This window comes from Lepidochelys kempii, chromosome 1 (assembly GCF_965140285.1).
Source record: "Lepidochelys kempii isolate rLepKem1 chromosome 1, rLepKem1.hap1, whole genome shotgun sequence".
NCBI classification, from domain to species: Eukaryota; Metazoa; Chordata; order Testudines; family Cheloniidae; genus Lepidochelys; species Lepidochelys kempii.
In genome coordinates this window covers 80,509,513-80,566,076 of record NC_136380.1, presented here as the reverse complement: position 1 = coordinate 80,566,076, position 56,564 = coordinate 80,509,513, and the positions used below count along the sequence as shown (strand labels likewise).

General features: G+C 40.4%; 1 protein-coding gene across 1 annotated transcript; it reads right to left on the bottom strand.

The window, feature by feature from the left end:
* Window positions 1-925: 925 nt before the first annotated feature.
* On the bottom strand, window positions 926-55,250 carry UCHL3 (ubiquitin C-terminal hydrolase L3). Its single transcript, XM_073346958.2, has 7 exons — window positions 55,122-55,250; window positions 47,398-47,554; window positions 46,730-46,815; window positions 46,105-46,152; window positions 19,037-19,112; window positions 10,924-10,982; window positions 926-7,969 (listed from the first exon to the last, which is right to left on the bottom strand). The coding sequence occupies exons 1-7, from the start codon at window positions 55,194-55,196 to the stop codon at window positions 7,886-7,888; spliced, it is 585 nt and encodes a 194-aa protein (XP_073203059.1). The 5' UTR covers window positions 55,197-55,250; the 3' UTR covers window positions 926-7,885.
* Window positions 55,251-56,564: the final 1,314 nt, after the last annotated feature.

Genomic DNA, 56,564 nt, shown 5'->3' with positions numbered 1-56,564 from the left:
CTGTTGAATCTGAGAGAGTAAAGACTTTTGTGGCAGTCCAAAGGGATGGGGACCGCCTTCTGTATTGTCTCTATGTCAGTCACTCCTTGTGTTGTCTCCAAAGGCACAAGTAAAAATGCCAGAGGCAAGATTCCAGTATCCTGTGACCACCACCCCCTACGTTTCAAATGGAGGGGTTTTTCCCTTTTAGCTCTAGCGACTCTTTGAACTCCTCTAGTTAGGGTGGACACAAGGTCAGCCTTAGGGAAAATGGTGCCCTGGGCGAACTTGTATTTTGGCACTGCTGGACTCCGTGAGCACCCTCCTCCCCCATTGCCCCTGGTCCCCAAGGCTCCCCACGGCCCCATCACCTCTGGGCCCTGCTGCCTTCCCCACCCAATGTTTAATTTGAATTGAAAAAGGTGCCAGAGCTCAGCCCCAGTATAGATTAAGCACTGGCTGGGCAGCCAGAGAACAATAGCTGCTGAGCGGGCACCTGGTCTGAAGGCAACACCACCGCCAGCAGCAGCGCAGAAGTAAGGTGGCATGGTATCTAGTGTATTGCCACCTTTACTTCTGCACTGTTGCTGTGGCTTGAGGTGCCTGGTGCTTGGTCTGTGGCTCAAGGCAGGCTGCACGCTGTCACACAAGGGCTGCATCTTGCCAGAGCCCATGGCCCTCCTGCAGCCCTCGGGCCCTGAGGCACCACCTCCTCCTCCAAGGGGTGCCATTTCAAATTGAGGGGGCAACTTTGTGATTCCAGGAGCTACTTAAGCACCTGAAAACTAGTTTGTTTGTTTGTTTGTTTTTGCAAATAACAACTTAGAAATTAGCTGACTGAAGCACTGTATCTAATTCCTATAGAAAGAAAGGGAAATATACATATATACAAACACCAATTAAACCATATTTTAAATTTATATGTAAATTTAGAACAATCAGGAGATAATAAAGGATGATAGCCCAATCCCAAGCCTTGAAATATCAGTTCTGGAGCTTTAACACAGATATCAGAAACACAAATTTGATACTTTGTACATGATCTTTACTAGAGATAAATAAAATTGTCTTACTTTCTCTTCCCCACTCTCTGTTACTGCCATTATCTACTCTATTTTAATCAATTGCTTTTCACTCCACTAAAAACACTAATTTTAACATACTCAGTTAAGGATTTTTTCCCCCTTTTATTAAGAAGGGGGAATTATTTTTCTAGTTATTTTGGCATTTATGTTTACTGACCACAATCGTGTACATGACTCACTAACATTTGACTCCATCATTACTATTAGTATCAGACTTGAAACCACATTTATTTTTGTACAAATTTTAAGTTATTTTACAAATTAACTAAAAATACAATTTGAAAGTAAGCAACCCTCATCTTCTGAATGTCTAAAGTTAAGTGTTTCAAAAACTAAAATAAAATAATGAACTTTGAAAGAATAAAATTACAGAGAATATATGTGCATTGCACATTTTGAAAGGAAGTACCAAGAAGTAACAACAACAACAATACAAGAGTGCATCTGAAAGAGCTTGTGTGTTGGGGAGACTGTGTGGGGGAGACTGTGAGAGAGTGTGTGTGTGTTTTGGGGGAGTGTGTGAGTGTTGAGGAAGTGTGTGAGAGCATGCATGTGCATGAGAGAGCACGCATGTGTGAGACAGAAAGAGCATGTTTGTGAGAGTGTGTGTTGGGGAGTGTGCAAGAGAGCATATAAGTGTGTCTGTTGAGGGGAATGTGTGCATGTGAGTGTGTTGGGGGAGTGTGGGAGAGCATGCATGTGTGAGAGTGTGTGCATGTGAGAGACAGAGTGTGTGTGCCTGTTCACTATGTTTTTAAGAAAGCACTCAGAGTCAGGAGCCTGAAGGCTTGTTCAGACACCAGCAGCCACTGGCAGCTCCCACTCCAGACCCAGAGAGGCAGCAGTACAGACAGGTTCTCCCCGTCCTGCCATCCAGCTCAGTGGAGACCAGGTACATGGGCAGGGGGAGGGGCACACCCCGACATCAGCCCACCCCTCAAGCCCTGCTGCTCTGCACAGCACACAGGATGCTCCCAGTGATCAGCTTGGCTGGGGGGGGAGGGGGGGAGAACAGGAGCAACAGCTACATGGCAATGGAATGGGGGAGGAGCGGCATCCCTGTTCCAAAGGAGTCACCTGGCTGTTTGCTAGGGTGACCAGACAACAAGTGTGAAAAATCGGGACAGGGGGTGGAGGGTTTAGGAGCCTATATAAGAAAAAGACCCCCAAATCAGGACTGTCCCTATAAAATTGGGACATCTGGTCACCCTACTGTTTGTCCAACTGCCCCCCTATAGCTTGGGTTCCTTTGCCCTCTTCAGATGCTTCTGCTCGCTTGGCTGCCTCTGTAAGCCCAGCTGGCTCTTGGTGGTCAGGGGGGACTCAGGTACCAAACTCTGCACACGGCGTCCTCTGGGACACCACCCAGCTCGTCCACCCCTAAAGCCGGTCCTGAGTGGACATTTTCCATTTCTTTAATCTGTTATATTTCATACACTTAATCATTAGTGTAATGTTGTGGAGGTGAGGGTTTTAACTGTTCCTTAAAGATGCCAGTCAATTTGATATCTGGGGGCGGGAGGGGGGCTTTTTACCACTTATATTAGATAAAAGAAAAGGAGTACATCCGATGAAGTGAGCTGTAGCTCACGAAAGCTTATGCTCAAATAAATGGGTTAGTCTCTAAGGTGCCACAAGTACTCCTTTTCTTTTTGCGAATACAGACTAACACGGCTCCTACTCTGAAACCTTATATTAGATAGGATTTGAATTCTGTACTGGAGTCTGAACTGCTCATTTTATACTCACAATGATTGTGGTGCAAGTTCCAGTAGCAAGCTTCCCTACAGTCTTACTACTATGCTTCAAGCCTGACCTATAGGAATCCCTTTAAGTTATCGAAGGGAGTTAATTTGCTCAGTGTGTCTACTAAGGATATGTGTACCCTGCAATGCAAGTCAGGGGTTAGTAGGACTTGAGTCCACGGACCCTGGGCTTGAAAGCTCAGGGCTTGAGTGTCCACACTCATTGGTGAGCCTAAGGTTTAGACTTTCTGGACCGAGGCCCCACACCCATGCTCCAGTCTACATGGTAGTAAGCAGACCTGAATCAGGCCACCATATCACAGGCTTCTTAGCTCCCTCCCCAGTTGTGGCCGCTTGCTGGCCCGAGTCAGACAGAATTGTATGTAGACAGAAGGTGAGTTTGGGCTTGAGCCTGAGAAGGAGCCCAATCTTTCATTGCAGTGTAAACATATCCTCAGTGATTGGAGTCTGCTGAGACTGCCAACAGTGATACGCATCATAACGTCCATTGATCTATTTTGCCCCTGTATCTTCCTCTCTCCTGCCCATGTATTCTCCTTGCTGTTTCCTGTCCCAGTTACTCTATAATCTTTCCTCTCTTCTACCAAAATCTTCTATGTTCTGACTTTCCAGTTGTTCTTGAGTTTGGCTCTCTCTAGGGTATTGTGCTCTGGTCTCTGTGGTAACTACATACAACTGTTCTGGATAGAACTATGCCCAGAGATGTCCCTAGGCAGTTTCTCTCCTGCTCTTCTGTAGAGAGCAGGCACATTCATTTGCCACTCCAACTAGATACAGGTGTGATGACTAGATCAAACCAAACTGCTCATATCCAGTTCAGTAATTTGCAAATCTACCATCATATCAGAAACCATGTTCATCTGGGTAAAGGGGAGGTCTGTATGTAGAATGGTGGTATAATTTGAAACCCTGTATCCATTAGGAAATGTGCAATCTTTTAAGAAATCATTGTTTAAAATTTCCTGACATTTAAAATTACCTTAAAATTACATATATGCTAATTTTCGCACTAAATTTTCCGTTACACTTTTTAAACAGTTTTTCTATAAGCAAAAAAGTTTAATGGGTGTTATCATTTATTCATATTTTGCCAGTGGCTGACAGAATGCTGCACATCCATCAAGGTTTTAGATTTAAAAACATCAAGAACTTAGTTGTAAACCAAGCATAAGTAGTAATCATTTAAAAGCTAGATCTTAAAGTACTGTGAATCCTCAGCTCCTATTAATCATTAACAAATAGACTAACTCATGATAGTATTGCTAGGCTGAAAGCACTAAAACTTCCTTGGATAAAAGTTTTTGCAGTATACATAAATGAAAGCCATACCAGATGTACAATATTATTGGTAAGTGTGAAAGCAATTCCAACAATTTTTACTAAAATGTGTTTGCTTGTAAAAAGCATACTTGGATTTCAATCAGTTGCATATTGAAAAAACCAAATTGCCTGCCTCAAGCTATTATGAACTTCATTCTAATATATGTTATGAAATCTGATTCCTTACATTCAAATCTATGATACACAAATTGGATTTTTAGCATATCTACTCATGCTTCTGTTTGACCTGCATTGGTGCAACTTCACTAAGGATAGCAAATTGTCCTAATCCACAGATCACAATTATAAATGTAATTTTGGCTGCTCCACAAAATGTATTTGATCTCTGGCTGTAAACTAGATCAGGGTTTTAGATGCACAGGGAACATTTCTCACAGAGGCTTTTTTATGATGGTAACGGGAGCTGGTAGAAAATGAGGCATTGACAAATCAGGTACTTGTTTATTAATTTCCCTCATTTCAAGCTGGGTGAATAGCAAGAGGTCTGTAGTAGGAAGACAGATAATTTGCACCATGTAAACCAAGTACAAGTACCTGCATCTGTTCATTTTTTAAAAGGTTTCTTTTCTTTATCGAAATTCTCACTCAATGAAAGACCAGTTTGACAGTCTTTTGCATCAAGCTGCTTTTTATACTGCATGTTGGACACTTTCTCTTTGCTGGCAAACCAGACATGTTACCTTTGCCCATATCTTCCCAATCAACCTTTTTGGGAGAGTGCCATAGTACACTCTCCCAAGAACACTCACCACAGAACAACTGGGTTGCCATTTTAAGAGGTAAAGGCAGTTCCATCCCAGTCATCACACATTAGGAACACAGTGCAATGGCAGTTTATATATGCTGAGATTTTGAATAGTGAAAGAAGCTGGCGTTGACGCCACACTAATAGGACAAACAAAGGATCTTGAGGCAAAGGTGACTTAAAACATAGGGTAAGATTATGGTTTCAGCAACTAACAGAGAGGATACAAGGAACTTCAGGAATGAGTGGAATCAACTAGGTAATGCCATCTAGAGGTAAATCTTCTTTACCAAAAGGACTAGAATACTACCTAGCCAGAAACTTAGCTGTTTCAAGCACTAGGAACATCTTTAACCTTTGTTGCAGCAAGCAGTAAAAGGAGAACAAATGGCTCCTACACTTCACCTGTGCCACACTGAACTGAGTAGAAACAGCTTCACTCAGGCATCAGGTCAGAAACAAGATTTAGGGTCATAGCAGCAGTGGCCCCAAAATCTTAAGGGTGAAGTTGCTACAAGCAATGTGGCAGAATTTAGGGACATTCATTCATGGAACAAATTTCAACACAGAGTATTCTCTAGGTTTGCTGAAGCATCGCCAAATATTCTACACTCAGAATTTGGGCTTTCTAAAGGGAAGTTCACATGGTTGTGGTGTTTTGGTTACTGTAATATTTACAATTGTTACTGATATGTCTCTTCCAGTTACATTACATGCAACATAGTGCAAAAATTATGGTACAGGAGAAAAAAGGTACAAATATTACAGAGCTGTTGCAGGAATGGAGCTGAAAGTCCAAACTGTTTAACTTTAAACTTACCATTGGCTCTGGACAATGAAATGAGAGGTAGTAATCTATGTATCAATTCAGGTAATGTATTATCACCCACCGGAAATACGTCACACATGGTGGTTACAGAGTTGATACACCTGATAGTTCTCGGATGTGAAGCAATTTCATGGAGTAGAGGCTTTGTACAATTACAGCTAGAATCATTATGTACTTGTGCTGCGTGATGCATCCAATTGGCTGAAAGTTGAAGCTAGACAAATAAGGCACAGGTTTTTTTTTTTTAATGAGAGTGATTAACCATTGGAACAATTACCAAGGTTGTGGTAGATTCTGTCACTGGACATTTTTAAATCAAGATTGGATTTTTTCCTAAAAAATATGTTCTATTTCAAACATGAATTAATTCAGGGAAGTTCTATGACCTGTGTTTTGCAGGAGGTTAAACTAGTTGATCATGGTGATCCCTTCTGGCTATATAATCTAGGAATCTATAAATTGGTGCTAACAGCAAGTGAACATGGAGAAGACAATATTTTACTAAGACTGATCCTTTTAGTGTGTGTACCCCCAACTGATAATTAAAGCAAAAGCTTGTGTCATGTTTTTCCACAGACAGCTGTACTAAATATTTAGTACAATACTATGTGCAATCAAGACAGGTTTCAAGACATTTTTAAAAGGGTACTTTTGATTTACAGCCACTACACACATTTTCTAAACACAAAAACACATTGAAATCTACAAACCCTCTAGCAATCTGCTTTTCAACTGAGTCAAATATATGTAGGAAGCTTTAAGGATGGCTGTTAAAGGATACAATATTGTATGACGCACACATAGCAACATCAAGTAGCAAACATCTACAGTTAAGGTTACCTGACACTTTACATTACAGACCCATTTTCATGGCTGAGAAACTTCAGCATTTGGACTGAAATGTTTCCACATCATGTGTCTGCTGCCTAAGACTGCCTTTTTATTTATTTATTTAGAAAGTTTCAGCTTAAAAGATTCAGACATTTTCAAGAGTGAGGTTAGGGAAAATACATCTTGACAATGTTAAAAATTGTTTTGTTGAGAAGCTCTAACAACAATTTCATGTTTTGGAACAGGGAGATGAAAGCTGGTGAGAGACAGTCACCCTATTGTCAGATGTGCCTTTTGCCATCCCTGTGAAAATTTACCAAAATCTGGACATGCTGCAAGCCTTTGAAAAAACCAAAACCTCCTCAGTTTGCATATTCTTAATAGATTTGTAAGAATTTAGCAGCTAAATTCTCCTAAATTCACACCCACACTGATCATGCTCCATCCCCGTGTGCTGACCACACTGCTCCTACACCACTCCCATAGAGCAAATGAACATGCGCCAATCTGAAGTGAGAGGTGATGAGCAGGACATTCCCTGCCATTGCTTCTCCTGACTGCTAGGGGCCACTGTGGCACCAAGCACAGGAACTGAGTGCAGGGAAACTCTCTCCCCTACGCTCTCAATGCTACCCCTGGCTGGTGCCCAGGCAGATGTGCCCAAAATTAAAAATATTAAGTTTAATTATATAATGTTAGTACTTAAACTGCCTGGATCAGAGAAAAACAGCTACGGCTACTTACTGATGGTAACTTTTTGGGAATAAGCCTCTTCAAAATCTCTTTGCATTTATAAATATTTTAATGAAAACTACTTTTTGGTTTTCTGACTGACCTGAATAAGTGCTTTAAGTGTATTAATGTTAATTTATTTTTATATTAATTTATCATTACAAAACAGTTTGAAAAACAAGGAGCCCTACATTTTACATCTCTGTTGTTGTTCATCAATGTACAGTGTAGTCCCTGAAGTGTGTCTGAATGCATACGTTCAATTCTGGTCATCTACTCTTTACTTAGTTGATGAACTGGGATAAAATATCATAGGGGAATAATTCAGAATAACTAAAAGGAAAGATGAAAGTCAACTGCATGGAAGATCTTTGGTGTGTATATGTAAGATTTTGTTTCAAAACAATTGCCTTAGGAACAAGCAACAAGATGCAGTAAAGACTAATTGAAGATTTAATCCATATATACTCACATCATCAACATGTTAGTGAAAGTATCAAAAGTCGTACATTAATATATGGCAATATTTTTGTTTTGTTTCAGTAGATTAGTGGTGCAGCTTTTCCAAATGGGATAGTTAAGCTGCAGACAGAGCAATTGCATTAAATCTTAATTCTTCTGGGTCACGTTCCATGAACTTCTTGCAAACTTCTACTGCATCCTATTTAAAAAATAAGATATGAAAACACACAATCACTACTTATTATATAAAAACACACTATTACTAAAAACAATTAAGCAATTGGCACATGAATTAAATACAGTATTGTAACTATGATTTACAGCAGTTATGTCCCTCATGATTCTTTCACTTTCTACACAAACTTTACCAGGGTGTCAAACTGAACTGGAATTAATTTCTAATCTGAGTTGACACTGTTAAATATTACTTGCTGTGCCCAACGTAAGCAAGTGTTTTGAACCTCAGGAACAAGGATGATTTATTTAGTTGTTGCATCTAACAGTATGGAACATTATGGGTTACATTTCAAAAGATGAGGCAGCTACATAATTCTTTCTGCACGTTTGCCTTTAGTAGTACTGCTGCATTCAGAAACTTTTCTCCTTCACCTGCAGATGTAACTGAACTCCTAAGCAACATCACCAGCTTTGTATGTTGGGAAACTGGAAGACTGTATATAACTCCTGTATCTAATCTAGACTGAGGGTGCACCACACAGTGCTTGTTATTTGTGTTAGAAAATATGAGGCATGTGAAGGAATAAAAAAGGAAAATATGCATTCATTTCACACACACAGTGTGTGTAATTTAAGAAAAAGTGACTTTGGCAACTTAAAGAAAGCAGCCTGTGTGTCTCCAGCCTCTTGCTTCCCCAAAGATTATGTAAAGTGACCATAAATGTTAGCTCTCTATGCGTGGTGTACTCCCGGGAGAATTCTGCACCACTGCGCAATGCAGAACTTTTCAGAAATTAACGTTGGGTGTGTGGAATTTCCTCCCCCGACAGAAATGGGCTGCAGAGATATTGGCCGCCACTAGGGGCCACTGCACCCAGCAGAGCCCAGCTCACAAATAGAAGACAAGGATGGCGAGGAGCGGGGGGGTGTGCTGGAGGATTTCCAGCAGCTGCAGTTCTCAGTACCCCCTGAAGGAAGGAGGCAGTAGTGCGCAGGAAACTGTGGGACCCAGCATCATCAGGCTGTTTCTCCATCTGGATCCCTGGGGGTCTAGGAGGGTAGGCTCTGTGAATGTCTGAAGGCTGGCCTCTAGAGGGTAGGGGATGTGAATGGGCCAGGGAGGGCCACATGGCTGGGCTCTGGGCAGAAGGGGGTGTGTCTGGCCCCTCATCTGGGCTCTGGGGGAGAGGAGGCAGAAAAGCAGGAACTGGGTTGTTGTAGAGGTTTCTTTAACTCTCTACTCCTGGGGGAATTTGTGTGTGTGTCTGTATTGTTACAGACATACTTGCTGACAGGTATTTTGAAATAAATTACCAAAATAATTGAAACTGGCATGATTATATTATGTTATTTTGACAAATAGAATATGCAGAATTGCTCAGAATTTTAATATATGTGCATAGAATTTTTAATTTTTTGAACCAGAATTCCCCCAGGAGTAATGGTGCTATCTGTTCCCCGACTGGCATTACTTGTGTGTGAGAAAAGTTTATTCTCAAACCAAATGTATTCCCTTTGGATCCATTTTGCAGTCTAACAGCTCCGGGCACATTACTCCTGGGGGAATTCTGTGCCAATGCGCATAATTCATGTTGGTGCAGAATTTTTTTCCCCCCCTGGTAGAAAATGCATTCTGCCCAAGAAGTGCTACAGTACTACCTTTTACCCACCGGAGCCTGCTGTTGCGCCAGAACAGCCAGCGACTGGCAGTAACAGCTAGCTGCATTTGTCACAGCAACCTGTCCATGGAGCCAGGTTAGGAGGCCGAGAGGGGCACATGGGCTGCTGAGGGGGTGGGGGTCAGACTGGGATTCAAAAGTGCTAGTGGGGGGACAGACTGGGGCGTGGACTCAGGAGCTAGTGGGGTGACAGCATTGAGGCAGGTGTAGAATGGGCAGGGGCATAGGGGAGTGCAGGGCTACATGGGGACAGGAGAAGATGTGCCTGACTGACTGGGAGAGGCTTGGGGTCAGAGTCTGCATGGGGGGGAACTCCCCAGCTCCCTAACAATCCGTACCCCACCCAAAGAAAACTGTTCTATATTTCTCCTACCCATGCCCAACAATCCTTCAGGTTCACTCCCAGGCTTCTTCCTTCTCCCTCAGCTCCTCTATTACCACTGACTATCTGAACCCTTTACGCTGCTTCTGATAGGTGTGGGAAATACATTTCTGTACTGTATTTTAAATGAATTACTCAAAGTTCTATATTAATATGGATAGTAGGAAATCTGTTTTTCAAAAAACATTTCCTGAATCTTTCTTGTCATCTGTATTGTTTCAGACATACTTGCTGACGGGTATTTTGAAATAAATGACCAAAATAATTGAAACTGGCATGATTACATTGTTTTATTTTCACAAAATATGCAGAATTGCTCAGAATTTTAAAATACTGTGTGCAAAATTATTAATTTTGTGGTGCAGAATTCCCCCAAGGAATAGCACATTAAAGCAGCAATGAGCAAGTACGTTTAAGATAAAAGAGGTTAGAAGGGAATAGGTAGAACACAAATTGTGGGGGTTGAGAACTAGGGCAAAGACTATAAATGCTGGAAGAGAGAGAGAGTGCACCCTTTGTTAGCATGGCATCTCTCAAATTATAAAGGAAATAAAGGGAAGGAAAATAAAATACCTTCGCTCAAAAGTCCTCAGACACTGGTCATTTCAGGGCTCCCCCATCATGTATGCATGGTTTGAGAGCAACAGAAGCATAGGAACACCTCAACATGGGAGAAAAGGTAACCTGATCTATGGGTATGGTACCCTTACAAGATTTCTGCTCAAGCAGCTCTTGTCCACCATATTAAAATGTTCTGTTATACACAGAAGTAACGGCATGGGTATTCTGAAATACTACTGGCTGAGAACTAATTAGAGGCCTTTTCCTCTTATCCCTTCCCTTACCCAACTACATATCTAGGAAGTGCATAAAGTTCAAGTTGCACAAAAACTTAAAGGATTTTTCTATTCTTACCTCTAAAAAAGTGTCATCACTAGTTTGTCCATGGTTTATTGGAAAAGGTTTGCGCCCATCTGTTGGAATACAAGCAATTATACAAAATATAGTTGTAAAACGAAAACTGGAAAACTTGTAATTTTCTCAGACAAGAACATAAACCCAAAGCATTAAATAATTCCCTCCTCGTATGAGGACATGCCACAAAGATCAGCTCAGTTTTTCATAAACTTAGCATACTAATCGTAATGCCCAACTGTTCAGCACTTTCCCCTCTAAACAGAGTATTTCAATAGGAATACAGTATTATAAACAATGACAAATAATAACACTTTTTTAGTTGAACATAGATTTTTAATACACGAAAACTTTCAAATCAAGGGGTAACCTTGAGTTCTAATTATTTTGTTTCTGGTAATGTTTAAGTTCTTTGGGTTTTCCAAATAGGTCATTGGAAAAAAAAAAAGTAGTTATTTAGTGCCCCCCCCTCCAAAAAAAAATTACTTGCCTGTACAGAAACTGTTCTTCAAGATGGGCACATATACATTCCACTTCAGGTGTATATGCACACAATGCACCCCTGCTCTCTTCATGTGCTGAGTCAAGGACATAGAAGGGGCATATTTACTGCCTCCCTCTCCATTCCTTCACACTTCTGTATATATAATGTCTGAAGTAGCAGGGAAGTGGAAGGATCATGGAATGTATATGTTACTATACAACTCGAAGAACAACAGTTACTATCCAGGTAAGTAACAGTTTATTCTGTTTGGGGATTGGCCCTGCTTTGAGCAGGGGATTGGACTAGATGACCTCCTGAGGTCCCTTCCAACCCTGATATTCTAGGATTCTCCTTCACCTGATTGTGCACATACACATTCCACTTTGGATGACACATCAGCAGTTCCCTTACAGGTGACGGGACATTGGATCACCTGAAACAGAGACTGTAGCACCAACTTGCCGAAGGCTTGAGTGATGGGAATGTCTGGAAAAAGGTAGGAACAGACGGAGGGACGTTGCTCAGAAAAGCTGATGAAGTAGACTGACCTTTAGTAGAGCGAGCTATTGTCCTGAGAAGAGGAGGAGGAGGAGGAGATCTTAGGAAAGCTGCAGCACAGCTTAATGCATCAGAAACCTAATGAGAAATTTGTTTGACCCCTAACTCTCTCATTGTAGGCTACAATAAGCCTGGGAGAGAAGGTCTGAAGGACTTAGTGCAATCCAGATACAATGCTGGAGCTCTGTGAACATTTAAGGTGTGGAGCTTCTCTTCAACTTCGGAAGAGCAAGATTTTGGAAATAACACTGCAAGACGAATGGTTTGATTTCAGGTTGAAAGCTCAAACTGCTTTTGACAAACTTAGAGTATGGCTTAAGAGAAACTTTGTCTTTATGAAAAAATGTGAAAGGAAGATCAGCTAAGAGAGCATAACGTTCAAAACTCGCCTTTGCAGAAGTGACTGCTATTAGGAATGCCGTCTTCATAGACACCAGGGATAGTGAGGCTGTCATCCTGGGTTCAAAGGAAGAACCCACTAGTCTAGAGAAGACTGGGTTAAGATTCCATAATGGTACTGGATCAGACACGTGTAGATGTTGGACAAAACTTTTTAAAAAAATCTGGAAACCAGAGAGAGTGAGAAGATGGAAAACCCATCCACTGGTGGATGCAGAGCAGATACTGCTGCCAAGTGGACTCTCTCAGAACTAACTAACTGACGGGCCATAGGCCAGAGGATTTCAAGTGTAACGAACAGTCCAATACATGTGAAATCTCTCTGTAGCGGGTCAGTAAACGTTGAAATTGTGCCCAAATAGAGCACCTTCTCCACTTGCATACGTATGTCGCTCTAGTAGATTCTTTCCTGCTGCTCATTTAGACGATCTGAAGATCTCGGGAGCACAATCCCTTGTGAGCATTCAACCAAAGTTCATCCATGACATGAGGTGAAAAGATTGGAGGTGGGGATGCAGAGACTTGCCCTAGTTCTGAGACTAGGGGAAAAGTTATCAGTGATCTGACTGAAAATTGATGTAGATCCGTGAACCAATACGGGCTCGATGAGACTGTTTCCAGTCAGATTAATGCTGCTTTGTCTCTTTTCAGTTTCCTCAGGACCTTGGGAATGAGAGGAATTGGAGGAAATGCATATAGGAGATGACTTGACTGGGGAGAAGGACAGCATCTGTGATGGAATATGGGCTGCAGCCTGTCCTGGAAAAAATATCTTGCACTTGTGGTCCAGGTTGGTTGCGAACAAGTCTATTATTGGGAACTCCTGCTGGTAGAAGATCTGGAGGAGAATGTCCTTTCTGATCGACTACTTGTGTTGGTCTATGAAAACCCTGCTGAAGGAATCTGCAATTGTGTTTCTCATTCCTGGAAAGTGGAATGACTTCAGGAAGACATTTCTGATGCATAAATTCCACAGGTGGATGGCTTTCTGGCATAGCCGAGACGATCTTGCACCTCCCTGCCTGTTCAGACAAAACATGGCAGCTGTGTTGTCTGTAAAACTTGTATCGTCTGGTTGTTGATGGTGGACATAAACATCTTGCAGGCCTGATAAATAGCTCCGAGGTCCACATATTTATGTGGAGTGAGACCTCCTGGGGTGAACAGAGAGCTTGAGCTCAAAGCTGACTAAGATGGGATCCCCAGCTCTGGTAGACACATCTGTAGCCAGAGTCAGTCAGTTATGACTACAGAAAGGGAACCCCTCTGCACACTGAACTGGTGGATGGACCTGCAGACCTTGACTGACCTCATGCAGGTATGCAAGTCTGCATGTTCAGGAAATGTTGCTCAGCCAATAAACTGCTTGGTTGTAGGTGGTACAGGGACTGGGGTTTGCCAGAGGGTCTTCATCAGCTCTAGCTGGGCTTCATTAATGAGAAGGGCAACTTTTCCCTGAAAGACTTTAAAGCCCTCTGGAGAAGGGGATATCGACTCCAGGGTGATGGCTTTGTTCAAGGAAGGGGATGAAATATAGGGACAGGAAGGCACATCTAGGGGTTCCTGCACTAATTCCCCTTCCTCAATAGGATCCAGTACAGCTGACAGAGGGATGGCGGAAGGAGCCTCTCTAGAGGTTTCCTGCATGGAGACTGAGATCTCCCCTTGCTCTGTAACTCCAATGGAGGTCTAGACTCCCTTGCAGCAGGCAAAGATCTGTAGAGTCACGGAGGATACAGTACAGGAGCCTCTTTATGGGAATACCAGTCCTGTACCTTCTGCCTCATGCCCCTAGGGCAAGGTCTATGAAGTGACTATAAAGACTCTGATGGGAATACAGGCCCCTCATGCTCAGAGTCTAATGAGAAGATGTAGGACTCATCTGGAAAGGGAGGAGCATTCACCTTTGAGGTCTGACGGGGGGGGGATTGATATCAGGGAAACCATCTGGTCAGAAAAAGCCCAACGAGGTGATTGGAATGCCAAAGTCATAACTGGTGCCAGTGGTTGGCATAAGGTACTGTAGAGAGTACGTTGGCTGAACACCACACATCAACAGTGCTGACAATGACCAAATCCAGGTGCAGCAACAGGGAGTCAGGTAATGGGACACAAAGGAGACTCTTATGGAAAGGTAGGCTTATGGAGTTGAAATCACCAAGACAGCCAGGTGCTCTTCCAGTGGAGCCAAAGGAGGACACAGCAAAGATGAAGGCACTAGTCTCAACAACTCCAGAGGAGCCAGAGTTGACAGTGACCCCTCAGATGGAGCTGTGAGCATCTGTGCTTATTCAAAGGCCCCAACTCAGCACTGGAGGACTTACTGGAAGCCTTCTTGTGCAGAGAAGATCATAACATTGACTGTTTGTCCAGGTCAGAATGTTTGGATTTCTTTAAAGAGGCCATCGGGAAGAGGAAAAGTGATGCTTCTCTCCAGATTTATGCTTCAAAGTTGAAGCTGCTGGACGAGCATTTCTCATAGTTTCAGAGTCCATCATCTTGTGATGGGGGCCTGGTTCTGAGGAGGGACACAGTCTCCTTCATGAGGTGAAATTTGAGGCAGAAATTCCTGTTCTTTAGTCCTAACAAAGGACTAAAAAAGGGAAGGTGGTACAAATAGGGCATCTATCCCTCACATGCTTCTTTCCAAGACGAATTAAGCAGCTTCTGTGCCTATCCATGACAGGGATAATGGCTCTGCACATGGCACACTGCTTAAAGCTTAATTATTTTTCATAACAAAGCCCCAGACTACCTAAAATTATTACTAATTAAGTATTCTAAGGCTAACTATAAGAACTATATGCACTAAAGATTTAAAGCTGGAGAACCAAAGCAAAAACTATGAGGTGCTCCAGTTCTCACCATGGGCAGTGGGAAGGAGTTGAGAGGGTGTGGCGGACACATTCCATTTATGTTCTTGGCTCGTGCAAGAGGAGAGCAGGGGCACATGCTAGTGGTACTGCTGGTAAAAGTCTCCACATACACTTGAAGTGGAATGAATATGTGCACAGTCATTCAAAGGAGAATGCAAATTTATACTCAGACAAGTGAAACTAGGGTTTCTGGGGTGAGCACTAAAAAGGGAACTCCAAACCCACCAATTCTGAAGGGGTTAAAGGTCAAGTAATATGTAACTGAAGTATTACACTCAATTAAGAGCAGGATATATAAGTCACAGAAATACAGTAAAGTTAATACTGATAATTTAATATAGGTATGATTCACAATACTAGTTTAGCACCCTACCAGAAGAAGTGGTCTACAAAAGTTTTCAATTTTTTCTTTAACTGTATTGTGCAGAACTGGGAAACTTCTGGTTTATTGTTTATGAAAGAATGTGTGGCTCAGTTTGTATTGATACCTAGCAGGGGTGAAAGGAATTTTCTCTCTCTTCCAGTGGGGAAGATGCGACATGAGACCTTCAAAGTGGGGCAGTTTCAAAGAGTTTTATATCTATAAAATGGTATATGTATCTTTGTGAGCTAGGGATTGTATTCTGGCTCCATAGGGGTGGGCTACAGAACTTCCTGCAGAAACTAAAATCCCTGGGCGAGAATTACCACAAATCCTGAGACAGATAAGACAACTGCGTACATTGTACCATTGTACACACTGGTTTTGAGTGGGTCTAAGAGAACAAGAAAGCCAAGAAGGAAAAATGATATAGAGTCATCCTGAACTCACTCAGAATAACCCTCACTTGGATTCATGAACTGACAGACTTTAACCAAGAGGGCAAAACCCTGCTGGAAGGGTTTGAAGGACTTTGAAACGTCCTAAGGGCTCCACGTGGAGAATGGGTGATAGCTGGTAAGCTTAGCATGCCTACAGACCATTTCTTGTTTTATGACAGCAGGTCTCAAACAGGGGGTCAGGACCCCACAGGGGGTTGTGAAGTTATTACCTGGGTGGTCATGAGCTGTCAGCCTCCACCCCAAACCCCGCTTTGCCAACACCATTTATAATGGTGTTAAATATATAAAAAAGTGTTTTTAATTTATTTGGGGGGGGGGGTGTCGCACTTAGAGGCTTGCAATGTGAAAGGGGTCACCAGTAACAAAGTTTGAAAACCACTGTTTTATGATATGTTTTCTTTGTAATGCGGTGGTCTTAAGTAAATGTACTGTGCTTTGCGAAACCACTGGTAAATGTTATCATGCCCCATGGAAGAGATGAGAACTACAGGCGCTGGATTACAGTCATGCCTGCTGGGATAAGCACAGTGAATTGCTGGGGACTGTAACCTAAAACTCTGATCCTGAGGCAGAGGAACACGGGTCCCCACCCAGAGTGAGAAGTGACAGCTAAAGACCTGAGAACTAAAAGGGTGCCCTTGGGGAGACCCTGGAGGAGACACGGGTACAGTTAACCCTGCAATTGTGATGTGTAACAGTGCCCATTAAGTGTGGTATTTCTCAACATATTTACATTTGTTGCTTACTATGCAAATATTTCAAGCTATTTATGAAAAACTATGAATGTCAAAACGTGTTAAGGCATGACATTTTTCTCCACCCGCAGCATTGGCCTACTGAGCTTGCCAGGCCAAATTCTTTTTAGTTCTCAAATCATTTTTTAAAAATCTGCCATAATTTCCTTGAACTTGGCAGTACTTCTAACCTATAATTAGCCTAAAAAAAACCAAAGTAGGCTCTTATGAAATATAATATATTAAAGCATTTTTGATATTTACTTTAATGACTAACCTCTTGTACATGGCAGAAATGACTGAAGCTGCAACTTTAAGATAAAATCCTCAGCACATTCCAGAAAACAGAATTGAATGTCATTGTATTTCGCAAGCTGTGTTTTTGACTGAATTCTTAAATGCAGTTTGGCACAAAAACATTTGAATGTACCTATGAATAGCATGTTTTTGATGGAAGTGTGGGCATTTATGTTCATGTGCCACTCCATAGCTTTCTGCCTGCCAGGGTCCAAATATTCACCACAGTGGCTAAAGCTGATGACTCAGCCAGAATTATCTGAACAGATTTATAGGAATCACAATGATTACAGGTTTTAGCAACTTCTGTAAATTATTTAAACAAGAGAAGAGAGTTACAGATTATTGTATTTTCCCTTTTTCTTATTTCTCTACATTATGTCTTTAATCTCTTATACTGGTACAGGAAAGGGTTATTGTAAGGATGTTATTTATGTATTTGTAAAGGAAGTGGTGTTAGCATTCTATTGTGTAACTACCATCAACATCTTACACATATTTTTAATTCAAGCATACCTTAAAGTTCATCTCCTCCTACTTAGTTATTCTCAGGGAGTGTACAATATGCAAAGCTGATAATCATATGCTCTGCACTGTTTTTAAACTCATGTAAATGACAGAATAAAATATAAAAGCAACATGGACACAGTGACACAAAACTTCAGCGAGGAGAGCTTAAAACAATGGGTGGTTCATTATTTTAAAAATCATATTTTGAAATTTAAAGCCAAAAGTTATCTGTGCTGCATCGTACAGCTTTTACCCTGCTATTTAGTGTGAGTCACTGGCATCTAAAATATAAGCTCATAAAACACACTTTATGGAGAAAGTACAACATTCATGAGGTACAGCTGACAGTGATGATTCTTAGGTTCAGATTGATTCAGAACATGTCCTTTATACTACATTGGCCTCCAAACTATTAAAGATGTGTGAGAGCATTGCTTCACTAGGAATATGTTTTGAAAAGGTTAAGTAGTCAGATGAAATACAGCAAGCATACTCTCATTATACTATATTGGAGAATTATGCTGGAAAGATGTCTGTGTGACTTGAGATTTTATCCAAACCTATTTAAAACTGCTTCAACTAGGATTCAGAAGTGTCTACAGCAAAATCTTGTTGCCCAGCAACAATTCTATAGGAGACTAGGAGCATTATAGAATATCGGAGCAGAACTTAGTGCTGCTCAACCTGCAGCGAAACAAATAGTCAAAAATAATTCAGATGCAGAAGCTAATGCTCAGATGCAAATGAAGTATTAGCTATTAAATGTGAAGCAAACTTTTTAAAACCAGCCTGCGATGAATGAATTGCAGATCTTCAATATCTGTTGGTATGCTATTCTTCACGCAGCACGTTTTGATTCCGACTATTCTGGTATTCAGTAACATGCCTCTAGCTAGAATTTATAATTTGCACTGTTCAGCATTAAAGAAAAAAAATCACAAAGAAAATAATAATTAAATGACATTCATCAAAGAAGCCATCCTCCCCCTCCAAAAAACCAACCCCCGCCCCCAAAACTGAAGTACAAGTGTTTTCCTGATTAGGACCATAATTTTGTTGAGTCAGACTAGTTTCTAGCAATGGTAGTTTGTATCTTGCCCTTTATATTACATTCTCCCCCTCCCACCCCCAAAAATAAGGTTAATCATCACAGAATATCAGGTTGGAAGGGACCTCAGGAGGTCATCTAGTCCAACCCCCTACTCAAAGCAGGACCAGTCCCCAATTTTTGCCCCAGATCCTTAAACGGCCACCTCAAGGACTGAACTCACAACCCAGGGTTGAGCAGGCCAATGCTCAAACCACTGAGCTAGCCCTCCCGTGTGTGTGTGTGTGGGGGGGGAATCAACAGGAAGAATGCTTAATTACTGACTACAACTGACAAGATCATCACACTGACCTGTTTCAAGAGCAATGAAATAAAGTGTTCTTACCTAATTCATAGAGATGACTGCCTACATTAACCAACGCAATAAAGTGAAGATCTACTTTTTCATCTATGCTTGGTGCCTGTAAGAAAACAAAAACAGTATAATATTATGTACACCCAAATCTCTTATGATACTAAAAATACAATCCCCCAATATAGAAAGCATGTGACCTATAAAAGGAGGGGACTGTAGCCGAGAAGCCCTAAAAACCAGCTTGGATTGATTTAAAGTGAAATTATTTAAATCACCAATCGGGCAACATTTAAGTAGTTTAATTTTTTTTCATTTGTATTTTTTAGTTATTTTCCTAAAGACAGGTTGGTTCTCAGTGGTCAGTAACCAATCAGGCATGTTGATAGGCAACTAAATATAGCTTTTACACTAAATTTGGTGCTTTCTGCTAACCAGGAGGATATATTATATCTTAACACATTTATTTAAGCAATTATGTAGTTTAACTTAAATGTATCTTCACACCACCAATACCAAGGTGATATTATTCCTATTTTAAAGATGGGGAACTGAAGCACACAGAGATTAAGGCCAAAGTTGTCATGTCCCCTAATTTTGACTTGCGTTTCCATTTTGAGGTATCTAGGTGACTAAGCCCTAATTTTTTTTTAAAGTATTTAGCATTTTATATGTTCAATGTACCAGTTCCCATTAACATAAACTTAAAGTGCTTTGTGTGCTCAGCACTTCTGAAAATCAGACTACAGGGTCTCAAGCAGAGCACTCAGAAAGTTAGGTGTACACAATTACTGACCACTTGTGAAAAATCTGGTTTCAGTGATATGACTAGTATCATACAAGAACTCTGTGCCAGAGGGCAGGCAGAACTCAATTATCTGAGGGAACAATCAACTGCTTTATTCATGAGACCATCCTTCCTCTTCCTGCAATCCCTGTCTCATTCGTGTCTAACTTCTGCAATAAATGGAGGCAGGGATCCTACAGACAACAGCCTTATTTATTATGTACCCCGATTCACTCCCTGAGCCCCGACCATCCTGTGTGATGAAAGAGGCAGAGGTCCTGTGGAAAATGTGTTTTTGTAATTAAAGACTGTATCATAATGCATATTCAAAAGGGGGCTGAATTAAAGTTGCACAGGTAACCTTAATTCTGGCAGTTGCTAACTTTTGAAGAATTGATTTTGCAACTTTAGTATTTTGTTAATGTAGTTTTGTTTTAAATGTAATATTATATTCTGGTAATTTTCTATTGATTGCAGATTAAAAATACTATGTCTGAACAATTTTATTCCTTAAAACATGCAACTCTAGCTACTTCAGGGCACTGGGAGTTGGTGGGAAGAGAGTTTATCTTCTCAAATTTCCCTCTGCTCCAAAGCCTCATACTGCTGCCACTATTACTGAATTCTGGTGGCTGGAAGCCACTAGTCATTTCAAAGTCTGTAGGCATGTGGCAATTCTCCAAAAAGGGTCATAGTTTTGGAATATAATGTACCCATCCTATATACATCCACATCGTATATCATTTAAAAGCTTATTTTATGTACATTTTGATTAAGTATGATGTGGAGCTGTCAGGTGGTGTCATAAGCCTGCAGAAAAGGTGAAACAATGGTGTCCGAAATTAGAAAGTGTCATTTTTTGCACAGTTCCAGAAAAACTGCAACGTGACAATTATACTTTTTATGGTTTCAGTTAATTTCAACACCTCAGTGTGGTATTTGTTGGTCAAAGCTACCAAACAACCATGTATTAAAATATTTTTATTGTTTTTGCATGGGCAAGATATTTTCCCCCTGAAATGAAGCTATTTGGCACGTGGCAAAAATGGCAAATATCAACAGTTTGCAGTAGAACATGAAATGTTTTCACATCTTATATTCTTAATTGTCAAAGCATCTCACAAGTGATTACAGCAGTTTTCTATATTTTCAGTTGAAATTTGCTAAACTAGATCAGATTCACACTGAAGACTGTGCACCAGTAGCAGTACATTGTGTTCCCACAATTTGTACTGCACAGTGGGTAGATATAAATGTATGTGAATTGCTTACGTAATGCTTCTCCATTTGTAAGCTTATGTACATACTATATACTATCTAGCCTGCCTGGTAACCTGTTTTAATTTCTAATTACCTATGAATGCAGTACTAGCCTTGGAACTGTTCTAGAAATGAGTTTTTTAGAGACACTTATACTTATGCACAGGTCAGTATTAGTGTTAGAGATGGCAATACACAGCTTCATGTTAGGAATATGCAAAAAATATGACAGAAAGAAGTAGTGAAGACAAAGTCCACAAACAAGTCCATGCCTCTGCAATGAAGAGGGATGAAAAGCATGTTACAGCTCTTACAAACCATGTCATCAACAATCTGGCAAACTCATTAGACCCTGAATCACATGCAAAGGTGCTTATCAACACATTTACTGGACTGGATGTAGTAAATGTACAAGAGTCTCTACTGAAAATAGCAAATTTTGGTGAAGAACAAATTGAGAGATCTGTGAGAGGTGCACTTGATTATGATGGGACATGTAGCTTTTTTCAGCCCAGTCAAGAAATCTGGCATCAAAACATTTGCTGACATGGCCAAGAAGACCAAATTTAAATCTGTCCTTCCCCCTCCCTTGCCAATCACAGGAGCGATCAGTCCAGAAACTGTTTTCTGGAGAGCCCTGTCATTAGCAAAATCCAGAGATGATGTTTCAGTGTTGACTGTTATTCGTCACCCCATGGGACCTGTGCCTATGTACCCTCTTCCATGCTCGTGTAACAGTGAACAGAACAGGCAAAGCTGAATTAGAGCAGCAGCTGGAGGCTTAAGCTGAAAGAGTATATGAGTTAAGAGCATGCAACAAAGAAACGATAATGCACATCACAGGTGCCATGGCTATCTTACAAATTATGGCTGGACACAAATTCCACACGTTCAGTGAATTGGCTGCTGAGTACTAGAGGCAGGTCCTAAAAGGATCTGACAAACCTAATTCTGTAATTAATGTTTTTGAGAGGTATCACAACAGTAACTCTGAAAACTGATGAAAAAGACAGCACCGGACAGGATCTGAAGTTGGATGCAAGAAATACCAGGGGATTGGTGGACTTCATGGAAAGGGTTTCTAAACATGGCACCCAACAAGCAGTCACTTGTAAAATTCCTCTGTGAATATATAGTTCAAAATGCACCTGAGCGCGTAGGAGTACACACAGCACAAACACCCCTCTTGTTGGAGGCTTTTCCAAGGAAATTAGCAAAGTCCATCCCCAGTAGAGGTGCTGAAGAAGCCCCAGACTTATACAGTACTCAGGAGGAAGTGGACACAAGGATGATTCTGGGTCTCTTGGTGTCAAAGGAACCAGAGTAGTTAGGCCACCAGACACTAATGTTTTGGCCTTTGCTGTTCACCTCTTTCCAAAAAGAGAACACAGAGATAACCTGTTGGATTGAAACAGGCACCAAGACCAGCACAACTGACAAGCATTGCTTCATACCTATGCATGCAATTTGTGACACACTCACTCCTGACTTCTGCAACATACTTTCTGCTGTACACACATTAACAGCATGTGACACTGTCATCCCTATTTGGTATTGGGGGGAAATCTGTGTTAAACGTTGTTAAAACTAAAGGAACTTACTGCTTAGGAGTTCTTGCCAAACTGGGAGAGAGTGATGGACAAATTCCAATTTCTGCATCAAGGAAACTGGCACCAGCTCTGTATTATCAGAGCAAGAAAAAAAAAGGAGACCCACAGAAACCTGAATTGCTTTACACCTCAATCTCACCATCAAAAAGAACAAGTCACTAGCCCAACTCCCACCATGTGAGGCTGATTTTTAAGATCATATGAAAGGAGCATCTTTTGGTAAACAAAGCTTTGGATGTCTTTGCACACAGGTAAACCAGATATTGGATCACCATTGCAACATGGATGGAAAAATGTGGATGACTTATTACTTCCTGTATACTTCAAGGGCCCAATGGTATCTGAGCTTCTACAACACCTTATTCATGCCTGTACCAGTAGGGGACACTGCACAATCAATTGGGTCTGTAGTTAGAACTATATTCCCTGCACAGAACCGTGTACATTCAAGGCAATGAAAACTGTGGTAATCCAGGCACTTTCAACACAGACCGGTACTCACTTCCAGTTTGTGTCTTATGTTCCTAAAGCTCATGCTTCAGGAATTCAGCTGGCCACCAGCAAGGGTGAGGAAGGGATTTTCCCCCACAATGTACTCTGGGAGTTTATTTTTTTAAATCTCCTTCCTCTGAAGCATCAGGGATGGCCATGGCTGGAGATAGGACATTGGTGGGGTGGACCCGGGCTCTGGGGTGGCATCACGCATTCTCTCACAGGTGCTTGGTTAGCTAGTTCTTGCTCACACTCAGAGTCTAACTGACTGCTGTATGTGGGGTCAGGAAGGAACTGTCCCCCATGTCAGATTGGCAGTGACCTTGGGCGGTTTTCGCCTTCCTCTGCAGCATGTGCATGTAGATCACTTGCCAGGATTAACAGTCTATATCTCATTTAATTATTTCCCTGCCATTGCAGGGGCCACAAGCACTGATGTGTCTTCGTCCTGTCTCTTCTGTGCCTGTGGTCCATAATAGTTTAGTCTCCTGAGGGTTGTAATACTTTGGTCTTATTTCAGTGGTTGGGTTTAGTGTGTTGGTGGCCTGTGATACACAGGAGGTCAGATCAGATGATCTAGTGGTGGCTTCTGGCCTTAAGCTCTATGACTTTAAACTGACCAATTCAGTAGTGTCTGCCACTTAACTACTGGGTTTAACTAAAGTGCAGTTCTTCATTCTGCCAACTGCTGCTTCCTCTTCAAGGCACCAGGGGAGAGAGCAGGCCACCATATTGCTAGGTTTACAGGGAGTCCAAGTCCCAAAAACCCGGATGCAACATCTTCATCGAGGCCAGGACATAAAGAGTCACTGGTCTCAGGTCAGTGTCCATTAACTTCTGTTAGTCTCCCTCAACTTCCCATACTAATTCTTCTCCGGTTCTCCCTCCAGTCTTCACCAACAGATTCCTGGTCTGTGAAATTTCTTGACCTGTGCTCCCTGAGAACTTTCTGCCTTACTGGCAGTTAACCTAGTGCTTTGACACGTTTCCCCACATTTCATCTTCTCTGCATTCCATTCCCCCACTCTTTTGCTCCCCGGAACTACTACGCTCAACTCTCCCACTTTTCTCTAACAAGTTGACGTAATCTACTTGACCGTCCCTCAACCTCAACAGTAATTCCCATTTCTTAGTCTCCCAGGCTTCCCTCTCAATTACATCAGATCAGAGTGGGCAACTTCAGCTTTTATTCTGACTCCAAAACTTCTCATTTCTTCTCCTGCTACATCCTCCAATCTCCAAAAGCTGTGATTCAATAGAAAATTAATTCTCTCACAACATAGATGTTTTTCTCAAACATGCACAAAAACTCATGGCCTAGGAAATCAGATGCACCTCAGTAATTTTATCACCAGGTTAAAGAGAAAGTTATAGTTTTCCATCAAGGAAAGAGTTCTTTAAATAAGTATTTCAAACCTTAAGACATTGTTTGACCAGGTCTTCTTCCTAGTTGTAAATTACAATTGCAGGTTATCCATACATTTAAAAAGTGAGCAAGAGACATATCAATATATCCTCATTAGTATCACAGTAGAATCCAAAATATCTTTAGTATGGACACATTAGAAGACAGTCCCTTTTCACTCAAAATTATAAAGGAGCCAAGGAATTGTTGGCAGGCCATAAATAACACTTCACTTGAAGTAGCATATTTTTTAAGGTGCAGCCAAATACATTTTATGGATAACACACAAAAATGGCTGAACTCCTTATTTATCCTGCTAACTGTATCATTAAAAAAAATGGGAGAAGGAGCTAAACATCTCCATTTCCTCTGACATGTGGGATAATATCTGATACAATATATGCAGAACATCCACTTCTCTGTTTTTGTATTTCTTTCAGAAGATAATTCTAAATAGATTATTGGACTCCTGAGCCACTGCATAAAGTTGGACTTCCCCTCACAGTAAATGTTGGAAATGTGACTGCTACAATGCAAACCTGTCTCATACAGTCTTTGAATGTCAAAGTCTATCCACATTTTGGAAGGAAGCATGTGGTGCTCTGAGGTGATCAGAGTAGGGGTTTCCCTATGACAAGTCTCTATGTTTTGGGCATTCTAGAAGATCTACCCTGTTCAAGTAATGCCAGGAAATGGATTGCTGCAGCACTTACAGTGGCCAAGAGAGTCATTTTACAAAATTAGAAATCTGCTACAACCCTCACAGTCAACACTGCCTTCATGGAAAAACTGACAGACAATCTACAGAGGCACAAGATCCAACTATTAAGACACTTGGGAGTTTAATGAGAGCATTCCAGTCTACCTGGAATCAGTTTGTTTTTCTGATTTGGGGGAGGGGGGGGAGGTTACAGGGGAGTTGTTAGGGAATTAGTTCTTAACACTCAGGAGTATTTATCTATGAATATTTCATATTGAGTTATTGTTAAATCCATATTCCTGTTATATTTGCTTTGTCACTGTATTTGAATGTCTGTATGGATATGCTAAAGTTCTGAAAAATAAGATTGATTAAAAAAAAAAAGAGAGAGAAGACAGTCCCTATTGCAAAGAGCTTAAACTATAAAGACAACAGACACATGTGAAGGATGAAGCAAAAGGAACAGAATATACAAGCAAGGTTGTTTAATTATCCTGATACAGCAGATTTCAAATTGGCTCCTCTGCCTAATCTTTATTATTTGGCTAACTCCTTGGCTCTTGAGGGAATATATGGCTCTTGGGAGAGTTGTGTGAGGGTATTAGCCTTGTGGACCAGCTCAGGACAAATGTTCCATACATGAAAAAGACTTCAAAGGGGCATCAAGGCTGTAATTGCTGGTGGAGTGACAAAAGAGACTTGTTAAACAGAAAGGGGTAGAGAGAGTTATGTAAGTTATGACAATGAAGACAAAAAAGCTTGAATTTGATGTAGCAAGAGGACTGATGTAGCTGAAGAACTGAGGTCACAACAATTGGTAAGGAAGACAACTTTAGTTGCTGCATTTTGTATGGACTCGAAGGGGAGATGTGGGAATACCAGGGAAAACACAAAGCAGGAGACAATGGCCTGACTGTAAGTTTTAGCAATATGGTCTTGGACAACATTGTAGAACCTGCCTGGTTGCGTAGAGTCAGAGATGAACCCCTGGTAATAGGCTATAGTAACTGGAAGAAAGGCAATGGGTTAAACAAGGAGAATAAAGAATGTTGGTGGCAAGATTTCCAATTGATATCCAGGAGGTTGCTAACAGCAACCAGAATGTAATTAAATTTAACATCCCTGTAGGGAGGAATATAACTAAAGAAACCCACCACATTAGCACAAAAATGGAAATTAAAAGGAACAGTCACAACCGTGGAATGCCTGCAAGCTGCACGGAGACTATTTTAAAAGACCATAATAGAAGTGCAAACTAAATGTATACCCCAAATTAAACAGTAAAAAGACCAAAAAAAATGCCACCATAGCTGAACAGTAGAGTAAAAGAGGTGATTAGAGGCAAAAGGGCATCCTTTAAAAACTGGAAGTCAAATCCTACAGAGGAAAACATAAAGGAGCATAAACTCTGGCAAATCAATTATTATAAGGCAAGCCAAACAAGAATTAGGAGCAGCTAGCAATATTGACAAAAAATAACAGTAATTTTTTTTTAAAGTATATCAGAAGCAGGAAGCTTGCCAAACAATGAGTGGGGGTCCACTGGATGACTGAGGTGCTAAAGGAACACTCAAGGAAGTCAAGGCTGTTGTAGAGAAGTTAAGACAATTCTTTGCATCTGTCCTCACTGCAGAGAGAATCTGAAGGAGATTCCCACACCTGAGACATTCCTTTTAGGTGAGAGATCTGAGGAAATGTCCTAGATTGAGGTGTCAGTAGAGATGGTTTTGGAAAAAATAAATAAGTTATACAGCAATAAGTCACCAAGACCAGATGGTATTCATCCAAGAGTTCTGAAGCAACTCAAATATGAAACTGCAGAACTACTAATTGTAATACGTAATCTATCACTTAAACCAGACGACTAGAGTCACTGTGGATAGTTCGCTGAAAACATCTGCTCAATGTGCAGCAGCAGTCAAAAATAAAGCTAACAATGTTAGGAACCATTAGGAAAGGAATAGATAATAGGACAGAAAATATAATAATGCCATTATATAAATCCATGGTACACTCACACCTTGAATACTGTATGCAGGTCTGATATATTAGCATTGGAAACGGTACAGAAAAAGGAAGAAAAATGATTAGGGGTTTGGAACAGCTTCCATACAAGGAGAAATTAAAAAAAAAGACTGGGACTGCTCAACTTAGAAAAGAGATGACTAAGGAGAGATGAGATATGGTCTATAAAATCATAACTGATGTGGAGAAAGTGAATAAGCAAGTTTTTACCTTCACAACAACCCAAGAACCTGGTGTCACCCAATAAAATTAATAGGCAGCAGGAAGTACTTCTTTATGCTATGCACAGTCAACCTGTGGAACTCATTGCCAGGGGATGTTCTGAATGTCAAAAGCATAACTGAGTTCAAAAAAATAATTAGGTAAATTTATGGAGCATATGTCCACCAGTGGTTATTAGCTAAGATGGTACAGGATGCAACACCATTCTCTGGTTGTCCCTCAACCACTGACTGCCAGAAGCTGGAAATGGATCATTTGATAATTGCCCTTTTCTGTTCATTTCACTGTTAGAAAAAAGGATACTGGGCTACATGAACCATTGGTCTGACCCAGTATGGCCATTCTTACATTGGAACAACAGAATGAAATGTAAGATTGCTTAAAGAGGGAGTAGTCAGAGATGAAAGGTTAATTTGTTAGCAGTGAGCACATAGTTGATTGAAGATGGAGACAGACAAGATGACTTAGAAAGGAGGATGAACAGGAGAAAGCTCTGATGAACCCCCACAGAGTGGGAAAGGGAAGAAACTCCCTACCACCACCCAAAAAGATGTTTAACAGCAGATTTGGTTTGCTAGTAGTGGTGCTATCATGATAGATAAGGGAGGACAAGATGACAAGGAGAGTTTGATCAACCATGTCAAAGTCAATGAAGAGGGCCAAGAGGACAAGAACGTCAGAGGTTCTGATACACCGCTCCTAGCAAAAGAGGCAATCAGAAGCGTTGATTAATACATTACAATGAAGCTGAGAGGAGAGAAGCCAGAAATGAGGGTATTCAGCATGGAGTTGAAGGAACTGAACTTCAGGTAACAGTTGTGGCACACACAATGAGTTTTGAAGTGAAGGGAAGACAGGAGACAGAGCAGTGGAAGCCTATTGTACTGCATTCCAGACAATGGTCTCGCTCAGGAAAGGTGTCTGACACCTTGAACAAGGACTACCACTGAGTTGTTTATAATAATAAATCCTACCTCTTACAGGACATGTAATTTGAATCTCTCCTGTTAGATTAAAAAGAAAACCTGCCAAGAAGAAAAGAGAAAAATCTAAAGGATCCAGAAGTGAGCTGACGTTAACGAGCAATAGATTCAAACCGGTTCACTGTTTAATTTTCATGTCAAAAGTCACTAATTTAATTTTCTAAGTTAAGTTACAATTTAAGAATATTGAGAAAGGAGTACTGGACTGGTGTGCGTCTGTGTCCGCTCCAGTAAATGAAATAGATGATTGGATTCCCCATGTCCACAAAGAGTGGGCACTGTTTATCTAAAGACATTTTAGGCTCAATGTACTGTATTAGTTGCATTAGAAATGGCTTTAATTGCATCCTTGACTTCACTCTTGATATAGGTTTACTGAAAAAACAACAACAAAGTATACAAATATTCATGAGCAACTTTTAGGCAAAGTGTTCTGAAGATACAAAAATAAACTTAAAAACAAACAAATATTCCTCACTGAATATTAAGACAGATGAATGGCACAGATTTACCAATGCTAATGAGAAGGCCAAGGGTGATATACCCTCTTTTCCTTTAATTTGTGTGTTTTCCATTGAATAATGTTCTCAAATTTTATTTGTTACAAACCAGGTAAAGCCCTGGTCATAAATGTAAAGGGAAGGGTAAACACCTTTAAAATCCCTCCTGGCCAGAGGAAAAACCCTTTCACCTGTAAAGGCTTAAGAAGCTAGGATAATCTCACTGGCACCTGACCAAAATGACCAACGAGGAGACAAGATACTTTCAAAAGCTGGGAGGAGGGAGAAAAACAAAGGATCTGTGTCTGTCTGGGTGATGCTTTTGCCAGGGACAGAACAGGAATGGAGTCTTAGAATTTAGTAAGTAATCTAGCTAGATATGCGTTAGATTATGTTTTCTTTAAATGGCTGAGAAAATAAGCTGTGCTGAATAGAATGGATATCCCTGTCTGTGTGTCTTTTTGTAACTTAAGGTTTTGCCGAGAGGGATTCTCTATGTTTTGAATCTAATTACCCTGTAAGGTAGTTACCATCCTGATTTTACAGAGGTGATTCTTTTTTTTACCGTTTTTTCTATTAAAATTCTTCTTTTCAAGAACTGAATGTTTTTTTCATGGTTCTTAAGATCCAAGGGTTTGGGTCTGTGGACACCTATGCAAATTGGTGAGGATTTTTACCAAACCTTCCCCAGGAAGTGGGGTGCAAGGGTTGGGAGGATTTTGGGGGGAAAGATGTTTCCAAACAACACTTTCCTAATAAAATAAACCCAGATAAACATTTGGTGGTGGCAGTGGAAGTCCAAGGGCAAAGGGTAAAATAGTTTGTACCTTGGGGAAGTTTTAACCTAAGCTGGTAAAAGTAAGCTTAGGAGGTTTTCATGCAGGTCCCCACATCTGTACCCTAGAGTTCAGAGTGGGGAAGGAACCTCGACAGCCCTGAATATAAAAATCTAGAAAGTTTCATCAGGTTCTCAAACACTGATTTGCAACAGTCTGAGCTACTCCCTATCTATGTAACAGAATAAAATAAAGTATTTGAAGAGTAGTTCTCCAAGTAAATGAAAAGGTACATGGGGAAGGGTCTCAACATTGAGATACATAAATCATAATGAACCAAAAAAAATACACTAAAAGAAATGGAAGTATTCTGTAAGTGAATACGCTTGGGACATTAAACACTAACAAGAATTTCCATATGCCTGTTCAGACTGGGGAATTATTTAGTTTATAGTTGGCTCACAGAATTATTTCAGTTTAGTCAGAATCCACATAAATCAAATGCAAATTTCTAGCAGTGTGACAGTAATGTGATTATACTGGTTGAAACAGAAAGATAGCTATCCCAGTTGTAACTTGGTAGCATCCATCTCAGGATATATATTGTAGCAGAGCTCCGAATTTGTCCCCGTGGGTCTCGTGCTTCCAGGCAGTTTATGCTAGCTTTCAGAGGCTCACTGCAACCCTCCACGTAGCCCTTCTCTCTCTAGGGCCAGTGATACAGTCTACTGAGCCCTTTTCATCATAAGCCAGCAGTGGAGGTTGGTGAGAGAATTCCCACAGTCTCTGTTGCTCCTATGGCCTCATGCCAAAACAGTTTAGCCTCTTGTCCTGACAGGGACCTGTTTTCCCCTCCCAGGAGGTGTTTCTGTAGTGGTGGGTTGAGGGGAAGCCAGGCCCGCCCTCTACTCCAGCCCAGGGACCCTAATGGTAACAGCTGTTGGTAGCCAACCTTTTACTGCCAGAGTTGCTACATTTTCCTGGGCCACTTCCCCACAACTCTCCTGCTTCTCTCTTCTTCACCCTTACCTTAGGGCTCCCTTACCAATGACTTGACGGTGTCTTCATTAACCAGCCCTTCAGCGGCACTTCCGCTCCTCTGGCTCCCCCCTGCCTGACTGGACTGAGCCCTTTTATATTATCAGAGGGGCCTTAATTAGAGTCAGGTGGTCACATTAGCTTAATGGCCTCACCTTACTCTTTGCAGGTTAATTGGAGTCAGGTGTTCTCATTAGCTTGGAGCAGCCCCTGCTCTGGTCAGTCAGGGAACAGAAAACTGTTAATCCAGTGGCCAGTATATCTGCCTTCTGCTACTCTCTGTACCCAACTGGCCTGGGTCTATCACAGTATCTTTCACACATTGGAAAGTAGTACACTTTATTTTTGTGAATTTCCACTCCATCATTCTACTTCCATTTAGTGCTTCTGAGGGTTCAGTCATATCACAATTATCTAAAAATGTTGCATACTAAATAAACAAACAATTAGTGTATGAATATTCAAGCCTCATGAATAAAGAGAAAAAAAGTTGAAGCATGATATTTGATAAGGAACCACCATCTAAACAAAACATTTTAATCTTCAACCAAAAGATGAATTTTAGAAACTTTGCATCTAAAATAATAGGATCTCAAGGGAGAAAGTATCTAAGCCACCTCAGAACTATAGGAGACATTTCATCTTTGCTGAAACACCTAAAGGATTGTGAAGCAAGGCTCAGAACTGAAAACAAGAAGGAAAATGGGCTCAGGATATAAAGCCACAGGAAGGGGAAATCATGCTGTATGTCAAAGAATTAGAAGATGCTAAAAAGTATGTTTAGCAGAACCAACTGAAAGACCATAAAGATGAGGTAAAGGGCACAGAGGTTTGAAGGAGAGCTTATGGAAGAACAAGCAATTCCATAAAGGGCAAGCTTCTTGTATATTTGGAAAAATAGCTCTAAAGTTAAACAAAAAACAAACCAAAAAAAAAACCTCTCCCCCAAAAAAACTTAGGAGGCAAAGCATGGACTGATACATGCTTGCTATTCCACAGGGAAAAGAGCCCTAAGAATGGTTCAGAGAAAAAACAACAGCTGTGTAGAGACTGAAGATGGACTACACTTACAGAACGGAGCCCAACAGGAAGGCGTATCAATGGCTGCCAACAATGAAGACGGATTGATGAATTGGTAGCCTGTGCAGGACCTACATGGTTATGTTTGACCTAGGAGAGAGATGCAGAGCGACACAATGGTGAAGCCTTCGTTCTGCACAGGCTAAACTGAGGCTGTAATGACAATGATGGTAAGAACAGTGAGGACAATGACGACTTCATAAATATTTTTTTAAAAAAACCTTAACCCACTTAAACTTGAATTAACATATCTAGGGTGTAGGCTCCTGCAAAGTCTCCCACTTTCTGTATTGCATATTGCTTTAATAAGCATCAGCATGGAAGATTCTTGCCTAGGAATGGGCTAGATTTGAACAATATGACAACAAAGAATGGAAATTAACAAAAGATATGGTCCAAAACTGAAGAAGTTCCCCACTAGACAGATATGAACTCGGTAGAACAGTTGATTTATTCACACCCAATAAACTTCATAAAATGAAGACAAGTTTAACAAATGTATCTGAGATCGATTGTTGGAAGAAAGGAGGAAGGTGATTGAAATCATATCTACTTCTTCTGGGAGAGATTAGAAGATACAAAAGGATCTATCCTGTCCTCATATATGCAGCCCAAAAGTCAGGTTTTCGAATAATTTAGAAGAAAACCATATGGTACAGTTCTGATTAAAGTGGACCAAGTCATTGCAGCACTATCCAGAGTTTCCATACTCGTATGTTACTAATGTAGAAGGATAGCAATTGGAAAGGCTTACTGGGGTAAAGTATGCAATTGACACATGTTCCACTTATTCTTCTAAAGTAGGTCAATGGCAGTACTGCCATTAACACAAGTTGAAATCTCTGTTCTATTCTTTTTCAAATATTTGGACACACTAGGAATATGTTAAATGATTCAAATAGTTGCTACTAGAAGAAAGACCACACAAGCAATAACCAAGTAACTCAAGCACAAGTGTGTCTCATTTTACAGAATATGTATGTATGCAGAATCGAAGATGTAATTCCACAAAATATATAGTCAATAAGCATATATTCAACACAGTACACTAAGTGTTAAACAGTTCTAATGAATTACAAAGGCCCAATGTATAATGTGATTACGTAGTTCTGCAAATAGCTGCAAAATATAAATTTACCTTTTTGTCAAATTGATACTTGTATCCCGTGTCACAAATCCGTACCAGTGTTGCCTTCTGCTTTTACAACTTTCCACCTGCCATTTTGCCTTTTTTGTCTATATTCATTCTGTGACTTCCCCACAAAAGGAGGGTCTAGTAAATTTCTGTGCCATACACACTGCCTTACACACTTAGAACAGAGCAAGAGGTAATCAAATAGATTCTTCCTGAATAAGAACTAAGGACAAGAACAACTGCAAACCTCACTCACTCAGAGATGAGTATACCTGGGATAACATGGGATTTTTAGCATCTGGGCCATGGTGAAGAGTCATGCAGAGGTTTGTAATATGCTCCTTGCCTTTAGAGCCTCATCCAAAAATTATAACTAATGTGTTCTGGGTCAGGTCCTAGATGTTAGCAGCTCTACAGGAAAGAAGAATGTACAGCCAGCTAAAGGAAGAGGGAATTGATACAATCCAACAGCAGAATCAGACAATATTTGCAGGGTGAGAAAAGTTTGCAGGAGCTGATGGCTGCTATGCTTCAGTTGCACTACTTTGATTTCTCATCTCTTTATACTAAACAGGTATTGAGACGAAAGACTGCTGCTCAGTTAGGAAAATACTTCAAATGTTTATAACATATCAGAAGGATCGCAAAGCTTCAGAACACACGGCAAAATACTCAAAATTCCTAATCAAATCCTGAAGAACTACTCCTGCAGTTTCTTGCAGAGCCCTCCAAAGTCAATGGACCTACATGTGGAGGCACGGGTCTGCTGATCAGAACAAGTTGTAGGAGCAAGATCTCAATATCTAGTGGTTTGGCATGTCAGGCCTCAGTGCCCTCCCTCCACAATGGAATGCCAACGCAGACTATATGAGGTTTTTCAATTCTGCAAATCTCTGGCCTATTTTGGTAACAGAGTTTTGTTTTTTCTTTCTTGAATCTGCAAGTATAGTAATTGTTTACCTAGCAACACAACAACAACAAAAAGCTTTAAAAATTATAGGGTATGAATTTAGTTTTGGCTGGGTAAACACAGTTGACAGGAAATTGCCTCACAATATGTATATTTTTGCTCTGAAAAAATACAGTATTGTATTTTGATAGCATAAAACCTGTCAAGACAACATTGGTAATGCCAACCCATAAGGGATGCTGAATTCTGATATTTAAGGGAGTAGAGACTGACCCAATATTTTGGTATTTACATACAAGACTTACTAAATCTGCTAGCAGAAATCAAAAGTTTATATAAAACCATTCCTAGCCAAGTGTTCCATTTAGAGAAGTTAAATGACTCAATTATGACTTATCTGTTTTCCTTTATTTGCTATTATTTTAATGCACCTTGTATTAAATCCTATAGTTTAAGTAAGGCATGACTTAAGACAAAGGGAGTTTTGATTAAGGAGCAGGAATTTTTCCCTTCGTAATTTACCGTTCTCAATGACTAACACCTGGATTTGTGCTGGAAATGGCCCACCTGATGATCACTTTAGATAAGCTATTACCAGCAGGACAGTGGGGTGGGAGTAGGTATTGTTTCATATTCTCTGTGTATATATAAAGCCTGCTGCAGTTTCCACGATATGCATCTGAGGAAGTGAGCTGTAGCTCACGAAAGCTTATGCTCTAATAAATTGGTTAGTCTCTAAGGTGCCACAAGTACTCCTACCCATTTCTGAGTTTCCCAGTTGTTGCTTTTTTTTGTTTTAAGATCATGAATAAATTCAGTAAGTGTTTCTGAATAGGTTTTAAGGCCAGAATGCAACATGGGAAACTATAAAGGCAAGGGAACTTGTTATGGTCAAGCAGGAAGAATGGGGTAATGGCTCCTTTAAGGGTTCCCCGTCCTTTGGGATGGGAGGGGAGGATGTCACCTGAGCTGGGGACTTGTCAGAGGGACTCATGTAAGCCATTATCTCCCTGTGCACCAGGTGGAAGTTAATATGCTCTCATGCCCAGATCAGCCACTCTTACCCTCCAGCCATGGGATCATAGAAGGACTGGGTTTTTGTGGCTGGCTGTAGGCATCGTATTTGTTGACCTTTCTGGAACTGGAAACTAATTTTTCCCTCACCACCAGATTGGCCGGAGTGGATTTTTTCAGCCTCCCAAAGCAGCTCCAGGATCCAGCTAAGTAAGTTGGGAGCCATAGTTTGTCAGGAAGCTGGGCCTGCAGCAGAGCCAGTCTCCGGGCAACCTAGTGAGTGCAACAGGCATGTAGGAGGCTGCCGGATTGCCTACACCCTGAGATTGATTGGAAGAATCAAGAGAGTAGCTCTTAAGCCCAGCAGCAGTTTAGTGGCTGCTCAAAGCATTCACCCATGGCTGTGGTAGCTCCTGTGCCTGCTTATTCCCAGCCCTGCTCCTGCCTTGCCTCACTCCAAGTTACCAGTCCTTGCCCTCAGCGTGGACTCCTACTCTAACCACTAAGTCTGACTACCCATGTCCCAGTCACTGACACAGTTCAAATAGTTGCAACTTAACAGGTGGTAGGTATCTGGTGCAGGGACTCATTCCATAGGGAATCTGGTTCCTGACAGGGCTAGCCTTAGGAAGACCGGCACTCTGGGCAAACTTGTATTTTGGCACCCTATCTTTGTGTTTGAGAACAGCAGCATTGGGCACAGGGCACAAGGACCAGCTCCTGGCCCCAGAGTTCAGACAGGCTGCACAGGGAGGAGTTTGAGTCCAAAAGCTCCCCTGGCCATAAACCCCCTGACAACCTACCAGGAGGAGAGCAAGTGTGCAGCCCCCAACCTTGCCCATGGAAACGAGGGACCCAGGGCTGGCCCACTGGTCCCACAGGAGCAAGCCCCCCTGCGTGCGCCTCCCCGCCAGGCTGGCAGCTCCGGGCAACATCGCCCACCCTCAGCTGGCCAGGGGCTCCAGCCCAAGGCTTGCTTGCACTTAGTGCTTAATTTGTGCCAGGGCTTGCCGAGACTTAGCCCCAGCACCTCTAGGCTCTTGGCCAGCAGTTGCCATCACCAGCAGCACAGAAGTAAGAGTGACAATACGATACCATGCCACCCTTACTTCTGTGCTGCTGCTGGCAGTGGTGCTGCCTTCAGAGCTGGATACCCAGCCAGCAGCTGCTGCTCTCTGGCCACCCAGCTTGAGCCTCAACACCTCTTTCATTATAAATTAAGCACTGCCTGCATTCACACCTGCTCCAGCAGACCAGGCCCACCAGTTTGCGGCACTTGGACAGTCACCCCCTGATCATGGTGCCCTGAGCAATCGCCAGCATCAACCACCACTAAGGCTGGCCCTGCTGACAGACCAGATGTCACAGATTTTAGGGAGCACCCCTTACCGGCCTCCCACTAGGACTACTGTCAGGGGAATCCAAGCCCCTGCACTCTGGATCCCTGGAGTACTTCAAGCTTGAATGGAACCCAGATGCTGCCCCAATCTTCGGGTCCCCTAAGTATACTTTCAGGGCTCAAACCTTCTATCTGGCACCCTCTTCCACCTGCTGGAACTCGCTGTGCAGCCACTGAGACTCCCTGGGTGAAGTGGAAGATATGAGGATGTGTACTGTGTGAATTATTGCTGGATAATTCCCAAATTAGTTAAATTAATAAAGTTGCAGTCTAATTAAAGCACATCCCTTACGTCTTGCCTTTCTTCCAGCCTCTAAGGGACAATGGACTACTAAGGCCATATAACCACCCTTCCTGCATAACAGTCTGTAGAATTCAGTAAGTAATTCTTCCTTAATACCAAACTGTCTGTATCTTTTAGAAAGGTATCTACTTAATCTTGATTTAAAGACTACAACTGATAGAGAATTACCTTATCCTTTGGTAAGCTCTTTCACCTGTTACTTAATTTACATTTTATTTCCAGTTTCATTTTCTCGTCATTAGATCTGGTTATGCATTTGTCTGCTATATTAAAGAGCCCTCTAATATGAGCTATCTTCTCCTTGTATTCGGACCTCATGATCAGCTTGCTTCTTGAATTTCTTTCGCTTATCAAAGAAAAGTTTAAGGGTTGTTTTTTTTTTTTAATAGTAATTAGACAAGTGTGATGTCTGGACTACTAGGAATTAGGAAATCCACAGAAGGCAGATTGCCAGTATTACTTAACAAGATTACTTTCTGCAGTCACTTAATTCAATGCATAAGTATTTTTAAAAATATTTTTACAAGGTCTGATATTTTTAACTCCACCTACTATTTAAATGATCTGAGCCCTCTATTGTTTAATACAGAGAGCCAATACAGATTATTTTGACTGTTGCTATTCCAAAATATCTCTATATTTAGAGATGATGCATATTTATTAAGGATTCCATTAAGCACAACATTTCCATTTTAATTTGAGACTTGGAAGTCACAAACACAGCTTTAGATGGTATCCTCTACCAAGGTCCATAATAGCAATCAGCAAACATAAGGGAAAAGGGAGACTCCTGGGCTATGCAATTATACAAGATGAAAGGATTTGTAGTTGAAGTACCTTCCTGCAAAATGCCGAGAATTCTAGAGGATTAAAATCCTTCATGAAATTACAAATTAAAATGACCAAAAAAAAAAAAAAAAAAAAAAAGACGGCGCACTAATAATCTGTGGCAAATAAACTCCAGAATTATCACAGAAGCGGATATCATCTATGCTATACCACGGATGAGAAATTTGGAATAAATGTTTAATTTTAATTTCAGGTTTTTTATATACAGACTTGTTCAATAAGTATGAATGTTAATATAGGAACACACTGTAAAATGTTTCAAACATAATACTACCACCTACCTGTAAACAAGATTTATATTAAGTTGCCTCCAAATTCACAAACATAAAAGTGTGTATACACTTACTGCATATGGGCATTGTGTTCATCAGTGTTTGCGCAGTGCCTTTTAAAAAGTATTAGAATGTTGGATCAAAATGAAAATTGTTTCTAGGCAGGTATTCATAATTAAACTACAATTTATCACAGCTGAACAATTTTTTTTTTTGAAGACTTACATTGATGGGTCGGAAGTTATTACATTAAGCAGATTTAATGTTTCAACACATGTAGAGACAGAATACTTCATACTATGCTGAGTGCACACTGTACACAGAGAAGTCCAATTGCGAGAAATAACCTCAAAATGTTATTTTTTCCCCACACGCTTCCCAAAGTAGTATGCACTCAGATACTACGGTGACAAAATCCATATAGTAGCGAATGTAAATGTATTTTACAACTTTCAATCTTTACTGAACGTCTGTTGGATTGAAAACACCTCCACACACACTTTCCAATGAAAGCTGTTAGAGAACATCGAAGACGACATCATCTGAACTTAATCTTCATATAGGTAATACACTTATCAAGTAACAAAATTTCAAAACTGAAGCTTAAAAACAGCTTTTACCTCAGTTATCCTGCAATGTATTACATTTTATTTAACAGTAAAATAGTACTATCTGAAGATAAAGACAGTACATTGTTTTTTAGTCATCCAAGTGACTAATTAGGAAAGCTTAATTACAACATTTTAATTGATTGTGTAGCTTTTAGTTCATCAACTATTTTTAGAAGTCACCATAAAAAAATTTTTTGTTCTGTCAACACTGGGAATATTGAAGTCAGCACAATATTGTTGGGAAGAGGGTTTGTTAGCTGACCTGTGCTCTATCTGCTTACTGAACAGCTGCTTGTAATGGCAGAAGGAAATATTTCAGGTTGGTACTTAAGAACAGCAGATTTAAAATTCAACATCTCTACAATCCAGAAGGCACCCCTCCAAAAAGTGAAGTTTTTGGCCTAAATTACTTACAGGCTCTGTAACCGGTAGATGGATTTTTTTTTTTTTTACAGTGTATTTCCCTGCAATTTATAATCCAGTCCATAATGGAGGTAAGCATATTTTGAAAATCTCTTGAGAGTACTATTTAGTGAGACAAATGGCCTCAGACATAGGGCCTTGAAAATAAATAGTGTCCAGATTAAAGTCCTAAATAGTCTTCCAAATTTAATTCACCTCAGTTGTAAATTTCTTGAAAAGTTATTTCAGTCAAATCAATCTAGAATCCTCCTAAAGTGGTTGAGGTTCTATGGCAGGGGTGGGCAAACTTTTTGGCCCGAGGTCCACATCTGGGAATAGAAATTGTATGGCGGGCCATGAATGCTCACAAAATTGGGATTGGGGTGCGGAAGGGGGTGAGGGCTCTGGTTGGGGGTGTGGAATTCCTTCACATACTGCAACTGGAGTATCAGAGCTGGACCGCACATCTCTCTCTCAAATACTCCACTGTGATGCAAGTGACAGTGGAACACAGTGAATCATAGTTTGAGTGAAAGTGATTGTAAATATATTTCTTGTTGTCTGGATAGTTGGGAGAGAGAACATGTAAACCCAACCTTTCAGTAAGAATGTAAGATAGAAAGTGAAAAAAGAAAGAATACTTTGGTCAAGCTACAGAATGTTTAAAATTTCATTTCATTTCCTTTACAGGGTATGTTTTGGAGTATTAAAAGTTGTAAAAAACACTATTATGACCCATATTTATAATGGCTGCAATAGTGTCACTGGAACCTTGGAGAAGCTGCAAAAAACATTCCTTAAGGAAGTCACATGGGTTCCTGGAAAAAAAAAAATCATGCAAAAACATGGGCTATATGTCAAAATACACAAAATACCATTATACGCTCCATGGAAAAAGATAATGGCAAGTTCCTTCATGTTATTTCTTAACCAATAAATCAAAATAACCCAGGAAACCAAAGACCTTTGAAAGCCTACATTTTACAATGGTTGAAAACGGAATGTCTTCACTCTTTAGTTTACCATCGCCAAGGCTAACCACAGCAATCACAATCAAAGCTTGAGCATGTTACATTCCAAGCAAGTTCTGCTGGCATGCTAAACAACTTCTTATAGCCTAGAATTTGTAGTCACGGTTCAACATAAGGAAGACATCCAGCTAAACTATGATTCCAACTTACTGGTTTTCAAGAAACTTCAGAGTTACTACAACTCCAATCTCTCTAAAAAATACCAATCCTAGTGACAATGCTGAACTGTAACATAGCTTTAGGTTCATGTATTCATATACATTCATGAATCCATAAGTAAACTGTGAATTTGAGACCAATTCTCTCAATTTATGAGTAACTAAAAGCAGCAGTTCATTTTGATTTTCCAAAATAAAATTTCTCATTGCCAGAATTGTTTGTCAAGTTTCAATGGAAATAATAAGTTGTGTGTTGCCACTAGAAGGGGTGACAGTTATACTGCTACACAGCAATCATGGTACAACAATTTAAGGATTACTCAGTTCCAGGGTCTCATCTTTCTTAGCCAAACATGCACAGCTGTAGTTGAAGCTGTCACCTGGTAACCAGAAGTAGGAAACATACAAGAAATCCAGAAGTAGTACAATGTCAAAAAGTAGGAAATTATTTCTGTACTTCCATAACAGGTGGTATACTAGGGTATATTTTCCCCACTGTCATCTTCTCTTTTCCTCCTCCTCCTCGCCTTCGTTCCACTGATGTGGGGCCGTCTCTGAGTCCTTCTCAATTCCAGTCTTTCTAGAAGCAGTTTGTCAGAAACTATGCAGCTAATCAAATCTTTTTGTATAACATCCATCTATCTAGTTTGGGTCCTCCAGCCCTTCTCCTACCTTCTACTTCTAAGATTAACACCCTGTTTCCTATATATTCTTCTGATCTTCTTTTCACATGCCCAAACCACGTAATTCTGGATTCCCTCAGCTTTTCTATAATTGGTATCATCTTCACACTTCCCCTAATTAATTTGTTCGTAACATGGTCTATCCTTGTAACTCCAAGCATCCATCTTAACCTTTTCATTTCCACTGTATTCAAGATTTTCTCCTGCCTCTTCATCAGTGCCCAGCATGTGGAGCTATACAAAAGTACAAACCTAATTACCATCATGCAGATCTTATTTTTCAATTTGATAGGCATTCAATTAAAGATGACTTTGCTCACTTCTCTCCATTTAGTACATGCCTCTCTGCTTATTAGTTTGTTGTTGAGTTCAGCTGTAGTATCAAAACTAGGTACTTGAGCTTTGTAACTTTGATAGTGACTGCCCCTCCAGACTTACAGTTTTGTTGTCTTCCTGCAAGGTATCACTGAGTCTACAAACCATATACTCTGTTCTATTTCTGCTGATTTTCAGACCATCTCTCTCAAGTACACACCTCCATATCTCTAAATCTTCTTCCACTTCCTCTTCTCCCCTACGAGTACATCAATCTGCAAAAAGCATACACTAGGGTGCCACTCTCTGGATGTTTTCTGTAAACACAGCAAGCATCAGTGTGAACACAAAGGGGCTTAGTGCAGAGCCCTGATGTACTTTATTACTAGAACCTGTTCGCTTTCTACATACAGCCTTCAGTAATCTCTCTCGTTCTCATACACTACCCAATGACCCCTCTCATAATGTGGTCATAAGATTTTTCAAAGATGAACAGATATTATGTGCAGGACTTTCCTCTTTTCTCTATATTTTTCCACAAGCAATCTTAGCGCAAAGATCACAATAATTTTCTACTTGCCTGGCAAGAAAATCCTAACTGATTGTCAATGACCTTTACTTCTCTTCATAGTCTCTTATCCATAACTGTCTCCCAATTTTTCCTCGTGTAGCTCACCAGTTGAATGTCACATTAGTTACCCACGTCTTGCTATGTCTGCTTTCCTCTTAATAATTGGTATGGTGCTCTTCTCCAGGCATCATCTCAGTCTTCATGACAAAATTAAACTGTTGTATGGAAGGTGTGAACATATTGATACTTCTGTTGGTATGCCACTCGGGCATACATTTTTTTTTATTTTTCATGTTGCTCAGTGCTTCTGCAACTACTTCCTGGATTGATGCCACCAGACCCTGGTTTGATTTTAATCGTATGGCATGGTTCTCTTGGATTCTCTTTATTCATAAGCCTTTCAAAGTAATTTCACCACTGTTCCTTAATCTGGTTTTCATTTATTATGGTATTTCTACATTTATCTTTAATTACTTTGATCTCACCATTGTCTTTAGTTCTCTTATCACGGGTCTTTGTTAGTCTATATATTTCTCTCTCACCTGCATTCGATTCAAGATGGGCATATAATGATTTTTGGTTGCCACCTCTTTCTTTGCTATCTTTTTGGCTTTTTTTATGTCCTGCTGGAATGTCGCTTGCCTATGTTTTTCACACTTTCTTTTCCTTCCCAGCATCTCAAATTTTCTCATTCCATCACCAGATCTCACTGGGCAAAAACCCTCTTGCTTTTGTTTCACCAAGCAGATCTTTACACATTCTTGAATTTTGCTTGCAATATGATTGGACAATTGAATCGTATTTTCTCTTAACCCTTCTAAAGAGATCTCCCACACTTTCATTTAAAACTTTTTGCTAACACCATTAAAGCTTCCACTACTTGGTTTTCTGTACTGCTTTCTTCTCATGTAGGATATATACCCTAGTCAAAACACAGAATGGTGGTTTGACTTGCAGTGCTTTCCTCTGGGATGAGCTTAACAATTTTTGGTGCTCTTCAGCTTAGTTTATTGAGAAATAATCTAGCTGCACTCTCATACTACCACTCTTAGGCTATGTCTACACTATGAGCTTGGGATACGATTCCCCTGCTCATATTATATACATTTGTATTAGCACTCAATGATCTAGCATGAATATAAATAGCAGTGTAGCTGCATTAGCATTGACAGTGGCACCAGAGGCACGACTGAGCTGTGCTGACTAAAAACCCACCCAAAATTAGTGCCAAGTGCCTACACAACTCAGTCGTGCTTCCACTGTCACTATTTGTGCTAGCACGGCGACACTGCTATTTATACTAGCATTAGCCTGGTAAGAGCTACCACAAGTACATGTATACAAGCAGGGGAAGCCACACCCCTAGCTCGTTGTGTAGACATAACCTTGTAGATACATTTGCCCCGCTTTTGATACAATTAACAGGGTAAGCTACAATAGCAATGGCATTTTTATATATTTCAATGATTTTCATCTGGAGTTCTATTTATTATTTTCCTCAGTCTTCCACAGCCACTTGTAACATTTTTTTAAAAAATTATATACTAGGCTCTTAAGCATTCTCAAAAGCTTCCCAAGGCAAAAAAAGAATCAAACAAGACAGGCACAGAAGAGATCTTATTAAATGTATACTTTAGATTTTAGCATTAAAATTGTAACATTTTACAATCCCCCACTCATTTTAATGGCTCCTCTATTTTTCCTCCATATTCATTCTGCCAATGAAAAAAAAAAATAAAAAAATGCCATGTTATGAAGTTACTGAGCACTAAAATTAGAAAAGGCCTTTTTGCATGCTTGAACTACAAGGGTATACTGACAGGTTTCAGAATAACAGCCGTGTTAGTCTGTATTCGCAAAAAGAAAAGGAGTACTTGTGGCACCTTAGAGACTAACCAATTTATTTGAGCATAAGCTTTCGTGAGCTGTAGCTCACGAAAGGGTATATTGTTAACCATATGCAGCTGGGCAAAAATGCACAAATCATTTTACAACACCCATTAAACAATAATTGTATCTCAAACTGTAAGTGTATTTGTGGAATATCTAAAACGATACTAGGTTATGTTTTTGGTGAGGTTACAGTAGCGAGGTAACCAAAGCTCTTGTTCTACAGTTATTTTAAGAATGCAGTTTTCTACAAAAATTTTCCATATATTACACATATAGGTTTCCTAGAGTTTATAGTATAAGTGCTGCAGGGTTCTACAGCCTGCTTTTACTTAGGTTAGACAAGCTCTGTGGACAGCCACCAGCTTATTATTTAATCATATCCGTTCCAGTAAAGTTATTTCAGGAGTCAGTCTGAATCTTGTTCTCTGTTTTGGAAAGTTGTTTTTTGAATTTGGTAAAGTAAGGTGGTGACAGGAGATTTTAAACAAGGTTTTTTGCTCATGTGTGTCAGACATCTGGCACCGTTTTTTCATCCTCCCAAAAAACTGTAATAAAAAAGATACTTTATTAATTAAAGAACTTTAGAAAGAATTTATGGTTTTCCCATAAGTCTAAATGCAGAAGATTGGTTACTCTGCAAAAGTCTGCCATGTAACCCAGGAAACCTTTATTTCCGGATACCTGAAAAACAAAACCTTTGCTGCTACTGCGACAGGCAACCCGCTCTGTATCCACTTCTCAGTAAGCACGTTCCAATATCCTATTTTTAAGTAGTTAGGTACAAAAAATGTTTTTCCACCTGTAATTTTGGATTTTATACTTTACTCATACTTCCTGCTTTGACTTGTATTGAAAAAAGTTCACTCCTCTTACAGATGTTTCAAGCTGTCTGACTGAATCTGCAGACATCACTGCATTGCTTACATTTGGGTCACATTTTCAATCTTTTCTTTTCAAACATGAGGGCCAGGGAGTGTACTTTTCTTAAATAAAAAATGAAAGTGATGTAATCACAGGATTCTGGGAGTCACAGTCCTAGCCATGGGCATATAGTCCCTATGCCCCAATCTGGCCTCAGACAGAGGCTCCTTCAGACCTGTTGTGAAGTATTCTAAGGTCTTAGATACAGAGACACTAGCAAGGCCATAAGAGATTTAAGGTAAAATTTGCTCTGCGTAGACTGATGCCACACATCTAGGAAACATGTACTGATCTGGAAAATAACTAAAAAGGACCACTAAGATCTAAAGTATGGATTCCCCTGCTAATGAATGTGGCTTAGTGAAAAATACTGGTAGACAGACTCGTTCAGATGTTACTCAGTGACCACAGAGGGGAATTTAGGGAGTAGTTAGAAAGCTACTTTATGTTAGACTAATGTTATTTTGCTGAAGTTAATCTAAAAGCCCATGTTTTTCCCCCTTGGTGACAGGGGAATCTATCCCTTTTTAAAGTTTTGTGCTCCAAAATCTAAGGCTTCACTTAAAAAGTAGTTAACTTTCTAGCCATCGGCTGTGAAGATATACTTCCAAACACGAACCAAATGTAAATTGGCACAGTGTTGTCTTTCTGAGACTAATAAAAATGAGCTCCAAGACAGGTGCAAATTACCACCATTTATCAGCAAAGAGAAAACTTTATCTGCCAGAAGCTTCAACTGCCTTCTGGATGCCTAGAACTCGAGCCATTTCTCTACCTTTTCCTAGCTAACAAAATCTTCCATTTTAACCCCTATTTCCCAACCTCCACATAGTCCAGACAAGACCAAAAAAAACATGCATGTATTAAAAAATCTATACGGGTGCTGCCATTACTCCAAACTATGTTCAGGTTTCCAGGCTTTGTACAACATTTAATGACTTGGAGAATGCACAGTGCAGAAAGAAACTTGAGATTTGCCAGAAACAACACAGACCTGCTTGTTACACATGTAAGTAAGGGGTGTCAGTTCTAATACTGACTGAGAAGCATACACAAGTCTCTCCCCCGCAAACTTGAAAATGACTGGATTATTTTACAGCATTTTAAAATTAAGTTTATAGCATAGATTTTAGAGCTTAACTGAAGTTGTCTGTACCCAAGCAACATCGCACCCATCTTCATGAGGTGTTAACATTTGAGGATTTGTATTCCCAACATTAAGTAGTTTTGTCCTATATAAAAAAAGTTATAAAAAAGTGTCAAAGCCACTTTTTCAGCTTCAATGACTAATTTATATCTTGTTTACAAAGTTAACGTCAGAGTTAATTTTCTGTTGACACAAAACATGCAAAGTACAATGTTACCAACTCTTGTGATTTTATTAGAAAAGTTTTGCAATATTTGGCATTTCTCTTAAAGCCCCAACTCCATGTGCTTACAGGAGAATCTCAGTTTTCACTAAAAAATGAAGTTACCAGACCTCCTTGGCTACGGAGAAAAGCTTGAAAATATGACCTAAGGCACCCTAATGGCTCAGAAACCTAATGGGAAATAAAAAACCGCAACTAAAAGAAAAAAAATCTCCTTTTTAATCCAGTCATGATTTTTGAACATTTGAAGCTGGCAACTTTCGTTCTAGTGTAGATTTTACATGAAATAAAGAAAATATTAAAATGGTTGAAAAATCAAACAACTTGAAACATTCTCTCAAGGTATTATGTTCGTAAAATGAACAAAATTTAAAAAATGGAATACCTCAGTCTGACCTTCATGGGCACTGGATTCATGAGTAACACGAATAGCCTGAAATTAGAAAACATGTTTAATTAGACTTCAAACAAAAGAAATCATTTCCTAAAATAGCAGGTGTTTAAGGACTCACTGTACTTTCTTCATTTTAACTTGTAGGTTATGGAAGTCTACATCAAAGTAGAGGAAAGTTGTGCTATACACTATATGGTATGATTTTTTAGGATTGTAACTATTAGAAATATTGATTAGACATTAACTAACCTCAAGATATCTCAATTTTTAAAAAAAGACAGTATTTTAAAAGTGTTTTAAGAGTTTTTTAAAACTGTAATGCTGTTTCATGCAAAGTTAAAATCAAACAACAGTTGTTAAAGTCATCCACGTGTTAGTGAGATTACTAATTCCCCACTAGTAGCAAGCAACATTTACAAGCATTTATGTCTTAATCTAGCAAAGCACTTCAGCACGTGCTTAACTTTAAACACGTGAGCAACCCCATTTACAACAATGGGACTATTTAAGCACATCAGTGTTTGCTGGATCAGGACTTAGATGCAAGACTATTCCTGCTAACAATTCCACTATATTTAAAAGAAAGAAAAAAAAACAAACAAAAAAAGATACTAACTTCATAGGTTTCTAAATATTTGGCTCTCTCTTCAGGACTCATAGGTAACGAATCTTCCAGGAATTTTTTCAATGTAGAATCTGATTCTTAAAAATAAATAAATAAAAATTAATAAATCATTCAATTCCTCTTACTGTTCTACGCAACTTAGAAAATTAGATGAAAACTGAAAGGTTACAACATAAGGAACAATTCTGATTTGTATTATTTCTTCTTTACTTTTCCTCTGGGCTAATATTAAACATTACATTGTCAAAAAGCTTGTGCACAAGGCATACAGTGTATTTACATCCAGACAGGAGACTTAAGCCTATAATGCAACACATTCTGTTCCACTACATACAATGACAAAACAATTTAAAGTCACCAGACTCTTATTATGGTATGAAATATTAATATGGTATCTGCTACTTTGAATTTGGAGTTCCATTTTATTCATTTAACTATATGCTGTATTACTATCCTTTGTATTACTAAAAATTCTTAATGACTGCCAACTAACAAAAGTCTGTGTTGTATTGATGTTGTATAATTAAGACAAGACGACTAATGGTGAATTTCTACTTGTCTTTTAAAGAATTTTCAAGTAGAGTCAACACTATGAAAGAAGTACTGCGCCACCTACCCTCCAAAAAATAATATTCAGTATATTAAGAGAAAAGATTTACCAAAGTTCATTTTATTTCTGTTGTTTGCAATAGCATGAATAAGTCCAATTGTTCCACAAGCATTGTTGATAGTTTGCTTCATGAAATATACTGATGATCTGACATTTTGTCCCTGGGCTTTTATTCTCTCTTCCTCTTCTGTTCTGAATGTTTCATACTGGAAAAGAAAATCAAAAGTGTCTTGCATGTAGAACAATTACAGTGAACTATTTCAAATTTCCTGTCCAAAAACAAAAGCTCCATTAAAATTTTAATAGTAATTTGAAACAGAAGGAAGCAGAACCGAATAAGTAAGGGATTGCAACCCTTATTCACATGACCAATCTCATTGATGTACCTGAGATTATTCGCTTGTATAAATCTGTGAGATCAAATCCTAAATCAGTATCTTGTCACCAGCTAAACATCAGTGTCTTTTATCCAATATTCTAAAACACTTAACTTGTTGTGCCATCTAGTGCATCAAGAATGTTCAAAAATGAAGATTGATAAGCTAGGCTCACTTTTAGAGAAACAGTCCCCTCTACCACAGCCTCCTTTGTCTCCCTGCAATCCAACAAAAGACCTTGAAGAAGGTAACGGAAGTTTTACATCTATGGCAAGCAAAGTGGAGTACAATAAATAACTGTGCTAAAAGGGAAAAAAAATGAAGCATTGTAGAGGCTCCAGTATATAGTCTTAACCTTTTCCAGAAAAAGTTGAGTCATTTATATGTTTTTGAGTGGTACTGATAACTTTGCAAATGGGCCTTTTGACACCATAAGAAGATGACAAACTGAACAGAATAAACAAAATTATTCCAGGGCACACAGTTTGGCTGTGTAATCTGACAATTACAATATGAATACATATATAAATTTAGTAACAGGGTCTACTGGTGAGGGAAGCATCCTGGGGTGGCACAAGGGGATTCCAGAGTTTGTCAACTACACTAGTGACCTTTTGGATAAAGAAGGTAGCCAATAAGGAGTGAAGAAATGGTTTCAGGAAGGAAGGATATGCAGACCATTGCTTCTGCCGTTTAGAGTTTGATGATAGAGCTCCTGGATACTGGGTAGACTCCCCTCTGTAGGGAACCATTGGAAGTCTCAGGCCTGGTCTACACTACGAGTTTGTGTCGGATTTAGCAGCGTTAAATCGAATTAACCCTGCATCTGTCCACACAACTAAGCCATTTTTTTTTTTTTTTTACATAAAGAGCTCTTAAAACAGATTTCTGTACTCCTCCCCAATGAAGGGATTAGCACTGAAATCGACACTGCCGTTTCAAATTAGGGTTAGCATGGATGCAATTCGAAGGTATTGGCCTCCAGGAGCTATCCCACAGTGCACCATTGTGACCGCTCTGGACAGCACTCTGAACTCGGATGCACTGGCCAGGTGTACAGGAAAAGCCCCTGGAACTTCTGAATCTCATTTCCTGTTTGGCCGGTCGAGCTCATCAGCACAGGTGACCATGCAGTCCCAGAATCGAAAAAGAGCTCCAGTATGGACCGAACGGGAGGTACTGGATCTGACTGATGTATGGGGAGAGGAATCCGTGCTATCAGAACTATGTTCCAAAAGATGAAATGCCAAAATATTTCAAAAAATCTCCGAGGCCATGAGGGACAGATGCTACAGCAGGGATCCAACACAGTGCTGTGTGAAACTTAAGGAGCTCAGACAAGCTCGTACCAGAAAACCAATTAATCGAACGGACACTCCAGGACAGAGCCCCAGACATGCTGCTTCTACTATGAGCTGCATGCAATTTTAGGGGGGGCTGCCACTACTACCCCACCCCGTCCGTGGACTCCGATGATGGGGTACTCTCCGCCATGCCTGAGGATTTTGCGGATGGGGAAGATGAGGAGGATGAGCTTGAGGAGATCACACAGCACACCATTCTCCCAGACAGCCAGGATCTTTTTATCACCCTGACTGAAATACCCTCCCAACCCAATGAAGCCGGAGAAGGGACCTCTGGTGAGTGTACCTTTTAAAATACAATATATGTTATAAAAGCAAGCGTTTTTTAATGATTAATTAGCCCTGAGGACTTGGGATGCATTCGTGGCCAGTACAGCTACTGGAAAAGTCTGTTAACGTGTCTGGGGAATGGAGCGGAAATCGTCCAGGGACATCTCCATGAAGCTCTCCTGGAGGTACTCTAAAAGCCTTTGAAGAAGGTTTCTGGGGAGAGCAGCCTTATTACGTCCTCCATGGTAGGACACTTTACCACGCTATGCTAGTAGCAAGTAATCTGGTATCATTGTATGACAAAGCCTAGCAGCGTACAGTCCCGGTGTGTGCTGGCATTCAAGCAACATCTGTTCTTTATCTCTCTGTGTTATCCTCAGGAGAGTGATATGGTTTATGGTAACCTGGTTGAAATAGAGGAATTTAATTAAGGGGACATTCAGAGGTGGCCATTCCTACTGGGCTGTTTGCCTGTGGCTGAAAAGATATCCTCCCAGCAGTTAGCCACGCGGTGAGGGGCGGGGGGCATTGGCACTGAGCTGTTGGCATTTGGCTAGCAGGGATCTTCCCGGATACCAGCCATGTGGTGGGGTGAGAGGTAAAACATCATCCCAGAGAACTGGATGGGCATGGGAGTTAGTTTGGTTTCTGCTATACTGCACGTTAACAGCAAAACCGCAGCACTAAATGGCCAACTCAACGTGCTTTGCTTGGTATGGGAGAGGAGGGCACTGCTGTTACTATGGCTTACCGTGGCCTCCTGCAAGCCGAATTCTGTTGCCCGGCACTGCGTGTGTGATCTCTAACACCAAAGCCACAGGCACTCAATATAAGATGCAAAATGCAATCTTGTACCAAAAATCACATGTGCTATGTAATGTGAATAGTGTTGTTCACCGTGAAAGAGTATAGCCATTGTTCTGTAAAACGTATCTTTTTAAATACTTCACTCCCTTTTTTTCCTCCAGCAGCTGCAAATGTTTCAAGCCTCCCTCCTCCGTCCCAAAGGCTATCTCAGATGAGGTGGTGAAAAAAAATGCACGTGTGATGAAATGTTCTCTGAGCTCATGCAGTCATCTGGCACTGACAGCTCAGCAGAATGTGTGGAGGGACACAATAGCAAAGTACAGGAAAGTGGCTGATGAACGTGAGGAGAGGTGGCGGCAGGAATATCAGAGGAGGCATGAGGCAATGCTGGGGCTACTGAGGGATCAAACAGACATGCTCTGGCATCTGGTGGAGGTTCAAGAATGGCAGCAGGATCACAGATTGCCACTGCAGCCCCTGTTTAACCGTCCTCCCTCCTCCCCAAGTTCCACAGCCTCCTTACCCAGATGCCCAAGAATGTGGAGGGGGGGAAAGGCTCCGCGCATCCAACCACTCCACCCCAGTGGACAGCCCAAGCAACAGAAGACTGTCATTCAAGAAGTTTTAAAGTGGCTTTTCCTTCCCGCCTACTCTCCTCCCACACACCACCTGGTCTACCTATCTCCCTGTTTTATAATCAATTAATAAAGAATACATGTTTTTTAAACTATAGTGACTTTATTTTCTTTGCAAGCAAGCTGTGATCGAAGGGGGGAGGGTGGGTGGCTTACAGGGAATTTAGAGGCAACCAAGGGGGCAGGTTTTCATCAAGAAGAAACAAACAGAACTGTCACACAGTACCCTGGCCAGTCATGAAACTAGTTTTCAAAGCTTCTCTGATGTGCAGCACTCCCTGCTGTGCTCTTCTAACCGCCCTGGTATCTGGTTGCGCATATTCAGCAGCCAGGCGATTTGCCTCAACCTCCCACCCTGCCATAAACATCTCCCCCTTACTCTCTCAGAGATTGTGGAGCACACAGCAAGCAGCAATAACAATGGGAATATTGGTTTCGCTGAGGTCTGAGCGAGTCAGTAAATTGCGCCAGCGACCCTTTAAACGTCCAAATGCACACTCTACCACCATTTTCCACTTGCTCTGCCTATAGTTGACCAGTTCCTTACTACTGTCCAGGGTGTCTGTGTACGGCTTCATGAGCCAGAGCATTAAGGGGTAGGCTGTCCCAAGATAGGGATATGCGTTCCGTCTATAGCCCCACCACAGTTAGGGAATCCCATTGCAGCAAAGCCATCTACTATGACCTGCACATTTTCCAGAGTCACTACCTTTGATAGCAGCAGCTCAATGATTGCGTTGGCTACTTGCATCACAGCAATCCCCACACTAGATTTGCCCACTCCAAATTGATTACTGACTGACCGGTAGCTGTCTGGCATTGCAAGTTTCCACAGGGCTATTGCCACTAGCTTGTGAACTGTGAGGGCTGCTCTCATCTTGGTATTCTTATGCTTCAGGACAGGGGAAAGCAAGTCACAAAGTTCCATGAAAGTGCCCTTACGCAAGCGAAAGTTTCGGAGCCACTGAGAATCATCCCAAACCTGCAATGCTATGAGGTCCCACCACTCTGTACTTGTTTCCCGTGCCTAGAATCGGCGTTCCACGGCATGAGCCTGCCCAGTAACACCATGATCTCCAAATTGCTGGGGACCATGGTTTTAGAGAAATCTGTGTTCATGTCCTCATCACCGCGTTGCCGTCGCCTCCTCACCTGGTTTTTCAGGTGCTGGTTCGGCATGAACTGCACGATAATGCGCGAGCTGTTGACAATGGTCATAACTGCTGCGGTGAGCTGAACGGGCTCCAGGCTTGCCGTGCTATGGCGTCTGCTGGGGCAATCCAGGGAAAAGGGTGCAAAATGATTGTCTGCTGTTGCTTTCACGGAGGGAGGGAGGGAGGATTGACTGATGACATTTACCCAAAACCACTCGCGACAAATTTTTGGCCCCATCAGGCATTGGGAGCTCAGCCCAGAATTCCAATGGGCAGTGGGAACAGCGGGAACTGTGGGATAGCTACCCACAGTACACCGCTCGGAATGTCGATACTTGCCACGGTAATGTGGACACACACCGCCGAATTAATGTGCTTAGTGTGGACGCATGCACTTGACTTTATACAATCTATTCCTAAAAATCAACTTCTGTAAAATCAGAATACTTTCATAGTGTAGACCCAGCCTTAGTTCAAGGTCTGCTGGGGTTTGTAGGTCACTCTACCAAAGCTGGCTGGGAAATGATATAAGCAGCTTCCTTCCGTTCAGAAGGAAAGACATGGTGGGAGGGAACTGGAGCTGCTGAGAGCCTCTCAGCGACAACGAAGCAAATTCTGGGTCTCAGTACAAGTTCCCAGATTTCTGCTGAAGAGAAGCTACCTTTAGGAGCAAAAGCTTGTTTTGTTTTGAAAATACTCTACAACGATGGAATTGGGAGGGTTTTTTGCTGATGTTCAGCCCACTATACACACACACACACTACTGTATTGTTTCATTTCTTTGGTGTGATCTAGTCTGCTGCGGAGAAGTTTACCAATAAATAAGTATAAAAGAAACAGACAGTGCTTTTACAAACAACTGGAAAAACAAATAAACCAGAAACAGCTGCTTGCAAGTAGAACAGAGTAGGCAGGTTTTCAGATAGACAATCTGGACTACAAGAATGAAGGTATGTCCTGATTTTAAGTCTTTCCACCTTTTCAATATGCTGCCCTAATGACTGATTTTTATCAGTCAGCACAGCAAACCTGAAAGCACTAGACAGCTGGTTTTGTCAATTATAGAACATTCCATTCTCTTATCTACTGCTGGAATGTTGTTCTCTCTGGAAATACGATGCTTCCCTCCTTTAACTTCTTCATTAATCACAGAAATAAAAAGGGTTGCAATAAATAATAGTTATAAATCTCTAAGCAAATAACCGTATCTGCTTTATACATGTGCCTAAAATGCTCTATTGTGCACTTTTTTACAGCAATGCTGCTGCAAAAAATCCATTACATTTCTTTAACCAGAACACTACAAAAATGTATTTATGGGATTAAAAAATTACTTGTTGGTACAATGAACTAGCAATACTACTACTAAGGCATATTCAATTTCTGGGCACTATTACTCACTGAACTGGCCAGCAGAGGTTAGGGGTATTACAAACTAGAGTCAGGTTGGCCTTCAGGAAGGAAAGAATGCCTGCTCTGCTGTAAGCATTCCAGACTACCAGGGCAAACTATGCAGCACTAATTGTGAGGCCTCAAGGAGGCACATTAACAGTTCTAAACAGCGGCTTATTCAGTCCCCCTCTGTCAAAGGGCTAATACTGATGTAAGGGCTCAAGATTGAGAGATGTGGAAGTATCAGAAAATAAGGAAATGATATGCCAGCAACAAGAAGCATCCATTTGGGAAAGCAGAATGGCTCAGAAAGGAGTCATACTAATTACACTAGTTACATAACTAGTATTTCCCACATCTGGGAGCTGAGCATTCCCACATCTAGTTACAACAGTTATTTTAAAGACTACTGAAACCCTCATAATGAACAGCTATGAAACTAATGAACTAGAACAGATAAAACAGATAAAAACAGCAGTTCTGAAGTACGTGTTTATGATCTCATTGTTAACTATCAACAGGGTTGTTCAGACAGAAGTCCACAGGTGCTGGAACTAGGGTGCTGCCGCATACCTGGCTTGCAGTGGCTTCCATTATATACAGGGTTTACAGTTTGGTTCAATGGTTCTCAGCACCCCCCATTAAACAAATTGTTCCAGCAACCCTGCAGAAGTCATCTGCTTTTTTCACTTCTATAGCTAGAAAAGTATTCCTGTGAGCTCCTGGCCCAACATTTTCCTCATAATGCAAATCTTACATCAATTCATGACTAGCAACTTATTTTTGTGGCAATTTCTTCACTTTTATTACATAGTTCCAGTCATTCAGAATGCCTTATCGATGAGAAAAGGTGTGTGTTAAGAGGACAAGAAAAAATGGACCTTCTGTTTGAGATGTTAACAGCGTCATTAAAATTTTATCATCGGTGATACTATGGCAAGATTTCTATATAACTGACGTGTCAGTATAAATCACATGCTACAACAGAAAAATGGAGCAGCCCCTCTCACTCCAAGAAGAGATAAATATAGATATGTTTAAGTACATACATTTCCGGTCAAATATGCAATTGCATGAGATGTACTCAGTAACTTGAGAATGTCACAGATTCAAAATATTTAAAGCAATCGTTAAGATATTTAAAAAATTGTCTCCAACATATGCTCACTCTAGAGTCTATATTTACATGTTGAGTGATAAGTGCATAGCCTGGAATGGGGATTGGGGAAAGATATACACTTTAACCCCTCTTGACAAAAAACACAAATCAAAAACAAAGATTATCCCCAATTCTGCCTCAGTTACAAACATGCCCAATCTGTCCAAGAAATGAAAGCTATGTTGGAGCTACAGGCTTCTGTAGACAGTGATTAAAGCTCGGACTACATTATGATACTACAAAATCAATACACGTTTTATAAATGGCTGTTTGATATTTTCCACATTTTCCATATCCCTTCTTACCACTTTGTTCATGCCTTTATGTGATATAAATATTAAAACAGCAAAAATAAATATTGCCGTTCCATTAAGAGAAGATATCAAAATCCTTTAAATTATCATTCACATCTATCACTGACTGAGAGCAACATCAGATATCCTTTGTTTATACATTTATTTTTAATACTTTTTCAATTGTGCAGTTTTGTTTAATAATCTTATTTGACGAGAACAGAATGTATCACAAACCAGAGGAACTTTGAAGAAAGCTTGTTGTTTTTTTTTAAGTCTCACTGATGTAAAGAATTACAGATTTCATATTATATATATTTACCTTTTCTGTTACTGGGAAGAGCAGTAGCACTGCACAGACAGGTCTTGGCACCATGCTAAGTAGTTCTGGATCCATACCATACACATCTACAAATTGCCAGTCAGGATGTATACCTAACTGTTTGAGAAACTAGTAAGGAAAAGAAAAAGGCACAGTATTAAACAGATTTGTTCATAAATAATCCATCAGAAACACGTTTGATCACCTGTGAAGTTAAATACACTTTTTGTGCAGATCAAGATATTTGAGAGGGAAACAGGAAGATGAAGTAAGGTTAAATTGTCATGATTGACAAACTGAAAAAGTGTAACGCTTTGCTAATCTACTTGAGGAGCCATTGTTACAGCATAAACAGTTTTAACTATATTTAAATGCAGTGGATGTTCAAGTCAACAATTTTTCAAGTTGTATTTTAGTCACTGAGACAATTAAGATCCCAGAGGAGCACATGGATCTGTAATAGATGAAAGCTGAGTGCATGGATTTAAGAAAAAAAATCCCTGCCCTCACATGTATTTTTAAAAGTATACCATATTGAGTGTTAATAGGCATGTAACTCATTTAGTCACTTGACTTGAGCAATCTGACCCCTAAGAGGACCTTCTTCACTAAAGAGATTAATGGTTGAGCATTTTACAGAGTACACTTTAGAGGTGTTCTTTTGCAAGAAGGATGATATATAATAAAAATAACCCTATGACACCCAGCATAAAGTACCCATTTTACCTAGACAGATTAATGAAAGCTAGGCCATAACTATGCAGTTTATATAGTTCTCAGTTTGTTTCTTCAGAGCTATTCACTAAATTCTAGATCAGTGGTATTCAACCTTTCCCATGCCAGGACCACATGTTACAACAGCAAAAAGCTTTTGGATCATGAACTACCACTTGTCTAGCCATTAAAAAAAAATGGAAGCTGAACCTGCCTCTAACAGGGGTTCATGGCCTTCCAGTTGAGAACCTTAGATCATTCCCCTTCACGAACAGATCTCCCTTTAAAGTTGTTCATCACATACTAAGGCTATGTCTATACTACAGCTCTTACAGCAGAACAGCTGTACCACTACAGCTGTGCTGCTATAAGTTCTCGAGTGTAGCTGCTCCTTGCCGGCAGGAGAGAGTTCTCCTAATTAAACCACCCCCAATGAGCAGTGTTAGCTATGTCAGAAAAAGAGCCTTTCCTGCCAACACAGCACTGTCCACACCAGCACTTTTGTTGGGGAAATTTGCATCATTTAGGAATGTTTTTTCACATCTCTGACTAAACAACTACTTTTGTTGGTAAAACTTGTCAGACACAGCCTAAAATAACTATCTTCTACTCCTCAAATATGGAGGATTTCAGAACCTACACACAACCATCTAACAATTTTGAAATATTTGCCATTCTGATTGACAGTTTTGTTAGATGTCAAGAAAAGAGATTATTAGATGAATTTGA

What these genes read in the sequence shown, in the direction of transcription:
- UCHL3 (XM_073346958.2), bottom strand. Translation starts at nt 55,196, where the DNA reads ATGGATCCAGAACTACTTAGCATGGTGCCAAGACCTGTCTGTGCAGTG. An exon ending in AATATTTAGAAACCTATGAA is followed by an intron (nt 46,153 to 46,729) that starts GTTAGTATCTTT and finishes TTCTAATTTCAG; the next exon opens with GCTATTCGTGTTACTCATGA. An exon ending in CAGTCATCTCTATGAATTAG is followed by an intron (nt 10,983 to 19,036) that starts GTAAGAACACTT and finishes GTATTCCAACAG; the next exon opens with ATGGGCGCAAACCTTTTCCA.